Genomic DNA, 72089 nt, shown 5'->3' with positions numbered 1-72089 from the left:
GAAATCTCCCCAGAAAGTTGTGTGGTACTTACCGATCACTCCCTGTCTCCAGCAGTATTTCATAGATCCCAAGGAAGCAAAGCTCATGCGCTGGCAGCAGAGAGGAAGAAGCCTGACGATACAGATGATCCTAAGATGAGACACGTCAAGGATGGAAGCCAATGGAGAGTGTTCAATGGTGAATATCGGTATTTCGAATGTGATGCAAGGAACATCGTGCTTGGCGTGTGTACCGATGGCATGAATCCATTTGGCAACCAGAACACTAACCATAGCACATGGCCCGTGTTTGTATGGATGTACAACCTCCCCCTAGTTGTGCATGAAGTCGAAGTACATACACATGAGCATGCTGATTCAAGGACCGAAACAACCGAGAAATAATATTAATCTATATCTGGGGCTACTTCAAGAGGAGTTAGACACGTTATGGAAAACACCGGCCAAGACATGGGACGCCAGCAAAGGCGAGTATTTCAATATGAGAGCCGCGCTGATCACGACGGTGCACGACTATCACAGTTACGGATATGAAGCAGACCAGGTGTGCCATGGATATTGCGGATGCACATGGTGCATGGATGATACGACGTCTCAGCAGCTAACGTCAAGGAAAGATGGCGGGTCTGGGAAAATCGTGTACATGGGGCATCGAAGATGGCTCGAGAAGGACGACCATGGAGAAAGCGTGGAGATCTATTCAATGGTGAGGCTGAGCATCTAGGACCTCCACGTAAGCAGAGTGGCGCCGAAATCGATGAGCTATTGAAAAACTGGGAACGGTGCCCCGCGTCGGGAAAGACGATGAAAAAGGCGCCGGAGCCGCTGCTGAAGGTATGGAAGACGAGGTCAGTTTTCTGGGACTTGGAGTACTGTCACAAACTCGACACACCTCATTGCCTTGATCAAATGCATATCTATAAGAATGTCCTTGAGAGCTTGCTTGCGACACTGATGAACATGCCGGATAAGACCAAGGATGGGCCGAAGGCAAGAAAAGACTTGCAAGATTTGAAAATCAGGGAAGATCTACACATGCCACCCCGTAAAAAATCAGAGGAGACAGAGGCGCGGGAGAAGAAGGGAAAAAAATAAAGGAAGAGGATTATTGCCCCCCTTCTTGCTTCACCTTAAGTCCAGCTGAGATCGATGAATTCTTCAAGTGCCTTACCGGAGTCAAAGTTAGTTCTGCTTACTGTGGCAAGATAAGCAGATATCTAGACACGAAGAAGAAAAGGTTTACCGGGAGGAAGTCCCATGACTGTCATGTGAGGATGACGCAGATACTACCTGTTGCCCTTAGAGGGATAATGGACAAGCATGTTCGTGACACGCTTATTGGTCTCTGCAACTTTTTCGATGTCATCTCTCAAAAGTCGATCAGTGTGAAGCAGCTCCGAAGGCTATAGGAAGAGATCGTTGTGATACTGTATTTTTTGTGAGTTGTGTATCCACTCCAATAATACTATTGTCAGGTATCTTTAGGGCCTTTTCTACACGCGGAGGAAGAGGGCGCTAGTTTTGAAGAAAATAAAAACAGGTTTACTCCACCCCTTTTTACTTTTCAAAAAAGATTAACTAATCTAAAGAAAAACAAAAAAGGTTTGAGATGTACTTCCCGCCCGCGTTCTTTGACGTCATGGTGCATCTCTGTGTCCATATTGTGGATGACATAATAGACCTGGGGTCGTCATTCCCGCACAACATGATGCCGTTTGAGAGGATGAATGTGATCATCAAAGAATTCGTTCGTAACATGTCCCGTCCGGATGGAAGCATCGTCCAGGGCTATCTGACACAAGAGTGCATCTCTTTCTGTGAGAATTTTCTATATGGTGCAGACCAGCCGTCTGGTGTTGGTTTGCCCGTTAACAAGCACGATGGGAGGCTTGAAGGAGAAGGTCACTCCAACGGTCGGAACTGCACGTGGCATACTCATATCGACGCAACAATTTTGACAGAGCAAACTTGGTAGTGCTACAATACCTAGACCAGGTAGATCCTTTCATGGCACTGAACAAAGAAACTATCGCAAAGAAGTATCATGACCGGGGGTATGCAGGACGGACGCCGAAGTTACTAGCGAGCACAACTCCACTTCCCTGCATTAGTTCAAAGAGCGTATTATTGCTAATCCTCCGGAAGAGGGCTCTAAGGACGGATTGCTCATATATGCCTTAGCACATGGCCCCTAGCCCAACCTCATCACCTATCAGGCATACGATATCAACGGATACACATTCTACACGGAGGCCAAAGATATGGACAGTGATGATCACAACTCAGGGGTGATGATGGAATGCATGACCGACAGCGACAACGATGCAACTGAGAGATTTTATGAAAGGGTCGAGGAGATCTGGGAGCTTGACTACTCTAGACTGCACAACGTGACGATGTTCCGTGTCCGATGGGATAAGAATGTCGAAAGAGAAAACCGGTATTTCACTACCATGACTATACCCGACGCCAAGAGCGCTACCGTGAACGCTCTCGCAAAAAACGAGCCATGGGTACACACTAAGCATGTGACACAATGCTTCTTCATAATCGACCCATGTAATCCCAGCCGTGTTGTCGTGAGGAGAGGCAAAAGGAACATTATTCGAATGGATGGAGTCGCCGAGGAAGACTACGACCAGTACGGCAACCCAATGAGGGAAGATGCCGATGACGATGAAGTATACGTCAAAATAAGAATCAATACTACATTACCTAAGAAACACTACTAGGGAAAACCTTATACACATAATCTTAGCAGCAGCGCGGTACAAAAAGAGGCGCTACTGCTAACTTTCAATAGCGCGGGCTCGAAACAAGCGCTACTGCTACTCAGTTAGCAGCAGCGCGGCCTAGCGGAACTGCGCTGCTACTAAAAGCGACCGACAGTACCCACCAACCTAGGTTTAGCAGCAGCGTGCTTCTACGACCCGCGTTACTACTAAAGTAATAGAGTAGCACACTTTTTTTCTTGTCGCTACTGCTAGTTTAGAAACTGGCCACATGGCGGGCCCCGCTTAGCAGTAGCACGTGCGCAGGAAGCGCGTTGCTGCTATGTTCTTAGCAGTAGCGTGCTTTACCACCCGCGCTACTGCTAAGACGCAGCATAATACCACCTTTTCCCTCCCCCCTCCCCCTTCCCCATCTCCTCTCTTCCTCACTTTCCCCTACCTCCCACCTCCTCTCCCCCTCACTTTGCTTCTTCCTCAATACTTCTCCCCCCATTACTCTCCCTCTTCTACCTACCTTTCTCTCTCTTTATTACTCCTAGCTAACTACACCACCTCCATTAATGCATCTCCTTTCATTGGTGCGCGTCGGTCCTAAACAAACGGTTTTTACGCCTTTCCGCGATGACATTTGGAACCGTCGCCAAGTGAGTGTGGGCGATAGGGGGGTCCTTCCCACACGACCTAGAAATCGATGGGGATAGGGAGCCTTGATGCATACAATTGTCCCGAATATCCCAAATGCTTCATCCTTGCTACTCGTTTGTGCTCGCATTGCCATCGCTGTCGGAGTTTTGTGGTTCTGCCTAAAACCAGGCAGATTCTAGGCACGGGAGCTTTCCAGGTAGATTCCAGGCACGGGAGATTTACGATGCCTGGCACATCACAAACAGTTCATGATTAGAAACTGTGTACGATAGGTAGACAATCACACACATTTAGTTTCCCGCACTGTATGTGATAGTGTCTGACATCACACGCGCTTTGCGAACGGCAACTGTGTGCATGCTTACACACATTTCCTCTCTGTGAACCGTCTCGGATTATGGTGTATATCGCAAACGTTTGTGTTTTACCAACCATGTGTGCCGTAATGACCTGCACAACGTAATTTTTCCCTAATTTAATTGCTGCTATTTAAATTTGTACCTAATTTAAACTTGAAAGCAGGCTATAGCTTTATTCATATCCATCAGGTTCAAACAACCAATGCAGTATTCGATTCACAGGTACATATGTTTAAGAATTATAGAAGCACCAAATAAAGAATGATGTACCAGGGTTCTATACTTGTACTATTACAGATGGTAAAGAAAGAGGTGACAGACATTCCAGTTGCTGAAAAAGGTGAAGTGGAATGGCCCTATTGTGCTCTCCTGGATGTAGAAGGCATGCATGACTCTAGTCCAACCCCTTGTGATGGCCGGCCGCCAATCATGTAGTTTGAGAGGTAATCTTGAGTAAACTGCTTCAAGATCCACTGCAAAAGAAAAAAGATTCAGATATTGTCATCTAACACAACTCATTACGGGCAGTAAAAAGAAGGCTATAGGGTTCTTACTTACCATCCTGCAGTTCACTGTTGTCTTGCATAAAGTGTAAACAAATAGTTCGATTGACATCTTTTGACCCATTTCAGTAACAATCTTTATCAGTTTCCTCACTTGATGCTGGTTCATGAATATCTCATTGCCCCATACGCAGAAAGGGTCGAAGTGTGGATCTTTGGCAATGATACATGTACCTAAAAGCACCAAGTTAATATTAGAAGCTAAACAACAATTGAAAAATGATGTAGTACAACACTCAATCCATCCCATTATATAAGATTTTATTACATGTATATCTAGACATCATCAGAACATAAAGGTAACACTCTTCCTTGTTGCTATGTAGCATGGGATTGCATATTTAGTCATTAAGTACAATGCATGTTGCTAAATAACAATTGAAAAACAAAAAGGCATGTTAACTGCAATATCCTTAACAGCAACCAAATATCGTAATTCATAGTGGTATTGTTGAAACTATTATTGATGAAATTGAACTGCATAGCAAATAGTTGCACATATAGAGCATCACATTGTGAAGAACTGAAATAAACAAGTCATAAGGACATCTCTAGGCGATCCTTAAAAAGTTAAAGGACTGAAACCCTTATGGATATATATATATATATATATATACTCCAGCAATTTTTGGCCTTTTCTAGTCGATCCCCTAAACTTATGGTTGTAAACTTCAATTTGATCAAGTTCAAAGCAGGTTCAACCGAAAGTAGCATGCATTCAAACATAAACATAGATAGTTTTGCATAACCGAACATAAAACATAAATTTAAAGTAAGCTAAACTACTTTCGGTCGAAGTAGAGGTCGAGCCAATCCTTCCTCGTCATGTACGGTGTGCCGCAAGCCGGGTCCGGGCCAGTACTGTCGTCGGGGTCGTTGGGGAAGGCAGTCCTCCACTCGTAGACGTCAATCTCCTCATCCTCGGGGCCCACCTCGACGCCCTTCGTGCCGCCGTCGCCGCCGCCTTCGACCTCGTCATCAGAGGAGAGCGCAATAACCTCGCCGCCCTCGGCGCCGCCGTCCTCGCCGCCTTCGACCTCGCCGTTGGAGGAGAGCACGATAACCTCACCACCCTCCACGCCGACAAAGATCGCCCGCTCCGCCTCCACGAGCTCCGGGTGCTGTCGGTGGAGCTCTTGCATGTAGGATTCCTCGGCGGCCTCGGCCTCGAGGCGCTCCCATGCCTCGTGGTCCTCCCGCGCCATAGCCGAGCTCACCACCCCTGGCTCCAGCGGAACGAGGTGGAACGGACGTGTGCCGAAGGAGAAATTGAGCCTAGCCGCCGCGTCGTGGTATACTCCATATGGCCGCGAGCTCGGCCATGTGGAAGCTACCGGGCCACCAGCGGGTGTGGGTCTCTCGATCTGTAATCTCGGCGACCCACGTCCGCCACCGCCGTTGCCGGACCCCGAGGTAGGACTTCGTCGGCTACCGGGTCCGAGGGAGGATGAGGAAGTCCTCGAACCTGCGTAGGGGCACGGCGGCGGGCGGATCGGGGGACCGGCGACGGCGGATCGGCCCCGTGGAGGACGATGGGGACACCTCGGTGGCCACCTCACCAGCGTCGCGTGAAAAGGCCGCGATAAACCTCTTTTTGGCCATTGCCTCCTCGAGCTCCTCGGCACATGGACAGAGTTTGAGGATGGATGCGCCGACGATGGCGGCGACCTACGAATGGTTTCGAGGGTTGTGTGTGTCTATGTGAGCGGAGGTTTTGGGTGTGTGTGTGGAAGGACGGGGGAGCAAGGTTGTGTTTTAGGAAAGACTGCGGCAACTGAAAATTTGACTAGGCGGGAGTAACAAGGTGGGGCTACTGAAAATTTGGATCAAGGGTGAGCAGAAAATTTTGAGATTGCGAGGGATGCAGAGGCGGGAGTAAAATGCCGGGGCTACTGAAAATTTGAATCAAGGGACTGAAGCAGAGCGGGAGTAACAGACATCGCACACAGTCCGCACATACTAATCGTGTGCTATCAAACATTAAAACCTTCCAGGCGGTAGATATTTTCGAGATTGCGAGGGATGCAGAGGTGGGAGTTTTTGGGGAGTGAGCTAGTGTGCTTGACACACTAGCCGTGGACTGTAGCCGACGCACCTTCTCGCGTAAGCTATAGACGTACTATACACCGACGGTGCTCCAAGATATTTTGTACTACATTTCACATGGTTGGCGATAATAAACTGTGTGGGTTCTACTTGATTTGAATTACAAAATGGGGTCACAGCGACAATGGACGTTGTTTGAATTGCTAGACCTTTTATCCGCAGTGAACATGCAACTATATGTGTGTCGTAAAAGAATTGGAATTATTCAGGGTTCGTTTGGACATTTTCTACAATAAACTGGTTTTCTAGCCATTTCACGTGCACAATTCAAAATTAAACTACATGCACATGCTCCGGTGCATACAAATTGGTTGAAAAATCAAATCTATGTCCTTCAGTGCATGCTTAGGTCCCATTGAAGAAATGGGAATGAAATTTTCGGGGTTCGTTTGGCCTTTTTTATAGATTAACTGGGTTTTCTAGGCATTTTATGTGCATAATTCAAATTTGAACTACAAGCACAAGCTCCAATGCACCAAAGTTGGTTGAAAAATCACATGTGTGTCCTTGGGTGAATTTCTAGGTCCCATGCAAGAGATGGGAATGAATTTCAAACACCAGGGCACTGTTGATTGCCGGCAAAACATTGAGATACCTGGTTTTTAAATTCCAGTAAATCCAAAACTCGTCTGAAATTCATGAAACTTGGCATGCTATGATGGAGCGGCATCAACATGCCGTGGTGAAAATTTTGTCCCATTTGGGGCAGGTTTGGGTATAATCTTCTCAGAAACCAGAGCTTCTCAGAACAAGCATGATGGTTTCGATAGGGAACGTACCACCTTTGGGGACGGGACGAGATCCGTTGCCTCTTATTGCTTTCATAAAATTTATAGTGTCAACATAGAACAACAGGAGTGTTGTGTTTCATCTTGGAATTTTCAGGGTTCGTTTGGCCTTTTTATATATTAACTGGGTTTTGTAGGCATTTGATGTGCATAATTCAAATTTGAACTACAAGCACATGCTCCAATGCACTAAAGTTGGTTGAAAAATCACATGTGTGTCCTTGGGTGAATTTCTAGCTCCCATGCAAGAGATTGGAATGAAATTCAAACACCAGGGCACTGTTGATTGCCGGCAAAACATTGAGATGCCTGGTTTTTGAATTCTAGTAAATCCAAAACTCGTCTGAAATTCATGAAATTTGGCATGCTATCATGGAGCAGCATCAACATGCCGTAGTAAAAAATTTGTCCCATTTGGGGTAGGTTCGGGTATATGCTTCTCACAAACCAGAGCTTCTCACAACAAGCATGATGGTTTCCGTAGGGAACGTCCCACCTTTGGGGACGAAACGATATCCATTGCCTCTTATTGCTTTCAAATTTTTTCTCATGTCAACATAGAACAACATGAGTGTTGTGTCAATTTTTGGGATTTTTCGGGGTTCGTTTGGACATTTTTATGCATTAACTGAGTTTTCAATTCATTTATGTGCATAATCAAATTTGAACTACATGCACATGCTCCAGTGCATATAAATTGGTTGAAAAATCAAATATGTGTCCTTGGGTGCATGCTTAGGTCCCATGCGAGAAATGGAAATGAATTTCAAACACCAGGGCACCATTGATTGCCGGCAAAACATTGAGATGCCTGGTTTTTAAATTCTAGTAAATCCAAAACTCGTCTGAAATTCATGAAACTTGGCATGCTATCATGGAGCGGCATAAACATGCCATGGTGAAACTTTTGTCCCATTTGGGATAGGTTTGGGTGTATGCTTCTCACAAACCAGAGCTTCTCACAACAAGCATGATGGTTTCGATAGGGAACGTCCCACCTTTGGGGACGAAATGATATCCATTGCCTCTTATTGCTTTCAAATTTTTTTCTCGTGTCAACATAGAACAACAGGAGTGTTGTGTCAATTTTTGGGATTTTTCGGGGTTCGTTTGGACATTTTTATGCATTAACTGAGTTTTCAATGCATTTATGTGCATAATTCAAATTTGAACTACATGCACATGCTCCAGTGCATATAAATTGGTTGAAAAATCAAATATGTGTCCTTGGGCGCGTGCTTAGGTCCCATGCAAGAAATGGGAATGAATTTCAAACACCAGGGCACCGTTGATTGCCGGCAAAACATTGAGATGCCTGGTTTTTAAATTCTAGTAAATCCAAAACTCGTCTGAAATTCATGAAACTTGGCATGCTATCATGGAGCGACATAAACATGCCATGGTGAAAATTTTGTCCCATTTTGGACAGGTTTGGGGTATATGCTTCTCACAAACCATAGCTTCTCACAAACCAGAGCTTCTCACAACAAGCATGATGGTTTCGATAGGGAACGTCCCACCTTTGGGGACGAAACGATATCCATTGCCTCTTATTGCTTTCAAATTTTTTCTCGTGTCAACATAGAACAACAGGAGTGTTGTGTTAATTTTTGGGATTTTTTGGGGTTCGTTTGGACATTTTTATGCATTAACTGAGTTTTCAATGCATTTATGTGCATAATTCAAATTTGAACTACATGCACATGCTCCAGTGCATATAAATTGGTTGAAAAATCAAATATGTGCCTTGGGTGCATGCTTAGGTCCCATGCAAGAAATGGGAATGAATTTCAAACACCAGGGCACCGTTGATTGCCGGCAAAACATTGAGATGCCTGGTTTTTAAATTCTAGTAATTCCAAAACTTGTCTAAAATTCATGAAACTTGGCATGCTATCATGGAGCGGCATAAACATGCTGTGGTAAAAAATGTCCCATTTGGGACAGGCTTGGGTATATGCTTCTCACAAACCAGAGCTTCTCACAACAAGCCTGATGGTTTCGGTAAGGAACATATGTCCGATCTTTGAGGACGAAACGACATCCATTGCCTCTTATTGCTTTCAAAATATTTCTTGTGTCAACATAGAACAACAAGAGTGTTGTGTCAATTTTTGGGATTTTTCGGGGTTCGTTTGGACATTTTTATTCATTAACTGAGTTTTTTAGGCATTTTATGTGCATAATTCAAAATTGAACTACATGCACATGCTCCAATGCACCAAAGTTGGTTGAAAAATCACATGTGTGTCCTAGGGTGAATTTCTAGGTCCCATGCAAGAGATTGGAATGAAATTCAAACACCAGGGCACTCTTTATTGCTGGCAAAACATTGAGATGCCTGGTTTTTAATTTCTAGAAATCAAAAACTCGTCTGAAATTCATGAAACTTGGCATGCTATCATGGAATGGCACCCGACATGCTGTGGCATTTTTCGTGTCCATTTTGAGAGAAGGCGCACTCGAATAATGACAGCCAACAAAGGCATTTTGAAAAAATAGCTGCCACTTTAATATCTCAAATGTTTGTAGAATTCAAACCGTGTGCGTTCTTTTAACCATTCACGTGACGCCACATGTATTGGTTTTAATGGCTGTAGGAGGTGTCATGTGGACAGCTGCTTGACCTTGACTGAACGGGAGGCGTGCGAGCGCAGTCTGGTGTGCAGGCTGACCGAGAGGCGTGCAAGCTGTCATACAATGCGCAGGCTCACTGGGAAGCGTGCAAGCTGTACGCTGCGTAGGCTCACTGGGAAGTGAGCCTTTGACTTCCATGGCCACCCGCCTTCCTCTCCATGAATGGCGCCCGAGCCGCTGTTTAATACGGGCGGCCTTACTGTTCGTCTCCCATTCCCCTCCCACCCGCAGCCGCAGACCTCCACCAACGCCATGCCGCAGAACGATCATATGCCACTAGTCTTCAAGTTTGGTGAAGTCGACTCCGAGCCGGAGGAGATAGAAAATAAGGAGGAATGGGGCCGCATGGACATGGCCCAGAACGAGCTGGCCGCGGCGGTTGCTGCCCCGCTCCCGTCCCCACTCCCATCCCCGCGCCCGCGCCAGCGACCATCCCCATAGCATTGACGGGCTGGTCGCCGAGCACTATCGCAGAGCTGGAAGCCGCGGGCGTCAGGGAGGTCTCCACAGACTTGCGCGAGCTCGTGTACATGCCAGCGCCAGCGCCCGTGCGCGCCCCTCCACCCACCGTGGCGCCGGCCCCCGTGCGTTTGGCTGCACCCGCTGCGCCCTTGCCCGTGCGCGCGCCCCCTCGGCGACATGGGATGTTGCCGTCGACCGCTACCTCTGAGGGGCGCCAGTTGCCGTCCTCCCGCGCCCAGCCCGTCGATTGCGCGATGACATGATGTTTGATTTACAAGTGAAGCACATTTTGTGCTGCCTTGAAGACTTCAACAACGGCGTCCCAGAGGACGACAACGACACCGACGGCGCGGCACGCCGCCTCCGCCGCCGCCGGAAATAGTTTTTTTGGGGTTTAATATTGTATCTTGAATTCTCGATCATATGAATATAAATTCGCAGCGTGACTGAATGAAAGATATGCTTTGAACGAACTTGCGTTTTTCTCTCTTAATGTACAGACTTATCAAACGATTTTCTTTTGAAAAAAGTCAATGGTTTTTAAATATAAAACACTAATCGCAAACGTTTTAGTTAGAACACCCGGATGCAAACAGACAGCTTCCCCAGGAAGCCAAGGGAAAATGTGCCGAACAGGATTTCTGCATCCCTTCAATGCAAACGGTTCTTTTGCATGACCCGTGTGCAAACACATACAAACAATTGGGTAAGATTTGCATATCTATCATTTTGGGTATGTTGCCATTTGTCAAACTGGAAAGATTGACATTTGTTTATCTAGGAACATTGCCATTTGTCAACCTTGTAACACTGCGATTTGTCAAAATATGCAGCTAAAAATCACTAGCACTATCTAATTGTTGCAACTAAAATCAGTAGCACTGTTCATATGGACACCACTAGCAGGCGTGAGTTGATGGACGCATATGCAAATGTACCATTGATTACATACAACAAGTGATCAGCCCACAACGACAATGAGCATACACGTTGGATTATAGATCATTTCCAACAAAACATTCTAGTAAAGTTTTTCTCACACAACAAATAACAAAGTGATGAAATAAACTTCAGCTCAACCACTCGTCGGCGTTGGAAACGCTTGCTTTGAACCAGAAGTGATTCTCTGGGAAGGGCCAGCTACTGTCAATCTCGAGACCAACGCATGACTGATCATCCAGGCTGAAGCGGCCTATGTCAGGACCCATATTGGGACGGTAGGGAAGCATAGCAGTGTCTGAGGTATATATACAGTTGCTTCTCATAAATGGTAGTACGTTGTGTCAACAACAGCTGGATCGCCTTCCACCATCATTGGATAGTTTTGTCCAAGGAAGAGCGAGTTTCCTCCAAGACTTTCAATACTGAACCAGGGAGAAGGTGTTGGCGCTAGTACACTAGTATCCATCCCGAATACCCTGCACGGATGTTGGAATAGGTCCGGAGAGTGCGACCATGCGAGACAACACCTGCTTCCTTAGTAACATCAGCAGTGCCCTGTATACAGACAAGGAGAAGAGGTGATCCATCGGAATAAGTTGCCAGGCGCCACTGAGTATATGGGTCCAGCTCGTCCTCATGGTCATGATCATCAGCATCGTCATCTCCCCCTTGGTTAAAAAAATTTAAAATTATAGGTGGTGGAATGTTCACAGGACCTTGGAAACACAAGAAGGTTAATTAATTAGTAAAGGGAAACTAGCTAACCCACATGCATGTGGATGAAACAATTATAATTACGGTGGAAGACAAACGTACCGAAAGCATGATGATTCCATGCAAAAACAGTGCCACGAGTGGTGGCAGCAAACACAAGACCCTCGTATTGAATTGCATCACAGTACTCATCCGTGTACAGAAATTGATTTTTGAGCAATATACATTGAGGCGTGGAAGTAAGGAAGGCAACGAGCTTGTCGAAGATAGCAATAACTTCATAGTTCGAGTAATCCCAATAGCGGCTGGGAACTCGACAAATTGCTATCTTCCGTAGACGATAGTCACCATGATCGTATTTGAACTCACGTAGAATACCGGTGTACTCAACCTCTGGGCAGTCGTTTGAGATTTTTGGAAGTGGTACCCGGTGACGAGTGTACACATTCACAAGTTCCCACTCGCAGTTGTACCCAATGTAAACAACCCAATCTCCATTTGCGCCTGCCCAAGCCTTGCCCTCAAGCGATGGCATCTTAACATCATACGTATCATTATCAAGCGTCATCAACTTGCACAAGGCGAGGCTTCCCTCGTCCCCGCGCCAGTCAGCAGGGTCACAACGAAGAAGATAGGGGAGATCAAACCGCTCCTGGACCCTTGGGTTCCTTGTAATGATGTTATTAGTTGAGTCGAGAATGGTCTTGAACGAACCTGCCAAGCTAGCCGAGGTGATGACATCGCACCGATCAATGAGTTCCTCCACCGCGTCATCATTCAGATCGGGGCAAGAATAACGGGGTCGTTTCCGGCCTGTTCCCTCATGGAGAAGATGATCGAACAATGGTAGAAGGAAGGGTGAAGGCGAATGGAGGAGGGAGGAAGAGCGTGCGACAGTAGTTCCAAATCGATAGGGAAAGGCGAAGAGGCGGTGGACGGTTGCCACGGTACATGAAGAGGCGCCTGAGGAGCGAACGGTTGCCACAGAGGTCACACACTGACAACAAGGGCCAATTGAACCGCATGCGTATATCGCACACACCTTGATCTGGTTGACCTTTTCTTTTGTGTTGCCTAATCACAAATAGTTCATCCGAGTGAACCGTATGCTGTATATCACACACACCTTTCATCTGGCTGACCGTTTCTTTTGTGTTGCCTAATCACAAACAGTTCATCCGAGTGAACCGTATGCTGCGTATCGCACACGCCTTTGCTTGTTTTTATTCGAGGCTATATTTTACTCGAGGCTATATTTTTATTCGTCACATGATATGTGTTTTGCTTGGAGCGTCTTGTATGATATGTGTCTTTGCTTGTTTTATTTTGTGTTTTAAGTCATATATCCTTGCTGGACACACGTATTCGAGAGAGCCAAAATTATATCATGACATGTTAGAATTGCTCTCTTTGAATCACTTAAATCTTTTATGAGCTAGGACTTGCTCTAGTACTTCACTTATATCTTTTTGAGCACGGTGTGCTTTGTTATTTTTGAAAAAGTGCTCTCTTGCTTCACTTAGATCTGTTTGAGAATTAGTAAAATTTTGAATAAATTCTCTCTTGCTTCACTTAAATTATTTTGAGAGAAAGAAATTTTGTTATGCTCATGATCTTCACTTATACTTGTTTGAGCTTATGAAAAGCAACATATGAAAATTAGTGCCAAAGTGATAGATATCCAAGAAGGATAAAGTAAAAGAAAATGTCATGAAGATCATTGGACAAAATAAACTTGATTCTTAGTAATAGTTTTGAGATATGATGATGTGATATGTGATTTATGTTGATGAGTAATTGTGCTCTAGTAAGAATATTGGTGTTAAGGTTTGTGATTCCATATGCATGCACGAAAGTCAATAATCATGCAATGAAAATTATTTCCTACTTGTGCAATATTCGGTGTTAATTATGCTTAATGCTTGCTTATGAGATTATTCGTTTCTTGGTTGGTCGCTTCTCAATCTTTTTGCTAGCCTTCATTCTGCACCAAGTATGACCTCTACTTGTGCATCCAAAATCCTTTAAACCAGTTTTGCCACATGAGTCCACAATATCTACCTATTTGCGGTATTCTTTTGCCGTTCTAAGTAAATTTGCATGTGCCATCTCTAATTTTCAAAATAGACTTCTCTTTTGTGTGTTTGTTTTGCTCGCGGAACGGTAACGGGTGGCTAATATTTTCCATGCTGGATGTGTTATTCTCAAGATGAGTGTTTATTCACTTGTCATTGCACGAGAGTAAGGCAAAGGTTTTAGGGATGCCCAGTCCCGAAATGCAAAAAAAAATATTTACTTTATGTTGTAAAATAATAAATTCCTTGGAAAGTGTTGGTATGGAGGGCACCCGTGGATACGGTTAGCCATGGAAAGTGAAAGAAATGGTGGAAAAAGGAATAAACTTTATTTTCCGTTTGGGAACCGCCTATGACATATCTAGCATGGAAAGTGTTCGGAACTCTAAGTCGTTTTCGTTGGTGGGATAGATACACCTCCAAAATGTTTTTATCTCTAATTTTTCGCTTTGAGCTCTGGCACCTCTACAAATCCCTACTTCCCTCTGCGAAGGGCCTTTCTTTTACTTTATGCAATTTTTATTTTTGAATTTGAGTCTCCATCATCTCTTAAAAAAGCACCAACTAGGAGGCAATATGATCATGCTCAAGTATTGGGTGTAGTTAATATTCGAGTGTGTTTCATGAATGGATCAATGTTTGAGCATGATGGGCTAGGGATAACTTGTTTTAGCATTGATATTTTGAAAGGCGTGGTTGCTTGTTGATATGGTCGAGTATTTAAATTATTATGTCAAAACTAGACTATTGCTTTGAATCCCATAAAAGTCCAAATGTCCATGCTATAAAGAAAAGAATATGATATGACTTGATGAACAACACTCCACATCAAAATTTTTGTTTTTATCACTTACCTACTCGAGGACGAGTAGGAGTTAAGCTTGGGGATGCTGATACGTCTCCAACGTATCTATGATTTTATTGTTCCATGCTATTCTATTATCAATCTTGGATGTTTTATAATCATTTAATAGTTATTTTATATCAATTTTTGGTACTAACCTATCGACATAGCGCCAAGTGCCAGTTGCTGTTTTTTTCCATGTTTTTTACATCGCAGGAAATCAATATCAAACGAAGTCCAAATGCCACGAAACTCCACGATGATTTTTATGGGCCAGAAGGAAGGAAATGGGCCCTGGTTGCACCTGGGGGGTGCCCCGAGGGGGGCACAACCCACCAGGGCGCGCCAGGAGGCCCAGGCGCGCCCTGGTGGGTTGTGCCCACCTCGGGTGCCCCTCGGACCGCCTCTTTCCTCTATAAATACCCAAATATTCCAGAAACCATAGGGGAGTCGACGAAATATTCATCCACCCGCCGCAGAGTCCAGAACCACCAGATCCAATCTAGACACCATCTCGGATGGGGTTCACCACCTCCATTGGTGCCTCTCCGATGATGCGTGAGTAGTCCTTTGTAGACCTTCGGGTCCGTAGTTAGTAGCTAGATGGATTTCTCTCTCTCTCTCTCTCGCTGATTCTCAATACAATGGTATCTTGGAGATCCATATGATGTAACTTTTTTGCGATGTGTTTGTTGGGATCTGTTGAACTTTGAGTTTATGACCAGTCATATCTTTTATATCCATGAAAGTTATTTGAGTTTATTTGATCTCTTATATGCATGATCTCTTATAGCCTCGTATTTCTTCTCCGATATTTGGGTTTTGTTTGGCCAACTTGATCTATTTATCTTGCAATGGGAGGAGGTGCCGGTAGTGGGTTCGATCTTACAGTGCTTGATCCCAGTGATAGAAGGGGAACCGACACATATGTATCGTTGCCACTAAGGATAAAAAGACGAGATCTATATCTACCGCCATATAGATAAACGGATCTTGTCTACATCATGTCATCATTCTTATTGTATTACTTTGTTTTCCATGAACTTAATACACTAGATGCATGCTGGATAGCGGTCGATGTGTGGAGTAATAGTAGTAGATGCAGGCAGGAGTCGGTCTACTAATCTTGGGCGTGATGCCTATGTAATGATCATTGCCTGGATATCGTCATAATTATTTGAAGTTCTATCAATTGACCAACAATAATTTGTTTACCCACCATTTGTTGTTTTTCTCGAGAGAAGCCACTAGTGAAACCTACGGCCCCTGGGTCTTCTTTCTCATATATTTGCCTTTGCGATCTATTTTTCCTTTGCATTTTTATTCAGATCTAGTAAACCCAAAAACACAAAAATATCTTGCTGCACTTTCTTTTATTTGTGATCTATTATTTCAACCCATTACAATTTTCTCCCGTCTCTGTGCCAATTTCTGGTGCCGTACCCGAAAGGGATTGACAACCCCTTTAAGATGTCGGGTTGCGAGTGGCTGTTATTTGTGTGTAGGGGCTGTTTACGTCTTGTTGCTTGGTTCTCCTACTGGTTCGATACCTTGGTTTCATTACTGAGGGAAATACCTACCGTTGCTGTGCTACATCATCCTCTCCTCTTGGGGGAAACACCGACGTAGTCTTGGCAAACATCATCAGCGGGGAAGAGGCCGGACATGGCGGCGGAGAAGGGGCCGGACATGGCGGAGGAGAAGGGGCCGGACATGGCGGCGGAGAGAATGTGGACTCCACGCTGCAGAGTTTGTCGGTATTAAGTTCCATCGTGCGGGACCCTCATGTTCAAGCACTGCTTCGCAAGGAGATGAGTACTGAGAGAGCTGCTTCTAAAGAGGAGGCTAAGCTGCAGCAACTCGTGGTAGACTCGAACACTCTATTGTATGATAGTTGCAATCCTGAGGTGACCCGCTTGAGTTTCACGCTCCAACTCCCGAAGACGAAGGCTGAAAACAAATGGACCGACACTAGCCTCAGTGAGCATCTCAAGTACCTAAAGGATGTTCTTCCCGCGGGGAATCTATGTCCTACTAGTGTGGATGAGGCCAAGAAGATCGTGTGCCCTCTTGATCTGCCACACGTTAGATACCATGCATGCATATTGCATAATTTATCGGAAGGAGCATGCGGAAAAAACAAGCTTTCCGGTGTGCAATGCTTCTTGATACAAGAAGGGCGGGAAGAAATGTCCCTAGAAAGTGGTATGGTACTTACCGATCACTCCCCGTCTCCAGCGGTATTTCATAGATCCCAAGGAAGCAAAGCTCATGCGCTGGCACGCGGAGAGGAAGAAGCCCGACGATGGAGATGATCCGAAGCTGAGACACGTCAAGGGTGGAAGCCAGTTGAGAGCGTTGAACGGCTTCTATCGGCATTTCGAATGTGATGCAAGGAACATCGTGCTCAGCACGCGTATCGATGGCATGAATCCGTTTGGCAACCAGAATACCAACCATATCACATGGCCCGTGTTTGTATGGATGTACAACCTCCCCCTGGTAGTGCATGAAGTCGAAGTACATTCACATGAGCATGATGATTCAAGGGCCGAAACAACCAGGAAATAATATTAATCTGTATCTGGGGTTGCTTCAAGAGGAGTTAGACACGTTATGGAAGACACCGACCAAGACATGGGATGCCAACAAAGGCGAGTATTTCTACATGAGAGCCGCGCTGATCACGACGGTGCATGACTATCTCGGTTACGGATATGTCGCAGGCCAGGTGTGCCATGGATATTGCGGATGCACGCGGTGCATGGATGATACGACGTCTCAGCATCTAACGTCAAGGAAAGATGTCGGGTTTGGGAAAATCGTATACATGGGGCATCAAAGATGGCTCGATCCAGACAACCCGTGGAGAAACCGTGGAGATCTATTCAATGGTCATGCTGAGCATCGAGGACCTCCATGTAAGCGGAGCGGCGCCAAAATCGATGAGCTGTTGAAAAACTGGGAACAGTGCCCCCCGCCGGGAAAGACGATGAAAAAGGCGCCGGAGCCGCTGCTGAAGGTATGGAAGACGAGGTCTGTGTTCTGGGACTTGGAGTACTGGCACAAACTCGACACACCTCATTGCCTTGATCAAATGCATATCTGTAAGAATGTCCTTGAGAGCTTGCTCGCGACACTGATGAACATGTCGAATAAGACCAAGGATGGGCCGAAGGCAAGAAAAGACTTGCAAGATTTGAATATCAGGGAAGATCTGCACATGCCGCCCCGTAAAAAGTCAGACAAGACAGAGATGGAGACAGAGGCACGGGAGAAGAAGGGCAAGAAAGTAAAGGGAGAGGATTATTGCCCCCCTTCTTGCTTCACCTTAAGTCAGGCTGAGATCGATCAATTCTTTAAGTGCCTTACCGGAGTCAAAGTTAGTTCTGTTTACTGTGGCAGGATAATCAGATATCTAGACACGGACAAGAAAAGGTTCAACGGGATGAAGTCCCATGACTGTCATGTGATGATGATGCAGATACTACCTGTTGCCCTTAGAGGGATAATGGACAAGCACGTCTGTGACACGCTTATTGGTCTCTGCAACTTTTTCGACGTCATCTCTCGAAAGTCGACCAGTGTGAAGCAGCTCCGAAGGCTACAGGAAGAGATTGTTGTGATACTGAATGAGCTTGAGATGTACTTCCCGCCCGCATTCTTTGACGTCATGGTGCATCTGTGTGTCCATATTGTGGACGACATAATAGACCTGGGGACGTCATTCCTGCACAACATGATGCCGTTTGAGAGGATGAATGGGATCATCAAAGGATTCATTCGTAACATGTCCTGTCCGGATGGAAGCATCATCCAGGGCTATCTGACACAAGAGTGCATCTCTTTCTGCGAGAATTTTCTATATGGCGTAGACCAGCCGCTTGGTGTTGGTCTTGGTTTGCGCATTAAGAAGCACGATGGGAGGCTTGAAGGAGAAGGTCACTCCAACAGCCGCAAGGAACTGCACGTGGCATACTCAGATCGATGCAACGACTTTGACAGAGCAAACTTGGTAGTGCTACAACACCTAGACGAGGTAGATCCTTTCGTGGCACTGCAAAAAGAAATTATCGCAAAGAAGTATAGTGACTGGGGGGTATGCAGGACGGACGCCGAAGTTACTAGAGAGCACAACTCCACTTTCCTGCACTGGTTCAAAGAGCATATTATTGCTAATCCCCCGGAGGAGGGCTCTAAGGACGGATTGCTCATATACGCCTTAGCACATGGCCCCTCGCCCAACCTCGTCACCTATCAAGCATACGATATCAACGGATACACGTTCTACACGGAGGCCAAAGATATGGACAGTGATGATCAGAACTCACGGGTGATGATGGAATTCATGACCGACAGCGACAATGGTGCAACTGAGAGATTTTATGGAAGGGTCGAGGAGATCTGGGAGCTTGACTACTCTGGACTGCACAACACGACGATGTTCTGTGTCAGATGGGCTAAGAATGTCGAAAGAGAAAACCGGTATTTCACTACCATGACTACACCCGACGCCAAGAGCGCTACCGTGAACCCTATCGCAAAAAAAAGAGCCATGGGTACACGCTAAGCATGTGACACAATGCTTCTTCATAACTAACCCGCGCAATCCTAGCCGTGTTGTCGCGAGGAAAGGCAAAAGGAACATCATTGGAATGGATGGAGTCGCCAACGAGGAAGACTATGACCTGTACGGCAACCCAATGAGGGAAGATGATGATGACGATGAAGTATACGTTAAAAGAAGAATCAATACTACATTACCTAAGAAAAATCATACTCCATGGAAAAGGAAAAGTCACAATGAGGGGCTCAATTATTCTTCAACGAACAAGAAGGAAAGAAGCTCACTCAAAAACGAAAACGTCAACGCTGAGGAACCGTATGTTATCAGTCAAATGATGTAATATATATGTTCTTATTTTGTATACACACTTAGCCATTATGCATGGGTGCAATGATGTAATATATATGTTCCTATTTTGTATACATACTTAACCGTCAAATGATGCAATATATATCGCCTTCCCTTCGTTCACTGCTCTCGAAAAAAAAGAAAAGAAAAGTGAGAGAAAATAAAGGAAAAGAAAATAGAAGAAAACAAACAGGAAAACTGTTATAGGTACTAGTTATAGCAGTAGCGCTTTTCTGAAAAAGAGCTACAGCTAGTCAAGGTAGCAGTAGCGATTTCCTTATAAAACCACTATAGCTACTTGTAATAGCAGTAGCGGTGTCTGCGTAAAACCGCTATAGCTAACTTAGCTATAGCGTGTTTGGTTTAAATGCGCTACTGCTATGTCCACTTAACCCCCGCAAATCCTTCTCTCTCTGCTTCATCCCGCCTCTTTTCCCCCCAAATCCCCACTCTTTCTTCCCCCGTCGCGCCGCCGGAGCCCTGCCCTCGCCCCCGACCCCAGCGCTCGCCCCAGGCCCCGGCCCCGACCCCGGCTCCGGCCCTAGCGCTCGACCCCAACTCCGACCCCGGTCCCGACCCCGACCCCTCCCAACCTCGGTCGTTGTCGGGCCTGCACCCTCTGTAAGCCCCCACCGCTCCTCCTCTCTCTGCTAGCTAGGGTTCTTTGGTTAATTTACTTAGGTTTTAGTTAGGGCAGTAGGTTAATTATGTTACCTATTTAGTTATGAATTTAGCTAGGTTTTTTAGTTTAAGTAATTGTTGCTATTTAAATTTTATAGTGCTAGTTAGTTAATTAGAATTTAAAAAACAGAATTAGTTTAAGCAATTGTCCAAATCAACATCCCTTGTTAAAGCAAATTTAGGTAGGCTGAATTTTACTTTCAAATATTGTTACGAGTTCTTGCATTTTTCTTAGTTCTATATTTTTCTTCCTTTTATATGCAAATTTGAAGTGGATATGTGATATGTGGACATGTGATGTTTTGGACATGTCATATTTGGAATTTGGACATGTCATTTGGACATGTGATGTTTTGGACATGTCATATCTGGAAAATGATGATTATGTGGAGGTTAATGATCTGAGTGGCCTATGTTCAGCCACAATGTTGATTCATTTCCGTTCTCGTGAATTTCAGGCGCTCGATATGTCCATTTTTTAGCAAAGGTCATGCCGAAATTTTCCGTGAATTTTGGCACGACTTGTGCTAGATAGTAGGCATATCAAGTGCCGGGAGTTGCTGGGAAACGACATTCCGGCAAACATAGATCTTTTTTATGTCATTTCTCATTTTTTCATAGTTTTAGAATTAAACGAGGATAATTAATCATAGGAAACATGTCGAACAACGAAGAAACCGGGCCTTCTGACCAAGATGCAGACAAGATGGATTGTGAGGGTGAACAAGAGTACCTAGACTTTTTGCCTGCTAAGCAATGTCAAGGTTTGCAGGTCGGCCTCGATGATGGTATTGATGATGACATCGACAAGGACGGCACCGACACCAATGGCGGCACCGAGACCGGCGGGGAAGATACCGGCCAGGAAGGTACCGGCGCCGATGCCGCTACCGAAAAGAAGAAGCAGAGGATACGAAAACCTAACAAACTAGGCATTGGATGACTGGTGATCACAAAGATGACACCTGGCAAGTTTGAGCCATTAGAGCCGGAAGAACCTCGCAAGTGCTATGGGAACCAAGTAGGATGCATCCTACAGGAATGCGCGAGCATCAACGATGATGACTTAAGGAGTAAAGAACATTTGAGGCAGTTGCTCCTGACGAAGTTTCACAAGAGATTGAAGTTCCCCGACCGGGATGATAACACAGAACAACCGTGGGATAATCCGAAGATGAAAAAGATTAACAATCACGTCATGGGCATGTTCAACAATGATTTGGCCTCCTGGAAAGGGAGGGTGAAATGAGGTATTGGGGCTGAGGAACCCCTGTCCAAGATTTTGGAGGAAAATCTGACACTTACGAAAGAGGAGTTCGAAAAGTTCAAGGACACTTGCGCTACCGAGGCAGCCAAGGCTAAGGCTGCGAAATTCAAGAGCCTTCAGCAAAGGAACATGGGGAAGCATCGCCTCGGAAGCCGTGGCTACCTTGGCAAAAGGCCCATATGGGATAAGGAGGATGTGGAACATGAAGTCGCGGGGTCTCCCAGACCCCTTCGCGAAGTTCACCAACCCCTTGGAGCGTGACTTCATCAGGGCCCGCTACAAGTGGGACACGGAAAAGAAGGTTTTTTACACGGACCAGATCATGAGGAAATTGATAAGAATACTTGTAATTATTCTTTTACCACCTTACATTTAGCTCCTGATCAAGTCGACTACACATTCGTAAATGATTCACGTTCCTTCTACAGGAGAAGCAACACCAGCTTGCAGCCGAAAGCCCTACTTCTCCGATGAGGCCCAAGTGGGACACCCCTCTCAACCGGGCCTATAACGAACTTAAGGGACTCCCTTTGGGCCAGCGGCCACAATATGGTCGTGTGCACGGCGTCGGAGACGGCGCCATGTGGAAGGTGTTTTACAACGAGGGCCCGGAGGCCAAGAAGCAGAAAAAGAAGTTTAGTCAAGCGTACATCGACGAGAAGGTGAAGCTTGCGTTCGAGAAAAAAAGCTGGGGACGCGAAAAAACAGTCGAGGAGAAAAATGAGTTGCTACAGCAGGAAGTCAATGCAGCTGTAATTGCCTACAGAAATGATTTCGCTACTAACTTGGTCCCAGCTATCATCAACTGGACGAAGGAAAATCCATACAAGACGTTACATGATTTTTCGTTGCCCGGTTTCGTCGCGAGCAACTCCGTGAACAACAACACCACCACACCATCACTTGCTCATGCAACCGGGCCTCCTCTCACACTCGCACCCACTCATAGCAGCCCATCCTCAGTCTCTGGCGTGGTAGGTGGGCCTTCGTCTTTGGCTGAGCTTGACGCCCTCATGGTAATTGCATGTCGCACGAACATATATATCTTGAATATTCCATTTCCGTTGCCTTTCGGATGTTTTACGCCGCAGACATGTGTTTGCAGGCCGACGAAACCCCTTGCACCATACTCTACTTGATCAAAGGCCAGAAGGTGAACGTGGGAAAGGGGGTGATAACGAAGCCCTTGGATCTCACGTTCCACAACCAGCCGATGCCCACTAGGTACTTCAGGGTTACCTTGTCGAGTGTGACATCATGGCACGAGGATTTGCCTCCTCCATTACACCTAGTGGGAGAGGACGACGAGACCCCCCCGCGGATTGGAAGATGAAAGGCTTGGGTGCTGCTATGGCCGAAGAATCTTCTTCGTCTGGAGCCGGCCGAGAGCACACCAATAACCACACATCAGCAAGCATGTATGGAGACCACCACCCCGCTTACGCAATTACCAGCTCCTATAGTGCCGGGGGAGAGTGGTGGACGACATGATGAAGAGGGTGCAATAGTACTAGCTGATGTAATCGGTCCCGTAGAACAGAGAATGGATGATGAGACGGAGGAGACGGAGGACCCAATGGGTTTCCTCAATACAAACGCGTATGAGGGTGACTTAGATATGATGAGTCAACCATATGACGAGTCGGGCTATCAGCATGGTAATGAGGATATGGATGATCTGCCCGGGCAGGAAGGTCGTAGCAGGGATTGGAAGAAGTCTCTCTTCATGAAATCCTCATAGGACACGCCTAAAGATGCCGCCTCAACACAGGCTCAACTAGCCAGGGGTCGTACAATGCTTAGCCCGGCAACACTGGAGCAGGGGTTAAGGAGGGGTCTGGAAGCTGTGCCCAAGATAAAGGAGAGGAAGAGACGGGGAAGATAGCTGCCTCCAAACAAGCCAGAGCACATAGCAGCCAGATGGTGGATTCTGAAGAGCGTGTACCCGTGAAAGGTGTGGCCATGTTCCATCTCACAGGCGAGCCGATGCTACCGCCGAAACCGCTGGAGGCACTATCAGGGGATCTCAGGAGACTGCACGACCATGTGCTGTCGACTGAGAAAAGCCTACTAGCCTCGAAGGATCCAGGATATCCGACATACGCGGCTCGTGTGCCTGAGGGGAAGTGCTACGTCGACACGGCCCGCGGAGGTGTTCTTCCCGCGGTTTGACCATATCTTTGAGATGTTTCTGACAAGTCGGCTCAATTTTGCAATCGTCCGCCTTTTTGCGCTACATATGTGCTCCGTCAGGAAGAGAGATGAAGTCTCGCAAATCTGTGTGGCGGATCCGTACTAGATGCACGAGTCTTTCTTGAGTCTCGGCGACTTTGAGCGTGAAATTGCTAGGGAGTACCCTCAAAACTTCATGGTATAGAATAAGGACCAGGAAATTGTCCTCCTGCCTTATCATCCAAAGTAAGTCAGTTCCGGACAACCCTTTCGTACATTTCAATCATTCCTTCTCGCTCATATGGAGAATAATTTGAGGTGTCTTTTCCCCGTAGCACCGGGCGCGCCGTCCTTATCGTTCCTTACCCGCGAGTCTCCCACACCATGTATTTAGACCCTACCAGAGACTATGAGAAGAAGGACTACACCCACATAATGAATATTCTAGATGATGCTCTCCAAGGCTTCAACATTAGGGGTGGCCAACTGCAGATCAGGAAACAAAGGAACAAGAAGTTGGTTTCTCGCATAAAATTAACTTCTGCTGCATCCATGTCCCAAAACCAAGGAAGAAAGATGGGTTCTACCTCCTCCATCTCATGATTGAGTTCAACGCGGATCACCAAAAGCTTCGTATGACAACCAGAAACAATGATCATATCCGCAAGTGGGTAGAATCTCATGGAGAAGTGGATTATAAACTTAGAGATGACTTTATTCCCATCCAAATGGACATTGCGACGATCATCATGAAAGAAGTCGTCGATGAGAAGGGGATGTTCCACCACGACCCTATATCGCGAGCTGACATCCGAACTCGCATAGGCATGGAACGTCATGACCTCATGCCGTTCAAGAAGGTAGGGTCCATCCTTGATGATATGGAAGGATGGAACTTCTAGTGATTTACGATGCCGATGATGATATATGTCGGTTGAACTTGTATACTTTCTGTAGCGATTAAACTTTGTGATGTCCACGGTCCCTGCCGAACTGGCGTAATGCTACTTTGCTAGTTTGGGTATGATGACATGCGTACCTCTAGTTAGTTAGTTTGCGTACTATATGTTGCATCTAGTTGCTAACCCTTTCTTTTTCGTGTTGCTCTAGTATATTTTGTTGCATATGATCATACATTCTCTTGATGAAGATGCATCTCTAATAGGTACCTAGATTCTTGATGGCGAAGGAGTGCTATGTCGTGTACGAAGGGAAGGTTCCGAGAGTGTACGACAAGTGGTATGAGTGTCAGGCGCAAGTGGAGGGGGTCTCGGGTGCCAGCCATAAAGGCTTCAAAAGCAGACAAGAAGCACAAGCTAGTTACTTGAGGTTCACGCTAGCGCGAGAGAGGCCTCATAACTGCCGCCTCATGTACTGCATATCACTCATAGTGATAGCACTTCTCGCGTATATCATTGTTTAGATGGATGACGTTGTAGTTGCAAGTTTTCGAGACTTGCATGTATCGCTATTTTCGAAATGATGACGAGAGACCACTTTGTGTTGGATGATGATTATGATGAGACTATTTGTATGTATATGCTATCATTACATTTGTGGTCTAGCAGCCATTTGTAGGTGTATGACGATGACATTTGTCTGTGCTAAAGATTCTTGTATAAAGCCTGCTCAAATACAAAACAAATATGCAGAAAAAAACAAAAACTAATAAAATTAGCAGTAGCGAGTGGAGAAAAGTTAGCAGCAGCGTGCCACTAGGAGTAGCGCGGCCTAATAAAGTGCGTTAGAGCTATTAGCAGTAGTGCGCTTTCATAATGCTCGCTGCTGCTACACTTGTATAGCAGTAGCGCGGGCAGACACGCGCTGCCGCTACAGGTTAGGTGTAGCGCCGTATCAGTAGCGCGGGACCCCGCTCTACTGTTATACCTAAAACCCGCGCTGCTGCTAGGCTTTTCCCTAGTAGTGAAAAATCGTACTCCATGGAAAAGGAAAAGTCACAATGAGGCGCTCAATTATTCTTCAACGAACAAGAAGGGAAAGAATCTCACTCAAAAATGAAAACGTCGATGCTGAGGAACCGTTATCAGTCAAATGATGTAATATATATGTTCCCATTTTGTGTAAACACTCAACCATTATGCATTGGACAAATGATGTAATATATATGTTCCTATTTTGTATACATACTTAATCGTCAAATGATGCAATATATATCGCCTTAGTTATATACATTGTATCACCTTCCCTTCGTTCCTACTCTCGGAAAGAAGGAAAAGAAAAGAAAAAGAAGAAAAGAAAATAGAAGAAACAAAACAGGAAAACTGCTATAGGTACTGGTTATAGTAGTAGCGCTTTCCTAAAAAAGAGCTATAGCTAGTGAACATAGCAGTAGCACCCTTTGGGAAAAAGCGCTATAGCTACCGGTGATAGCATTAGTGCTGCTTGTCTAAACGCGCTATAGCTAACTTAGCTATAGCGTGTTCTGAGGAAACACGCTACTGCTATGTTCACTTAACACCCCCCGGCGGGCTTCCTGCCTCTGCTTCTTCCCCAAATCCACACACTCTCTTCTTTCCCTCGTCGCCACCGGAGCCCTACCCTCACCGCACCCCTGCCTCAAGCGCTGGAGCCCTGCCCTCGACCTCGACCTTGCCGTAGTCCTGCCCTCACCTCGACCCCAGCCCCGGCACACACCTCGCCCTCGACCTCGACCTCGCCCTCACCCCCGGCCCGGCCTCCCTCCTCTGCTTCGTCCCCTCCTCGCCCATGCACCCTCTGTCGTAAGCCACCCACAGCTCCTCCTCTCTCTGCTAATTTAGCTAGGGTTCTTCAGTTAATTTAGTTAGGTTTTAGTTTGGATAGTAGGTTAATTAGGTTAGGTGTTTTAGGTGTAGTTAAAAGAAAAAACAGAATTGATTATATAGGTTTCTTGCATTTTTTGGTTTAAGAAATTGTTGCTATTTAAATTTGGCTATATTTATGAACCTAGGTGCAACCCTAGTTAGTATGAACCTTAGTGCTAGTTAGTTAATTAGAAAACCTAGGACAGATTATTTGAAGCAACCGCTGCTATTCAAATTTTTTAGTTTAAGCAATTGTTGCAATTAAAAAAACCAGAATTAGTATGAACCCTAGTTAAAGAAATTTTTTAGTTTGAAATTTAGGTAGGCTGAATTTAGTTTCAAATATTGTGAAGAAAAATGACTTGTGCTATTTGGACATGTGATATTTGGAATTTTTTTAGTTTCAAATTTAGGTAGGCTGAATTTTTTTAGTTGCAAATCACTCTTTCTTCCTTTTATATGCAATTTTCAAGTGGACATGTGATATGTGGACATGTGATTTGGGCATGTCATATTTGGATCATTTGGACATGTCATATTTGGACATGTGATGTTTTGGACATGTGATGTTTTGGACATGTCATATTTGGAAAATGATGATTACGTGCAGGGTAAATGATCCGAGTGGCCTATGTTTCGCCGAATGTTGATTCATTTTCATTCCGGTGAATTTTAGGCGCTCGATATGTCCACTTTTTAGCAAAGGTCATGCCGAAATTTTCCATCAATTTTGGCATGACTTGTGCTAGAAAGTAGGCATATCGAGTGCCGGGATTTGCTGGGACGGCATTCCGGCAAACATATATCTTTTTATGATCTTTTTATGTTATTTCTCTTTTTTTTACAGTTTTAGAATTAAAAGAGGAGACTTAATCATAGGAAACATGTCAAATAACAAAGAAACCGGGCCATCTGACCAAGATGCAGACGAGATGGATTATGAGGGTGAACAACAGTACCTCGATTTTTTGTCTGCTAAGCAGAGTCAAGGTTTGCAGGTCGGCCTCGATGATGGTATTGACACCGACATCGACACCGACGGCGCCGGCACCGATGGCGGCGTCGAGATCGGCGAGGAAGGTACCGGCGGGGAAGGTACCGGCACCGATGTCGCTACCAAAAAGAAGAAGCAGAGGATACGAAAACCTAACAAACTCAACATCGGACAACCGGTGATCACAAAGATGGCCCCTGGCAAGTTTGAGCCATTAGAGCTGGAAGAACCTTGCAAGTGCTATGGGAACCAAGTAGGATGCATCCTACGGGAATGCGCAAGCATCAACGACGATGACTTAAGGAGTAAAGAACATTTGAGGCAGTTGCTCCTGACGAAGTTGCACAAGAGATTCAAGTTCCCCGGCCGGGATGATAGCATAGAACAACCGTGGGATGATCCGAAGATGAAAAAGATTAACAATCACGCCATGGGCATGTTCAGCAATGATTTGGCCTCCTAGAAAGGGAGGGTGAAACGAGGTATTGGGGCTGAGGAACCCCTGTCCAAGATTCTGGAGGAAAATCTGACACTTACGAAAGAGCAGTTCGAAAAGTTCAAGGACACTTGCGCTACCGAGGCAGCCAAGGCTAAGGCTGCGAAATTCAAGAGCCTTCAGCAAAGGAACATGGGGAAGCATCGCCTCGGAAGCCGTGGCTACCTTGGCAAAAGGCCCATATGGGATAAGGAGGATGCGGAACATGAAGTCGCGGGGTCTCCCAGACCCCTTCGCGAAGTTCACCAACCCCTTGGAGCGTGACTTCATCAGGGCCCGCTACAAGTGGGACACGGAAAAGAAGGTTTTTTACACGGACCATATCACGAGGAAATTGATAAGAATACTTGTAATTATTCTTTTACCACCTTACATTTAGCTCCTGATCAAGTCGACTACACATTCGTCAATGATTCACGTTCCTTCTGCAGGAGAAGCAACACCAGCTTGCAGCCGAAAGCCCTACTTCGCTGATGAGGCCCAAGTGGGACACCCCTCTCAACCGGGCCTTGAACGAACTTAAGGGACTCCCTTTGGGCTAGCGGCCGCAATATGGATGCGTGCACATTGCTGGAGACGGTGCCACGTGGAAGGTGTTTTACAACAAGGGCCCCGAGGCCAAGAAGCAGAAAAAGAAGTTTAGTCAGGCGGACATCGACGAGAAGGTGAAGCTTGCGTTCGAGAAAAAAGCATTTGAGGACGCGAAAAAAGCAGCCGAGGAGAAAAATGAGTTGCTACAGCAGGCAGTCGATGCAGCTGTAAATGCCTGTAGAAATTATTTTGCTACTAACTTGATCCCGGCTATCATCAACTGGACGAAGGAAAATCCAGACAGGACGGTACATGATTTCCCCATGCCCAGTTTCGTCGGAAGCAACTCCGTGAACAACACCACCACACCATCACCTGCTCACGCAACCGGGCCTGCTCCCGCACCCGCACCCACACCCGCACCCGCTCATAGCAGCCCGTCCTCAGTCTATGGCGCGCTAGGCGGGCCTTCATCTTTGGCTGAGCTCGACGCCCTCACGGTAATTACATGTCGCACCAACATATATCTAGAATATTCCATTTTCGTTGCTTTTCAGATGTTTTACGCCGCAGACATGTGTTTGCAGGCCGACGAAACCCCGTGGACCATACTCTACTTGATCAAAGGCCAGAAGGTGGACGTGGGAAAGGGGGTGACGAAGCCCTTGAACTCATGTTCCACGGCCAGCCGATGCTCCGTGGGCATTTCAAGGTTACCTTGTCGAGTGTGAAATCATGGCACGAGGATTTGCCTCCTCCAATACGGCTAGGGGGAGAGGACGACGAGACTCCACTGCGGATTGGAAGCTACAAGGGTTGGGTGCTGCTATGGCCGAAGAATCTTCTTCTTCTAGAGCTGGCCGAGAGCACACCAATAACCACACATCAACAAGCACGTATGGAGACCACCACCCCGCCAATGCAATTACCAGCGCCTGTAGTGCCGGGTGAGAGTGGCAGACGACATGACGAAGGGGGTCCAATAGTGGCTGACGTAATCACCCCCGTAGAACAAAGAATGGATGATGAGATGGAGGAGGACCCAATGAGTTTCCTCAATACAGGCGCCTGTGACGGTGACTTATATATGATAAGTCAGCCATATGACGACTCGGGCTATTAGCATGCTTTTGAGGATATGGATGATCTGCCCGAGCAGGAACGTGCTAGCAGGGATTGCAAGAAGTCTCTCTTCATGAAATCCTCACAGGACATGCCTGAAGATGCCTCCTCAACACAGGCTCAACTAGCCGGGGGTCGTACAGTTCTTAGCCCGACAACATTGGACAGGGGTTAAGGAAGGGTCTGGAAGGTTAGCCCAAGAAAAAGGAGAGGAAGAGACCTGGGAAGATAGGCTCAGTTGCCTACAAACAAGCCAGAGCATATAGCAGCAAGACGGTGGATTTTGAAGAGCGTGTACCCGTCAATGGTGCGGCCATGTTCCATGTCACGGGTGAGCCGATGCTACCACCGAAACTGCTGCAGGCACTATCAGGGGATCTCAGGAGACTGCACGACCATGTGCTGTCGACTGAGAAAATCCTACTAGCCTTGAAGGATCCAGGATAGCCGACATACGTGGCTCGTGTGCCTGAGGGGAAGTGCTACATCGATACATGACCCGTAGAGGTGTTCTTCCTGCGGTTTGACCATATCTTCGAGATGTTTTTGACAAGGCGGCTCGATTTTACAATCGTCCTCCTTTTTGCGCTTCATATATATGAGGTCCGTCATGAAGAGAGAAGAAGTCTCGCAAATCTGTGTGGCAGGTCCATACTACATGCACGAGTCCTTCTTGAGTCTCGGCGACTTTGAGCATGAAACTGCTAGGGAGTACCTCCAAAGCTTCATGGTATAGAATAAGGACCAGGAAATTCTCCTCCTACTTTATCATCCAAAGTAAGTCAGTGCTGGACAACCCTTTCATACATTTCAATCATTCCTTCTCGCTCATATGGAGAATAATTTGAGGTGTTTTTCCCCGCAGCAACGGGTGCGCAATCCTTATCGTTCTTTACCCGCGAGTCTCCCACACTGTATTTCGACCCTACCAGAAACTACGAGAAGAAGGACTACACCCACATAATGAATATTTTAGATGATGCTCTCCAAGGCTTCCGCTTGAGGGGTGGCCTCCTGCAGATCAGGAAACAAAGGAACAAGAAGACGGGTTTCTCGCATAAACCTAACTTCCGCCGCATCCATGTCCCAAAACCAAGCAAGAACGATGGATTCTACCTCCTCCATCTCATGATTGAGTTCAGAATGGATCACCAAAAGCTTCGCATGACAAGCAGCAACGATGATCTTATCCGCAAGTGGGTAGAATCTCATGGAGAAGCGGATTATAAACTTAGAGATGACTTCTTTCGCATCCAGAGGGACAATGCGACGATCATCATGAAAGAAGTCATCGATGAGAAGGGGATGTTCCACCACAACCCTATATCGTGAGCTGACGTCCGAACTCGGATAGGCATGCAACGTCATGACCTCACGTCGTTCAAGAAGCTAGGGTCCATCCTTGATGATATGGAAGGATGGAAATTCTAGTGATTTACGATGCCGATGATGATGATATTTGTCGGTTGAACTTGTATAGTTTTTGTAGCAATGAAACTTTGTGATGTCAACGGTCCCTGCCAAACTTGCATAACACTACTTTGTTAGTTTGGGTACGATGACCTGCGTACCTCTAGTTAATTAGTTTGCGTACTATATGTTGCATCTAGTTGCTAACCCTTTCTTTTTCGTGTTGCTCAAGTATATTTTGTTGCATATGATTGTACATTCTCTTGATGAAGATGCATCTCTAACAGGTACCTAGATTCTTGGTGGCAAAGAAGCAGTGCTATGTCATGTCCAAAGGGAAGGTTTTGGGAGTGTACGATGAGTGGCCGAGTGTCAGGCGCAAGTGGATGGGGTGTCGGGCGCCAGCCATAAAAGCTTCAAAAGCAGACAAGAAGCAGAAGCTAGTTACTTGAGGTTCACGCTAGCGCGAGAGAGGACTCATAACTGCCACCTCATGTATTGCATAGTTCCGCTCTCACTCATAGTGATAGCTCTTCTAGTGTATATCACTGTTTAGATGGATGACAATTTAGTTGCAAGTATTCGAGACTTGTATCGCTATTTTTGAGATGATGACAAGAGACCACTTTGTGTTGGATGATGATTATGATTATGACATGTTTGATGAGACTATTTGTATGTATATGCTATTACATTTGTATGTATATGATATGCTATAGATTATTGTATAAAGCCCTAAACAAAATTCAGCAGCACAAAATAAGGAGCATTTTTTTTTCCAGAAACTAATAACAGTAGCAGGGCTATGGCTTTAGCAGCAGCGAGGTCTTAGTAGTAGCTCTGTTTGTTCAAGGACGCTACAGCTATTAGCAGCAGCGCGTGCTCGAGACCAACGCTGCAACTATCCCTAGATAGCAGTAGCGCGATCAAACCGCTCTACTGATAAGCGTTAGCTGTAGCACCGTATCAGTAGCGCGGCCACCCGCGCTACTGCTAATCACTTAACCCGCGCTACTGCTAGGCTTTTCCCTAGTAGTGTAGACGTCCTCTACTTTGTTGTTGCAAGTTTTACGTGGCTACTACGGGCTTCTAGCAAGAACCGTCCTTAACTACGCATAAAACCACAACAGTGTTTCGTCAAGTTTGCTGTTTTAACCTTCTTCAAGGACCGGCCATAGTCAAATTCGATTCAACTAAAGTAGGAGAAACAGACACCCGCCAGCCACCTTATGCAAAACTAGTTACATGTCTGTCGGTGGAACTGGTCTCATGTGCGTGGACATGTAAGGTTGGTCCGGGCCGCTTCATCCCACAATACCGCCGAATCAAAATAAGACGTTGGTGGTAAGCAGTATGACAATCACCGCCAACAACTCTTTGTGTTCTACTCGTGCATATCATCTATGCATAGAGCTGGCTCATGATGCCACTGTTCGGAATCGTTGCATGGAAAACAAAAAAAATTCTATGCACACGCAATGATATATCCATGGAGATGCATAACAACGAGCGGGAGAGTGTGTCTACATACCCTCGTAGATCGTAAGCGGAAGCGTTTCTCAACGCGGTTGATGTAGTCGGACTTCTTCGTGCTTCAACCAATCAAGTACCGAACGCACGACACCTCCGTCTTCTGCACATGTTCATCTTGGTGACGTCCCTCGCCTTCTTAATCCAGCAATACGTCGAGGTAGTAGATGAGTTTCATCAGCACGACGGCGTGGTGATGGTGATGGTGAAGTGATCCTCGCAGGGCTTCGCCTAAGCACTACGAAAATATGTCCGGGGCTGTAAACGGTGGAGGGGGGCACTTCACACGGCTAAACAATTGTTTGGTGTGTGCTAGGCACCCCCCATATATATATGTGTGTGTGTGTGTGTGTGGGAGGGGGAGGGGAGAGGCCAGGAGGCGCCCCAAGTAGGACCGAATCCTACTTGGTCTCCTCCCTGATGAGGACATCAATACCATTGTTACATCCATAGCCCCTACCGCTACATATACTGGACCAATTACTAGAGCTCGCTCACGCCAATTAAATTATTAGGTACTTTCGTTTCTTGGTAATGATTATAATGTTCATGAGAATATGATGCTGCCTAAATTGGATACATTTGTTTTGATTACAAATGGAGGGCCTGGCATGGATAAGAGGGATGAACACTGGAGCAAGACCAAGCATGGAGATGATGGCATGCGCAAGGGGAATAAGAACGGAGTTACAAGTGATGATTTCAGGACTTTGAAGCCACCATAATGAGTGCATGAAGCCTTGGACGAAATATACAAGATGCCACTTCATAAATTTCATCCAGAGGCTATCATAGGTGTTGCGTCACCTTATTATTGGGCCAGGCCCATGTAATTTCGAAATACTTGAGTATAGGATGTCTTTAGAGTCCGCATGTGTGGCGAAACAATAGATAGGGTTGGTAGAGAATTGCCCCCTCTTCCTCCATATAGCTCTTGGGGAACCGTTTAGACTTTGGGTTTTGTTTAGATTAAAAGTTCGCCATAGCTGCAACTTCGCGTACTTCTTTGTGTTCAACGACCAGACCAAGACATCACAGAACCCCACCTTCATTAATAAAGCTTTCCTCTTATATTCGCAATATCCAGATTGCAATTTCAGTTTCTTGCTTGTTCTTCGTTTGCTTGCAGGAAATAGACCTTTGTGGTCAGGTTGATCGTGCTCTGGCATGGTCAATAACCTCTCGGAGTTGGTTTAGCGATTGCTAAGGCGTGACGTCCTCGCACATTCGTAGTCGGATCGTCAAAGTCTACTCCACCAAAAACGATAGCCACCATCTCATCGAAAGACGGGACACCTTTGCCTCTATCAAGTGGTATCAGATTTCCAGGTTGCTCGGTGAGATCTTACAGTTTTTCGTAGTTTAGATCGAGTCTGTTCTTCATACCTATAGTCCACGAAAAAGCCAAAAAAAATTAGGGTTAGTTCATCATATCCGAAGCAATCTGAGCCTTCGCATAATCTTTTTAGGGTTTCACTTTGTTGAATTTGCGGTTGCATCGTCGTGTCTAGTTGCTGGTCTTAGCATCTAGTCCTTTAGAGTATCGACTTCTGTCACAATTTGTCACGCCGCCGCACCATCTTCACCACCGCTGCCATATCCTACCACCGCTGCCATATACCACCACCATTGCCATATACCACCACCACTTCCATATCCTACCACCGTTGCCATATACCACCAGCGCTGCCATATACCACCACCGCTGCCATATCCTATACTATACCACCATATATCCACCACCAATCCAAGTTCTTTTCATATTAGGTTTGTGTTCGAGACCCATCTATTTTCCAATTTGTGTTTCCTTGCTTGAGTAGGTTTTGAAGGAAAAAAGGAGTCTGGAGACCCCAGGCAGTGTTTAGGCTAAAATTTCAGCGATCGAAAATATTTTTTCCTCTACTGTTTTTAGGTCCCAGGGAGCGTTTTGAGACACTCGCCATCATAGTGATTTTTTGTCGCACTTTTTTGTCGTCGCTGCCCTGATTTCTGAAAAAAATAGTAAAATATAATTTCGTGCCTATCCTGTTATTTTGACTTGGAAAGAGTTTTGAGACACTCGCCATTATCGTGATTTTTCACAAAAAAAGAGGAGCGAAAAAAAGAGCGAAAGAAAATCCAGAGTGGGCTTTTCCCTTGTTTCTGTCTCGCGCCGTGATTTTGTTAGTGTTCTAGGCTTGCGTCTCTAGTACGGTCTAGCCTAGGACCAACACAGTAGCGTCGTTGAGCGTTTGTTCAACTTTGCATCTCTGAATTGATTATTGTTGACATTTTTTGCTACCATATTATAAGCCTTCCCAGCTCCACATACATCTACGTCGTGCGTTTGACTCTCCCTGGTAATCGCTCTATCCAGGCTTTGAGAGTTTTGACTACAACGGTTGCCGATCACCACCTGCTGCTTGGTAAGAACTGGTAAGAATTTGAGATTTTCTTATGGATTTGTGACTTTCCACAAGACCACCGCCACTTCCTAGCAGTCTATAGGATCTTATTCTTGTGTTTTTCTCTTGCTGCTAACCATGTCAGGATCACAAACGGTTGAGCTGGACTGGGAGAACATGACGAACAAGGAGCTCCATGATAAATTACAGGAAATGTTGGGTCAACAAGTGGAAGACGTGATGGCCAGTTTTGGCAAGGCATTAGCAAGGATTGATGACATTGAGAAGACAATTGACACCAAGTTTGATGCCAAGTTCGCTGAAGTGCTTGCGCATCTACCTCCATCTCCTGCCTCTTCTACACCATTGCAACAACAACAACCACCTCCACATCGCGAAACCGCTCTCCGCCGAGCGAGCCGTGTTCCTCTTGAGCCTAGCCAAGCTTCTGGTGCCGCTGCTACTGTTGTTGATGCTTCTGTGGCTCTTGCTGCTGCTACTGCTGCAGAGGAGGATGATTACGTGGGTGATTATGAGGATGGGGTTGATCAAAATCAGAACTACGTGCAACCACCACCACCAGGTTGTCCACATGCATATACTCGCAACGGTAGGGCTACACAACCACCTCAGGTACGAGAGCCTGACCATCTCCCTAAACTCAAACTAAATATTCCACCATTTGAGGGTAGATATGTTCCTGATATATATCTTACTTGGGAGTTAAAAACTGAACAACATTTTACAGTATCACAAGGAGAGACGTGTTGCTGCTGCTCTTTGTGCATTCACTAGTTTTGCTTGTGAGTGGTGGTCTGAACATTGTAGATTATATCCTAATAATATTCCAACTACTTGGGCTGCTTTGAAAGCTGCTATGCGTACTCGTTGGGTTCCACCATATTATCGACGTGAGTTACTACAAAAATTGCAGCGTTTAAGACAAGGAAAAAATTGGTAGAAGAATATTATTAGGAATTACAAACTGGCATGATTAGATGTGGTATTGTTGAGGATAATGAAGCTATACCTGCACGTTTTATGGGTGGATTAAATAGAGATATTCAGACCATTCTAGAGTATAAGGAGTATAATAATATCACTAGTTTATTCCATCTTGCTTGTAAAGCTGAACATGAAGTGCAGGATCGACAAGCATTGGCGCGAACAAACTTTTCTGCAGGTCGACCTTCATCATGGACACCGAGTGCATCCTCTACTTCCACACATTCAGCTGCACCGGCACCTCCATCAGCTGCCACCTCCAGCCATGATACAAGAAAGCAGGCACAACCACCACTATCTGCCAAGAGCACACCTGCCGGGCCTGCACAGAGCTCTTCTTCTTCCATGGCATCAACAGGGCACACAAGTGATATTACTTTTCATTGTTGTAAGGGAAGAGGTCATTATGCGAGAGAATGCAAATCTCAGCGTGTGATGATTGCTACTGAGGATGGTGGGTATGAGTCCGCTAGTGACTACGATGAGGAGACTTTGGCCCTTATTACACCTGAAGAACACGGTGGAGATGATTCTGAACATGAGACACAATACATGGCTCCTGAAGATGCTGACAGGTATGAATGTTTAGTTGCTCAATGTGTTTTGAGTGTGTAGGTCACACAAGTTGAGCAAAACAAGATGCATAATTTGTTCCATACAAAGGGGGTTGTGAAGGAACGTTCTGTTCGCGTCATCATAGATGGAGGGAGCTGCAACAACTTGGATAGAATGGAGATGGTGGAGAAACTATCTCTCACCACAAGACCACATCCACATCCTTACTATATCCAATGGTTCAATAACAGCGCCAAGGTTAAGGTAACACGTACTGTTCGTGTGCATTTTAGTATCTCTACATATCCTGATTATGTTAATTGTGATGTGGTACCCATGCAAGCATGTTCCTTATTACTTGGTAGACCATGGCAATTTGATAAAAAATCTGTACACCATGGTAGAAACAATCAGTATACTCTTGTTCATACGGATAAACATATTACTTTGCTTCCCATGTCTCCTGATTCCATTTTGAAAGATGATATTAATAGAGCTAATAAAGCAAAACAGGAGAAAAATAAGAGTGAAAATCAGATTGTGGCAAAAGAATTTGAGCTACAAATGAGGCCTAATAATAAATCATCTAGTGTTGCTTCTGAAATTGAATTGAAAAGTGCATGTTTACTTGCCACCAAATCTGATATTGATGAGCTAGATTTTAGCAAATATATTTGCTATGCTTTTGTATGCAAAGAGGCATTATTTTCATTCGAGGACGTGCCTTCCTCTTTGCCTCTTGCTGTTACTAACATTTTGCAGGAGTTCACTGACGTCTTTCCACAAGACGTGCCACCGGGATTACCACCTATTCGAGGGATTGATGTAGCTACCCGACCTCAGTCGGTCAAGCCTCTGTGTATCTGTGCCATCCCTGGATCAGTATGCTGGAACACACAGTACATCAATGTATATATCAAAGTGCAATCACATGTATAAATAATGTAAAACTGATATATACCTCATAAGTCTCAGCGGAAACAAACAATTGGGTGTGGAGTCCCATCAACGCCATCGGCAAGTTGAGTGTAGACCGCAACCCTGTATCGTAACTCTTACTCGTCGAAGAAATCCTGCAACATGACATGTTGCAACCGTGTAGGTCAGTACATTGAATCTACTGGCAAGATCACTGTAAGAAAAACAGATGATAAAACTATACTACATGCAATATGGCTTTGTGGCTCTGTGTCTGAGTTTTTGCGTAAAAGCTGGTTTTATTTTTGCTACATCAAACGAAATAACCGGAGTCTGTACTACGGAGTTACCTATCATGACATGGTTCCGCCCACCGATGTCTCATAGCCCAAATCATCATAAGCTGCCCACAATTAAGTTATCAGTCTGGTGTTGAGAGTTTCGAGATATATCCAAGTCCAGAGGCTCAAATTTTCCGTAACCGAGGACATGGCTAATCGATTAGGTTTTAACTCTGCAGAGTGTTGTGCACTTTACCCGCAAGATTCAATCCCTCTTTTTTTATGTTCTCACACTTCAGGGTGTTTGAGAACAAGATGACCGAAACATGGTCTTCCGAAGAGTTCCTATGACCACCGTCCGGTGCTCATCCAATCCTACCGTAGTTCTACATCTGCTAGCACTGTCCCAGCCAGAGTCACCACTAAGGTCAACAAAGACAGAGCCCATAGTGACTTGCGGTTGCATAGGTAAGCTTCTGGGCATTAAGTATTCTTCTGTCTCTTTAAGTCTAGGTGAAGCTTTCCGCAAGATGTCATGGCGCTTCTCCATGCATCCCGGCCATCCACTGGTTGTTCCAGGGTGCCCATCAAATCCGTCCTTCACCTAGTAGTGTGTATTGAATTCTTGTCTCGAGTCTCGAAAATCTTGAGGTCTTGAAGTCCTGAAGATGCAGTCCTTGCCGATGCCATCATGAAGTTGTCGCCATTGACGTAGGGGGTCCTTCATACTCACACCACTCCCGAGCACTCATACCAACCCCGTCTACTATAGCATAGCATTTAAACTACATAATGTCCCGGGCTTGATAACAGGGAGATGGGTTCCTACCTCATGCATTCTACTCAACTAAGAAGTCAATAACACTACTGGAGGGATCATGAATGGTGACACTAAATGCAATAAAAACATGGTCAAAGTGAACTTGCCTGGTATGTTGATGAAGATAATAATGCTCTCGGAAACTTTGATAAACTATTCGTCACTCCGAGAAAATCTATATAGTCAAACATTGAATTCACATAAGCAACAATTCTAGCAATCAATTCTATCAATAAAAATAACAATCAAAAATCAATAAAGAAAACAATAATGTTCAAAGAAAAACAAATGAAACCCAAAGGAGAACTTCAAAAGAAAACTTCAAGGAAAACTAGTGAATACCAACTCACACAACATTAAATTACTCTAATAACTTTTCTATAGCAAAGAAACTATAATTCTAAGGAAACAACAGAAAATAATTTACTAAAGCATTTGCTAGAAAGAAGAATTAGTATGAAAGCTATTATAACTATCTAGTTAACACCAGAGCAACTATAACAACTAGCAAAGAACTAAGACAATGGCAAACAATACTAAAAATAATTATGAAAACTAATTTACTCCTAAATAACATAATCAATAACTACATAACTTGAAGTGGCAAAAGAATTACTTTTAAAACTAATAAAACTATTTTTATCAACTATCATTCTGAACTAAACAAGCAAATACAAAAGCAGTAAATAAACACTAACAAATAACTACAAAAAATTATCTACTGTAGCCTAATAGAAACATATAACAACATGTAAAATGTTACAAAACAATTAACTAAAAGTAATTAAAAACACTAATTATATGACTAAAACAACTACATAAGCAAAACAATACTGTTTTTGCAATAAACCTAATTTAAAATAAACTAAAAATAAATCACTATAAGCTACTGGATAGACAAAACATTAACAAAACAGTAGCAAAAGAATCAATAAAAAATCCATTATAGAATTCAAACTAGAGCCAAAACCGTGTTTGAAGCATATTTGAAATAATTCACATTTAAACTATTAAATTTTGAAATCCAATTGCACTAACAGAAACTTCAAGAAATTTTGATCTAATGCAAAAAGAATCACTCAATTTGTATCTAAAACATAAAAGATATTAACAATCTAAAACAAAAGCTATTTCTATAAATAAAACAAAAACATAAAAGAAAAGAAACAAAACGGGTGCTAGCTACCTGGCCTACTGCTATTGGGCCAGGGATGGGCGATCTGGAACTAAACTGCGCTCGGGCAATACTTAAAAAAACCGTGCATGCACGTTTAATAAAAAGAAACCGGCGAGACGGTTCGATCTAAACTGATAATAAACCGAACTATAAACAAACCAAAGTATTCAATAGATCTAATCTAGAGCGTTGAAATAAGATCGAACGAAGGTGGGGAATTGGCCGGCTTATAGTGGGGTGGTCGCCGGCGGCGCGGCTCGGACGCCGTCGACGGTGGCGCTCTGGTCATCGGCGGGGTCGGCGAAGGAGACCAGGGGATGCAACGGTCGGAGGTGGTTCCAACGATAGTCGCCTGTGCGCTCGGGGACGACGGAGAGGGGCGGCGGTGAGCTCGGGGCGGCGAGGGCGTACGGTGGTCGTCGGCTGGCGGCGCTGTAGTGGGTTTAGGGCTCGGGTGAGGGCACGGGAGGTGCGGACGAGCGAGGGGGTTACGGTGGTGATCTCAAGTTGTGGCTAGGTGGTCGGGGTGGTGAGGTAGGGCAACAATGGTGCGGCAGCGGCACTCGGCTCCGGCGAGAAATCGGGGAGGCAACGAAGGTTCTTGGTGCGGGGAAAGGAGGGGAACAGGTCTAGGGGGAGAGTATATATAGGGGGAGGGGTGCTTGGAGGATGGGGCGAATCGGGGGAGAGGATCCCGTGATCTCCGGGATACGGCGGCGGCGGCGTTTCTCTGCATGGCTTGCGGAGGAGGAAGGAGGGGAGCGGGCGACCGGGCGGTAGCGGCCTCGGGCGCGAGGGGTTGTCTTGGGCCGCAAGGCCAGATGGGCGGGAGGGATGAGGGGAGAGAGAGGGGCAGGTGAGCTGCTGGGCCTCTGTCCTTTTTCTAATAAAAAGATTTTATTTTTATTTTGAAGGTAGCAAAGAAGATTAAATGCAAGGAACAAAGTAAAATATAAATATAATATATAAATATTATATATCAAATGTTCAAAAAAACATTTCCTACAACATGAACTATTTTTCAAGTTCAAATAAAATACTTAAGAAATCCAAATAATGCAAACAGTGCTACTTTTCAATAAAACCCAATAAAAATCATTTTAAAATACCAAAATGATTCCAAATTTATTTTTCTCCTTTTTCTTTTATAGGGAATCATTTTACCCTAATTTACGTCTACTTTATTTTTGCAGAAAAATAATTTGAATAAAAACCAAATAACGCCAAATTGAAAATGGGTTTCAAAATACCTTCAAAGGAATTTTCAATTTGGTTCTTTTAAACTTCCAACTCATATTTCATATAATTTCAAGAGGTCATTTTATCTTCTCTCATGAAAATCATTGAGTTGCATAAAGTTTCCGAATTTGAAATAATTCCAAATGGACTTCAAATCTTCTCAAAAACCATTTTGATTTCAAATGGAAGAAGTCATGTCATCTTCACTCTAGGGTTTCGTGTTGAAACTAATTTGAATTCATTGAGATAAAATGCAAGGATGAAAGTTTGGGGAAGTCTTTCATTCCCTCTCATCCAACTTTCAAAAAGTTTCAAATTTCACACAGTCAATCACACAACAATCAACAACCAATCATAATTATTTATTTAATATAACATTCCAAAATTTAGATTTTTGGGATGTTACAATTGAGCATCAGATTGACTTAATTCCCGGTGCATCACTACCCAACCGTGCACCATACCGTACCAATCCAGAGGAGACGAGAGAGATTATGCGTCATGTCAAGGTGCTACTCGACAAAGCTTATATACGCGAATCCCTTAGTCCTTGTGCTGTTCCTATTATTGTAGTGCTGAAAAAGGATGGTACAACGCGTATGTGTGTTGATTGTAGAGGCATTAATAATATTAGTATTCGTTATCGTCATGCTATTCTTAGGCTAGATGATATGCTTGATGAATTGAGTGGCTCTACAATATTCTCCAAAGTTGATTTGCGTTTTGGATACCATCAAATTCGTATGAAATTGGGAGATGAATGGAAAACATCATTTAAAACTAAGTTTGGTTTATATGAGTGGTTAGTCATGCCTTCTGGGTTAACTAATGCACCTAGTACTTTCATGAGATTAATGAACAAAGCTTTACGTGCTTTCATTGGACGATCTGTGGTAGTCTATTTTGATGATATACTGATTTATAGCAAATCTTTGGAAGAACATTTGGATCATTACGTGCTATTTTTATTGCTCTGTTGATGCACGTTTATTTGGTAACCTTGGGAAGTGCACCTTTTGCACCGACCAAGTATCTTTTCTTGGCTATGTTGTTACTCCACAGGGATAAAGCCAAGATTGAAGATATTGAGAGTTGGCCTCACCCCAAAACGGTCACACAAGTGAGGAGTTTTCTTGGACTCACTGGTTTCTATAGGCGTTTCTTGCGAGATTTCAGCAGCATTGCTGCACCTCTCAACGAGCTTACAAAGATGGATGTGCCTTTTGTTTGGGGTACCGCACAGGAAGAAGCCTTCACGGTGTTGAAAGATAATTTGACACATGCTCCTTTACTCCAACTTCCTGATTTTAATAAGACTTTTGAGCTTGAATGTGATGCTAGTGGAATTGGATTAGGAGGTGTGTTATTACAAGATGGCAAACCTGTTGCATATTTTTCTGAAAAATTGAGTGGGCCTAGTCTGAATTATTCTTCTTATGATAAAGAATTATATGCTCTTGTTCGGACTTTAGAGACACTGCAATATTATTTAAGGCCCAAAGAATTTGTTTTACATTCTGATCATGAATCTTTGAAACATATTAAAAGTCAAGCTAAACTGAATCGTAGACATGCTAATTGGGTTGAATTCATTAAAACTTTCCCTTGTGTCATTAAACACAGGAAGGGTAAAGAAAATGTTATTACTGATGCATTGTCTTGTCGCTATACTATGCTTTCGCAACTTGACTTCAAAATATTTAGTTTGGACACCATCAAAGATCAATATGTGCATGATGCTGATTTTAAAGATGTAATGCAGAATTGTAAAGAAGGAAGAACATGCAACAAGTTCGTTGTTAATGATGGATTTGTGTTCCGTGCTAACAAGCTATGCATTCCAGCTAGCTCCGTTTGTCTTTTGTTGTTGTAGGAGGTGCATGGAGGAGGATTAATGAGACACTTTGGCGTGAAGAAGACGGAGGACGTACTTGCTACACATTTCTTTTGGCCAAAGATGAGACGGGATGTTGAGCGTTTTGTTGCTCGCTGCACTACATGTCAAAAAGCTAAGTCATGACTCAATCCTCATGGTTTATATATGCCTTTGCCTGTACCTAGTGTTCCTTGGGAGGATATATCTATGGACTTTGTTTTTGGTTTACCTCAAACAAAGAAGGGGAGGGATAGCATATTTGTTGTCGTGGATAGATTCTAAAAAATGGCACACTTTATACCATGTCATAAAAGCGATGATGTTGTTACTGTTGCTGATTTGTTCTTTCATGAAATTATTCACTTGCATGGTGTGCCAAATACTATTGTTTCAAATCGTGATACTAAATTTCTTAGCCACTTTTGGAGATGTTTATGGGCTAAGCTGGGTACTAAACTGCTTTTTTGTACTACTTGTCACCCCCAAACTGATGGTCAAACTGAAGTAGTCAATAGAACATTGTCTACTATGCTTAGGGCTGTTTTGAAGAATAATAAGAAAATGTGGGAAGAATGCTTGCCTCATATTGAATTTTTTTATAATCGTTCGTTGCATTCTACTACTAAGATGTGCCCTTTTGAAATTGTGTATGGTTTCCTACCTCGTGCACCTATTGATTTGTTGCCTCTTCCATCTTTGGAGAAGGTTAATTTTGATGCTAAACAACATGCTGAATTGATCTTAAAAATGCATGAGTTAACTAAGGAAAACATTGAGCGTATGAATGCTAAATATAAACTTGCTAGAGATAAGGGTAGAAAACATGTTGTGTTTACACCTGGAGATCTTGTTTGGTTACATTTGCGTAAGGATAGATTTCCTGATTTGCACAAATCAAAGCTAATGCCACGTGCTGATGGTACTTTTAAGGTGTTAGATAAAATAAATGATAATGCATATAAACTTGAACTGCCTGCAGATTTTCGGGTTAGTCCCACTTTTAACATTGCAGATTTGAAGCCTTATTTGGGTGAGGAAGATGAGCTTCCGTCGAGGATGACTTCATTTCAAGAAGGGGAGGATGATGAGGACATCAATACCATTGTTACACCCACAGCCCCTACTGCTACATATACTGGATCAATTACTAGAGCTCGCGCACGCCAATTAAATTATCAGGTACTTTCGTTTCTTGGTAATGATTCTAATGTTCATGCGAATATGATGCTGCCTAAATTGGATACATTTGTTTTGCTTACAAATGAAGGGCCTGGCATGGATAAGAGGGATGAACACTGGAGCAAGACCATGCATGGAGATGAAGGCATGCGCAAGGGGAACAAGAACAGAGTTACACGTGACGATTTCAGGACTTTGAAGCCACCATAATGAGTGCATGAAGCCTTGGACGAAATATACAAGATGTCACTTCATAAAGGTCGTACAGAGGCTATTATAGGTGCTGCGTCACTGTATTATTGGGCCAGGCTCATGTAATTTCGAAATACTTGAGTATAGGCTGTTTTTAGAGTCCGTATGTGTGGGGAAACAAGAGATAGAGTTGGTTTCGGACCCCTCCTCCAAGGGTGACGAAATTCCCCCCCTCTTCCTCCATATATACAGCTCTTAGGGCACCGTTTATACTTTCGGTTTTGTTTAGATTAAAAGTTCGCCATAGCTACAACTTCACGTACTTCGTTTGTGTTCAACGACCAGACCAAGACGTCACATAACCCCACCTTCACTGATAAAGCTTTCCTCTTATATTCGCAGTGTCCAGATTGCAATTTTAGTTTCTTGCTTGTTCTTTGTTTGCTTGCAGGAAATAGACCTTCGTGGTCAGGTTGATCGTGCTCCGGTGTGGTCAATAACCTATCGGAGTTGGTTTAGCGATTGCTAACGCGCGACGTCCTCGCACGTTCGTAGTCGGATCGTCAAAGTCTACTCCACCAAAAACGATAGCCACCATCTCATCGAAAGACGGGACACCTTTGCCTCTATCACTCCCAAGCCGGGCGCTCCCCCTGCCATATATATTGGAGGGGGAAGGAAAGAGGGGGAAGAGGGAATCCTATTCCCTTTCTTTCCTTACCTCCTTCCCCTTTACTTCTCCACCTTGGCCGGCCCATATGGGGGGCGCACCAGCCCCTTGTGGCTGGTGCGTATCCCCTCCTGGCCCATAAGGCCCATATCTTTTGCCAGGGGTGCCCGGAACCCCTTCCGGTGATCCGATATGTACCTGGTACCCTCCGGAACACTTCCTGTGTCCGAATACTATTGTTCTATATATCAATCTTTACCTCTCGACCATTCTGAGACTCCTCCTCATGTCCGTGATCTTATCCGTGACTCCAAACAACATTCGGTCAACAAATCATGTAACTCATATAATACTATATTGTCGACGAACGTTAACCATGCGGACCCTATGGGTTCGAGAACTATGTAGACATGACCGAGACACCTCTCTGGTGAATAACCAATAGCGGAACCTGGATGCCCATATTGGCTCCTACATATTCTATGAAGATCTTTATCGGTCGAACCATTATGACAACATACGTAATTCCCTTTGTCCATCGGTATGTTACTTGCCCGAGATTCGATCGTCGATATCTTCATACCTAGTTCAATCTTGTTACCGGTAAGTCTCTTTACTCGTTCCGTAATACATCAGCTCGTGGCTAACTCCTTAGACATTTGCTTGCAAGCTTATGATGTGTATTACTGAGAGGGCCCAGAGCTACCTCTCCGATACTCGGAGTGACAAATCCTAATCTCGATCTATGCCAAATCAACAAACACCTTCGGAGATACATGTAGAGCATCTTTATAATCAACCGGTTACGTTGTGACGTTTGATAGCACACAAGGCATTCCTCCGGTATCCGGGAGTTGCATAATCCCATAGTCGAAGGAATATGTATTTGACATGAAGAAAGCAATAGCAATAAACTGAACGATCATAATGCTAAGCTAACGGATGGGTCTTGTCCATCACTTCATTCTCCTAATGATGTGATCCCATTATCAAATGACAACACATGTCCATGGTTAGGAAACCTTAACCATCTTTGATCAACAAGCTAGTCTAGTAGAGGCTTACTAGGGACACGGTATTTGTTTATGTATTCACACATGTATTTAGGTTTCCGATCAATACAATTCTAGCATGAATAATAAACCTTTATCATGAATAAGGAAATATAAAATAACAACTTTATTATTGCCTCAAGGGCATATTTCCTTCACTTTATCAATGGTCGATTTAACTATTTGACAAAACATGTTGCAATCCTCAAAATTATGCTTGGACGAATCATGCAACTTACAATACATTCATCCCTGGATAGATGGCTCAACATGGTGATCAAGAATTCTAATATAATTATTTCTCAACAACAAATCAAAGATTTGATGAGTCATGTTTGAATTGAAGGTAATTTTTTTATTTTCTAGCTGATCTTGCTGTGAGAACAGCTTTGGAGTTAAGCAAATGAATGGTTCGGATTTTGTATCACCCAATTCGGCTATGAATTTTTATTTTGCATTCTTTTACCGACGTCATTGGATAAGATATTATACTAGCATCGGTTTTATGAAAAGAATCCAACCTTAGCTTTAAGTTTCTGAAACAAAAATAGTTAGAACATGCATGCCTCAATTGAGACCAAGAGTAAGCCAAGTATGAAACAAGCAAAGCTACCCATGTATATATGAACTTTAAATAAAGCAATGAGGAAAGCCTTGGTTGCAACAATAAGTCAGTATCGGTCTTTATAAATGGCGCAGTGGGCTGACCGATATGTTCTATAACAATTTTATTGCTAACAAGTAAATTACCCTTCTCCATTGGTCTTTCAAAATTATTTATGAGAGTTTTTCTAATAGATGCATCAACAATAAAGTTTTGACAAAATCTGAAAATAGGTAAATTACTTGCTAGGCATACCTCTTCAAATATGTTGGGAGAGCATCATGGTAGTGTGACTTGAATAATATCTTGCTCCGTCTTTGGATGGCTCCCGAACGCCTTGTCATCATCATTTTCTTTATTCCACGCATCATTACTTTGAAGATCCTTGTCTTTGTTCGGCTGCTTGCCCTTGTCCTTGAGGCTTGTCAATTTCTACGGCACGGAACTCATAGGGTAGGAAGTAGGTTCCATTAACTTCAGAAAATCAAGCACTGCTGTTTTCCTATGCTTGCCATGCCCTTTCTCAGTGATGCTTGCCTCTTTGGATTTGATGGATTCAAAATATATACTACTTGATTCGCCTTTTTCAATCGAAGCACTTTTAGTTTTTGAATCATCATTCTTTTCATCTATTATATCAATTGGCAAGACTTCTTTTCTTTGAGCCAATTCCCTATCAATTCTCTCTTGGAAAAGTACTTGCACCCTATCGCGCAAAGCTTTAACTCCCCTCTCAGTTTCAGCCCGGTCTAGATTAGTTTGCCCCCCCAATGCTTTTAGGATCTTTTGGCAATGAACTATTAGTGTTGCCGAAATTTTGCAACTGTGTAGGCGGTGTATAATATGCTGCGATACTAGGTGGAGGTGTATGCACTGCTGTATAACTATATGCTCTGTTGACAATTCTATCAATTGATGAAGTTTCATCTTCTTGTAAAACTCCAGCCTTTATTGCAACATAATCAGGAAACAACCCCTTTTCATATTTTTCAAGGCAAAGAGCACTAATCCTCTTGTTTTGAGCCAAGCTCTTTTTTAATGCAGCCACAACCGCTTCTGGAAGGGATTGCTCTGCAATAGTTTCAGATTCTTTCGACAATGATTCATGAGTGTTGCCGAAATTCTCTAGTTGCATAGAGCATGTATTATATGCCACATTATTAGATGAAAACACATGTGTTCCTGCAAAATTTTCACTTATTCGGCTATGACCATGAAAGTGCGGGGCCGAATTATGAACATCTACGGTTGTGTACGGTGCTAAAAAATTACTAACAAGAAGTGTAGCATATGATGGTCGAGAGTAATTGGCCGAATAGCTAGTAGAAGCATGGCCAATTCTCCCATCCATCGGCATGGTTGAACTAGTATATTGCAAATTAGTTGCCGATGAACAAAAAGGTGAAACACTTCGGCGCATGCTATTGGAAGTTCCTATAAGAGGTGTTTCAACTTGATCGACCAAACTCATCATGTCATTCATCGGCATAACGATTTGTGGGGTTGCCGACACATGAGAGTTGGAGTACATATGGTACATGTTAGTAGTATCATAAGAAGTCGAAGCATGGAAATTACTTTGAATTGGCCTTTGCAGGTAATTAGATGCATGACTGAAAAAACTAGGGCTGGCCAATAGACTATACTCATTGAACGACCTAGTAACACCATATGAATTATTTGCATCTACGGCAGGGAATTGGGTATTCATATTACCTTGTAGATTGCAAACCCTAGATGACGATCACTTCATAGCGAGAACGGGCTAGAGACCGTTCAAAGCTTCGTCCCCAACGAGTCGCCAAAAAGTGTGTTCGCACACGAACAAGTCACCGTGTACCCTCGATGCCGGGGGTGATGCACCGCAACTCACGTCGAAGGAGACCCGGCCGGAAGCGCACAATGCGACCAATCCGGCTGGCGCTTTTGTAGACCCGAAACCCCACATGCACGAGAGGGACCCCGTCAGGGCGCGCGGTGGCTTTGGGCTGCCCTAGGTCGACCTGATTGCCCCCAGGGCCTCGAGGTTCGCCGCCCTGCAACAAGAAGAACGAGCGAAAACGAGGAAGAAGAAGAACAAGGGAGAGAGATAAAGGTAAAGGTAAAAAGTGATATATTGAATTGATAGATTGTGTGTTGTTCAATCGACCATCGCCCCTTAGGTATATAAGAGACAAATGGACTTTCCGTACAAGAAAAGGACTCCAAATCACGTCCAAATCTTTCCAAAATTAATCGAACTCGGATTTAGGTAAGTCTGGAATATCAGTTCGGTTTTTAGATCCCACAGGTAACAAACGACCTCGGAAGAAGATGAGCCCAAAATCAAACATGCAACCGCCCCCTCCGTTTCATCTGTCTGAATATACCAAACTACAGGAAAACTTTCCCGGATGTTATCCCCCTTCACCGATATTGTGTAACACCGCGTTAGAACACCCCTAGCACTGTGTATTGCCATGTCATGCTTTGTGTTACATTTGATTGCTCTGTTAGTTATTGTGTTCCCCCTCCATTACTTCTATTCCGGTAGACCCCGAGACCGCTGTTGATGCCCTGGTGATCGACTACGTCACCATGACTCTTCTTCCATTTTTAGCAGAGCTTCCAGGCAAGCAAACCCCCCTTGATCACTACGATATCGCCCATTCCATTCTCTCTCATGCTTGCATTAGATTTTGCTACTGTAATTGATTGCTCCTATTCTGATGCATAGCCTGCTTTTGTAACCTGCTCATTGTACCTTACCTGCTTATCCTAAACTGCTTACTATAGGTTGGTTAGTGATTCAACAGTGACCCATCTCCTTGTCCCAGTTGCCCCGGCTTGATGACCCATGACTCGATCAACGTGATCGACGACCAGAGCCCGACACATCACATCACCCCCTTAGTTGGTCGGCTCTGCAGAGCTACTACCGAGTGCCGAGGGTGATACCTCATAATGCACTCCTGATGATGACTCTGTAGTGTGATAATCCCCAAGTGCAAGGAATCATCATAGCAATTTCCAAAGGTGGAAGTGATAAGTATGGAGTGTCGAACCCACAAGGAGCTAAAGGTAAGATCAATATTCTCACAAGTCCTATCTGCCACTGATACGACTCTACGTACACTGAACGTTTGCTTCCATCTAGAAACGAGAAATAAAACTATGTTGTGGGTATAAAGAGAATAGCATTGCATGACATCAGAGAACTAAAATATAAAAATAGGTGCTGTTATCATAAAGTTAGAAGTATTACTATATATTATAAATAGCGAGTGTGGAATAATGATGGATCGGTGTGCGGAATTATCCTAGGCAATTTTTAACAAGATCGGTAGTCATTATTGCAATTTTATATGAGGGAGAGGCATAAGCTAACATACTTTCACTACTTGGATCATATGCACTTATGATTGGAACTCTAGCAAGCATCCGCAACTACTAAAGATTATTAAGGTAAAACCCAACCATAGCATTAAAGTATCAAGTCCCCTTTATCCCATACGCAACAAACCCCTTACTCGGGTTTAAGCTTATGTCACTCTAGCAACCCACTACAAGAGAATCATGAACATATTGCAACACCTTACAGCAGGAATCCTTCACGTGTGTGCGGCACGGAAGGCACCATAGCACAGCATCAAAATAAAACATACAACTCAAACCAATCTAGATCATCAATCAACCCAAAAGACAAAAGAAACTACTCAAAACATCATAGGATGGCAACAGATCGTTGGATCATAATATGTGGCATAAAGCACCATGTTTAAATAGGGGATTATAGCGGGGTGCGGGAGAGTGGGCCGCTTAAAATAGATGAGGCAGGTAATGAAGATGGTGATGTTGATGAAGACGATCACCGCGGCGATGGTTCCCCCGGCGGCACTCCGGCGCCACCGAGAGAGGGGGAGAGAGTCTCCCCCTTGTGCTTCCTCCTCCATGGCCCCCCTAGATGGGGAGAGGTTCTCCCTCTAGTCCTTGGCCTCCATGGTGATGATGGCCCCCTCCGGCTTCCTCCTCCATGGCCTCCGGTGATGACGGCCCCCTCTGGCAGGGTGCCGGAGAGGGCCTAGATTGATTTTTCATGGCTACACAGGATTGCGGTGGCGGAACTTCCGATCTAGGGTCCTTTTCGGGGGTTTTGCATTTATAAGAATTTCTAGTGTCGGTCTCACGTCAAGGGGGTGCTCGAGGGGCCCACAAGCCACAGGGGCACGCCCTACCCCCACGGTGCACCCTGATGGATTGTGGCCACCTCGTCCACTTCCTGGCTTAGCTCTTGTGCTTAGGGGGTTTCTTTTGGTCCATAAAATATCACCGCAAATTTTCAGCCCATTCCGAGAACTTTTATTTCTGCACAAAAAACGACACCACGATAGTTCTGTTGAAAACAGCGTCAGTCCGGGTTAGTTCTAATCAAATCATAGCAAAACCATATAAAATTGTTGTAAACATGGCATGAATACTTCATAAATTATAAATACGATGGAGACGTATCAGCATCCCCAAGCTTAATTCCTGCTCGTCCTTGAGTAGAAGTGTGAATGCTAGCATAGTGCATAAGTTTGTCAATGATAATTTCAATCACTTTTTCTAGCATCATTCTATATCATAAACAGTAGCTCATCTCATAAAACTTCTCATGATCAAGTAACAAGCTATTCACATGTTAAAGCATAGAACATAAAGTTTCTTGAGAACTAACAAACTATGTTTTCAGTCACCAAACAATTGCAATTCATCATATTTTCAGGAAGGGTCTATGTAAGAGCTTTGATTTAGCAAATTCCACATAATCAACTTTCATATAGTCTTCCATAATTGCTAACACCCAAAGCATATTTTTAGAACAAATAGCATCCTTCGAACACAGAGAAAGATAGGGGCTTAATGTTTCGCCACCCAACTTATTTATCTTATGGATTTGGAGATGTTCATGCACTCTTAAACTCAAAGTCTTTGGCTGGCTTCTTCTGATGGACCGCTTGAACACCAGAGACATGATGCAATGAATCTGGACCATCAATGATGATTATTGTGTGCTTTGGAATCTTCTGATTCATGAGGATAGAGTGCATCTTTTCTTCACCTACAACTTCAGTCAGAGAGTCTGGAATTATCTTGGAATTCATTGGTCTGGCCAACCCTATCAGACTACTTACCAGCTGGCTTTGGCAGCCAGGAAGGACTTCAACAAACCTTTCTTCACAGAAGTGGTGTTTGTGGCTGCTTGGAACATTTGGATTTTGAGGAATGGGAAGGTCTTCAGGAATGAAACTCCTTCTTTCAGAGCTTGGAGGAGAAACATTGTGCATGATATTTCTCTGCTCTCTCATAGGACTAAAAGTAATTATAGGGATCTTCTGCTGACTTGGGTTAACTCACTTCCATAGGTTAGTTTAGTTCTTTTCTATGTACATATTTCCCTCCTTCTAATTGAGACTTCTTTTGTACTCTTTGTATTTTATAATAAAGGGCTGTGAGGCTTTTGCCTTGCAGTATATAATTCAAAAAAAACTTATTTATCTTATAGATAATTGTCAACAATAATAATTCATTATCAAATATATTTGAATGTCCATATATGCTTGGATCTTTCCCCACCACATGATGCTTGCCAACTAAAGAATAATTGAGGTTGAACTAAGAAATGCTATTAACTCTTGCATAAAAGTAAATACATAAAGTAAAAGATAGGCCCTGCGTAGAGGAAAGCAGAGGTTGTCATGCACATTTTAATTTTGGACGTGCAAACCCTTAATGCAAAGGAACGTCATGTTGTATTGACCTTTGTGATAACAACCTTTATTATGTAGTCCATCGCTTTTATTTCTTTACCATCACCAGTTCATACAACGCTTACTTTCCCTTACAATAAAAGATCATACATATTTAGGAGCAATTTTTATTGCTTTTTGCACCGATGACAACTTACTTGAAGGATCTTATTCAATCCATAGGTAGATATGGTGGACACTCATGGCAAGAAATGCTGTTTAATGGTTTTTGGATGCACAAGTAGTATCTCTACTTAGTACAAAATTTTGGCTAGCAAAAGATCCTAAGCAAGCTCCACATGTTGGAGGATCCATAACAATATAACTTCTATACAAATATACCCAAACATAACTCATTACGTTGTCTTCCTTGTCCAACTTCAACTAAGTTACTCAAGTTTGAAAATAATTAATGGGGTTTAGAAGATGTCCAAGATAGTATATTTATATGTGAAATCTCTCTTCCTTCAATATTCTTTCATGAATTGTTCAAGCGACCAATGTTATGTTTGCTAACTTTCAATAAATTTTACCACCTATACTTCTTATATGTGAAGTCATTACTCCCCATGCGATAAGCATATGAAACATATATAATTTCAGATTTATGATATTCAATTCATTCAACCATTTACTCATAGGATATAAGTAAAGCACGAGAGTAAATGACAAACTACTCCAAAAAGATATAAGTGAAGATCAATGAGTAGTCAAGTAGTTAAATAGACATGTGAGGACTCTCTCTCATTCAAGATTTCAGATTCAATGATTTTATTCAAATAGCTAGTAAAATGAAAATACGCTCCAACCAAAACACATATCATGTGACGAACAAAAATATAGCCCCGAGTAAGGTATACCGGTAGTTTTGAAGACGAAAGAGGGGCTGCCTTCCGGGGCATCCCCAAGCTTAGGAGCTTGAGTCTTCCTTGAATATTACCTTGGGGTGCCTTGGGCATCCCCAAGCTTAGGGTTTTTTCACTCCTTATTCTCCTCATATCGACATCTCACTCAAAACTTGAAAACTTCATCACACAAAACTTAACGAAACTTCGTGAGATGGGTTAGCATGATAAAGACAAATCATTCACTTTAGTATTGTCAAGATAAGATTCATAATTGTTCCCACACAATTCCTACTGTACCATATCATTTATACAATTTATATTGAGCAATATAAGCCATAGAAACTAGAAAACAAGCAAACTATGCATTGAAAACAGAATTTGTGAAAAATTGAACAGTCTGTAATGATCTGAACAACAACCATACTTCTGTTACTCCATAAATTCTGAAAAATTAGTACAACCTAGGCAATTTTTATATAAATCTTGTGTAAAAAATTCAGAACAAAATCACACTTCGATGATTTTATGAAATTCTGGCAACGAGTGCAAATTTTTCTGTTTTTCAGCAAGATCAAATCAACTATCACCATAGATCATCCCACAGGTCTTACTTGGCAATTTATTGAAATAAAAACTATAAAAAATGATTAATACAGTATAATAATCATGGGAACACACAAAAATAGTAGGGGCAAATATTTGGTTGTCTCCCAACAAGCGTGTTTCTTTAATGCCTTTTTAGCTAGGCATGATATTTTAATGATACTCTTCCAAGTCCAATTCCGATGATAATTTTATTCATACTCTAAAAGATATAAGTGAAGTTAGCATTCTACAATTAATATTGATTGAACAATAACCAAGCTCAAATATATAAGTGAAGCACACAAAGCATTCTATAAATCCATACTCAAAAGATTTAAGTAAAGCACAAAGAGCATTCTATAAAGCCATACGCAAAAGATTTCAGTGAAGTGCATGAAGCATTCTATAAATCAATGAAGGACTATCTCATACTAGCATTGTGAAAGAAAAGAAAAATAAACACAAAAGACACATATCATGTGAACAAAACAAAAATCGGGGTCTACCGATAATTGTTGAAGAAGGAAGATGGGATGCCAACCGGGGCATCCCAAGCTTAGATGCTTGAGTATCCTTGAAATATTTACTGTGCCTTGGGCATCCCCAAGCTTGAACTCTTGCCTCTCCTTATTCTTCTTATATTGATAACTCCTCGACCTTCGAACACTTCATCCACACAAAACTTAACAAAACCCTCGTGAGATCCGTTAGTATAATAAAGCAAATCACTACCTTTAGGTACTGTTGTAAACTCATTCCAATTTCATATTAGCATTATATCTACTGTATTCCAACTTCACCATGGTTCATACCCCCCGATACAACCCATGGATTCATCACAATAAGAGAAAAACACATAGAAAACATAATCTGTCAAAAACAGGACAGTCTATAGCAATCTGGAAACTTTGTATACTTTTGTAACTCCAAAAATTATTAAAACTTTGGACAAACTAAACAATTTGCATAGCAGTACTGTGTAAATTTTTTAGAAGCTTTTGATGTTACAGTAAAAAATGTAAATTCACGCACTACAGCCAAAGTTTCTGTTTTTGCACTGCACATAGCAAACAAGCAATCTAATCATCCTAAAACCAAATCTTGGCACATTATTTTTATAATACAATGGATATATACAGGGGGTAATTATTTGTGAGAAACTTCCATGAAAAATTCTACATTGTTTCCATGAGCATGCTCCAGTGCATATAAATTGGTTGAAAAATCAAATCTGTGTCCTTGGGTGCATGCTTAGGTCCCATGCAAGAAATGGGAATGTCCAAAACTCGTCTCAAATTCATGAAACTTGGCATGCTATCATGGAATGTCACTCGACATGTTGTGGTATTTTTCGTGTCCATTTTTAGAGAAGGCGCACTCGAATAACAACCAACAAAGGCATTTTGAAAAAATAGCTGCCACTTTGATATCTCAAACGTTTGTATAATTCAAACCATGTGTGTTCTATGAACCATTCACGTGACGCCACGTCTCTTGGTTTTAATGGCTATAGGAGGTGCCGGGCGGATAGCTGTTTGACCTTGACTGAACGGGAGGCGTGTGAGTGCAGTCCGGTGTGCAGGCTGACCGAGAGGCGTGTAAGCTGTCCTCCAATGCGCAGGCTCACCGAGATGCGTGTGATCTATACGTTGTGTAGGCTCACCGGGAAGCGAGCCCTTTGACTTCCATGGCCACCCGCCTTCCTTTGCATTAATGGTGCCCGAGGCGCTGCTTAATACGGGCGGCCTTACTGTTTGCCTCCCATTCCCCTCCCTCCCGCAGACCTCGACCAACGCCATGGCGCAGAAGGATCATCTGCCACTAGTCTTCAAGTTTGGTGAAGTCGACTCCGAGCCGGACGAGATAGAAAATAAGGAGGAATGGGGCCTCATGGATATGGCCGAGAAGAAGCTGGCCACGGCGGTTGCTGCCCCCGCTCTCGTCCCAGCTCCCATCCCCGCACCCATGCCAGCGACCATCCCCGTAGCATTGACAGGCTGGTCATTGAGCACTATTGCAGAGCTGGAAGCCGTGGGCACCAGCGTGGTCTCCGCAGACCCGCACGAGCTCGTGTACATGCCAGTGCCAGCACCCGTGCCCGGCTGTGCCCATGTGCGCCCCTCCACCCATCGCGGAGCCAGTCCCCGTGCGTTTGGTTGCACCCGCCGAGCCCGTGCCCGTGCGCGTGCCCCCCTCAGTGGCATGGGACACCGCCATCACCCGCTACCTCTCTTCGCCGCCAACTGCTGTCCTCCCGCGCCCCGCCCGTCGATCGCGCGATGACATGATGTTTGATTTACAAGTGAAGAACATTCTATGCTGCATTGAAGACTTCAACAACGGCATCCCGAAGGACGACAACGACAACGACGGCGCGGCATGCCACCTCCGCCGCCGCTGGAAATAGTTTTTTTCTTGGGTTTAATACTGTATCTCGATCATGTGAATATAAATTCGAAGTATGACTAAATGAAAGATATGGTTTGGGAGAACTTGTGTTTTTCTCTCTTAATGTACAGACTTATCAAACGATTTTATTTTGAAAAAACCGTCAATGGTATTTAAATATAAAACACTCAACGCAAATGTTTTAGTTAGAACACCTGTATGCAAACCGACAGCTTTCCCAGGAAGCCAAGGGAAAATGTGCTGAGCAGGATTTGTGCAACACTTGATCGCAAATGTTTTAGATAGAACTCCCGTATGGAAAGTGAGAGCAGGATTTGTGCATCTCTTCAACGCAAATGGTTCTTTTGGATAACCCATGCGCAACCACTTACAAACAATTTGGTAAGATTTGCATCTGTCATATTGGGTATGTTGCCATTTGTCAAACTGGAAAGATTGACATTTGTTGATCTAGTAACATTGCCATTTGTCAACCTCTTAACACTGCGATTTGTCAAAATATGAAGCTAAAAATCACTAGTAGTATCTAATTTTTGCACAAAAAATTCAGTAATTAAGCATATATTTCATTCATAGATTAAGCAGTCGTTCATAATTTATACAAACAGTTCAACTAGACAGCTAAACCGACCAAACTTTTCCCGAATTGTTGCCAACCACGTACTGAAATAGCTAGTTCAACTATATATACTAGCTAATTTTAAGTACGTTGTACAGTTCCACCACATCTATAGTCAGATGAACTGAACCAAATAGCCCCTAAATACTACTACTACGGAGGGGCTTTGTACTACTTCCGGCTGCCTCCCCTCTGTCGAGCGCGCTCAGTAAGAGGCAGAGGAGGAGGAGCCTACCGACGAGCTGGGCAACAGCAATACGGTGCCTGCCGCTGCTGCAGCTTCAGCGACGCTCACCTCGAACGCCCTCTGCCGCACCAGAGGACCCTCTTGAAGCGATGGTTCTCCTCGTAGATCTCCTGATTCCTCGCCTCTGAGGCTGCGTGTGCCACGGCCACAACGGTGGTAAGGCTCTTTGCATGCTCGACGAGGCGCTCCTGGTCCTCCCGCAGGAACTAGGTGTAGTGCGCAAGGTCACTGACGCACGTGCGGGCATCCACCTCCACCTCCCGCCTTTGGGCGGCGGTGGCGAAGCGGGTGATGACCCCGGCGGTCGACGGTGGGCTGGCGGCCACGACAGCCGACGATGGGGTGGCGGCCACGACCACCACCTCCGGCCTTCGGGCCGGGGTGGCGGAGCGGGTGATGGCCAGGTGGACGGTGGTGTGGCGGCAACAGCGGCCGGCAACAGCTGCCGACAGGCAGCGGCAGCGGAGCGTGTGGTGGGTGTTCCGCGCACACCCAACAGGGACGCCATGCGCACTACATTACATATTCATGTAATACTAACATGCATATTCTCATATTCATGAAATCATCAACAGGGACGTCGAACGCGCAATATGCATGTACTACTCGTATATCCACACAGATCCATTTCACAAAAATTACATTAACCCTTCTCAAAATATGGTGCACATGTGATGTTTGTTGTACTGCTGCTGCCAGCCTTTCTCCGACACGTCCCAACATATTATGCTACTTGAGATTCTATTTTTCTCCTCAGACCATGTGAAACCATGAAATGGTCACCCCCGCCCCCACTGGTACTTTAGCTCGAAGCTCCCATACGTACACAATACCCACTGGAGCATGCAGTCGTTTCCGAAGGGGACGGCGTCATGGCTTGAGAAGAGGATGGAGTCTCCGACATCGCCGAGGTGGAGCACGCCCTCGACGACTGCGAGTAGCGCGCGATGACTGGCCACATGGAGGACAGTGTTATCTAGCGGCTCACCCTCATCGGCCACGAGGGGTAGCTGTGCTCCAGTAGCACGTCCTGGTCGGTCACGAGGTGGTGCATCGCATCCTCACCGCTCACAATGTGGACGAGCACGTTCTCCAACAGTGTAACACCCCGCATGTAACTTGCCATATTTGTAACTCCGACTCTTGCCATTTTCGGCTATGTGTTATGATATTCCCTCCGTGGTCGGGTTTTGTCTTTCGTTTTGTATTTTGTCATGTCATGCATTTTCATATCATGTCATCATGTGCTTTGCATTTGCATACGTGTTCGTCTCATGCATCCGAGCATTTTCCCCGTTGTCCGTTTTCCAATCCGGCGCTCCTATCTCCTCCGGTGCACCCCTTTTGTTTTCTTTTGTGTGCGGGTGTCAAACTTTTTCGAAATGGACCGAGGCTTGTCAAGTGGCCTTATTATACCACCCGGAGATCACCGGTCAAGTTTCGTTCCATTTGGAGGTCGTTTGGTACTCCAAGGTTAACCGGGCATCCGCAAAGTCCATTTGTGTGTACAGCAAAACCCCCCCTCAAAACCAGCCCAAAACCCACCAAACTCTCTTCCATGCTCTAGGTCGTTCGATCACGATCGTGTGGGCGAAAACCGCACCTCATTTGGAGCCTCCTAGCTCCCTCTAGCTATAAAAGAGCATCCCCTCCCGTATACATTCGCAGACGAACCCTAGCTATTTCCCTCGCGCCGCACCGGACGTGTCCGTACGCCGGCCGGACAAAATCGCCACCGCGCCCGCAGCCAATCCGGGGCCGACACGTGTCCCGCCGCCGCTCCAGCGCCGCCGACCCGCGCGGCCTGCGCCTGGCCCGCGGGGCCCGGCCGCCCGCCGCCCTCGCCCCGCCGCCCGCTCCGGTGTGCGCTGCCGCCTGCGCCGCCTCGCCGGCCGCCGCCGCCCGGCGCCTCCCGCGGGTCGCCGCCGGCGCGTCCCGGCCCCGCCCTCCGGTCTCCCTCGCCGTCTCCTTCCTCCTCTTCCCCCGTGCCTCGCCGTCTCCTTCTTCTCTTCCACCGCCGGCGACGAGCACGAGCTCCTCGAGCGATCCAGATCCGATCGGGCTACTGTACAGTTGACTTTCTCGCCCCCCTAATTTTCTCTAAGTCATGATATTCCTACAGCACATGCTCTTGTTCCTCTTTGCATAACTCCTCGCATGTAGCTCCAATTCGCGCGTGTAATAGGTCAAATTGTTTGTCTCGTGATGCTCTACATTTTGTTCAATTGCACTATATTCATTAGAGGTCATCTTGATGCCCAAATCTCTGTTGCAAGAGGGCTAGTTGCTGTTATCTTCTGGTTCTTAGCAGAACTTGGAGATTTGTCATTTTTGTATCTTTAAATCTGTGCATCTTATGGGCATGCTCTACATGTGTTTTATTGTATGCCATGCCATCTTTCCAGTGGTGTATGCCATGCAAACTAGGCTCCGTAATGTTTCTGATTTCAGGGACTTGGTGATTTCCAAGTCTTTGTCTGCTGTTATTTTGTTGCCATGTAAACTTGATGCTACAGAGAGATCCATGCATATTTTGGAGATGTTCATTAAGGATGTTTTGTAGCTATAGTTGTAATTGATCCATTCCTGCCATGTTTTGCAATTATGGAGTGCCATAGCATGACTCAATCTTGCTCTACTTTTGCTATAAAATATTTCTGGCAGATTCTCAACATGATATGCAATTTTGCCAAGCTTATTGTAGTTGATACATACATGCTATGCAATTGTTCTTGCGATGGATAGCTTCATAAACATGACATCTTGCTGTAGGTATGCTAGTTTTCTCATTCATTGCTCTGTAGCGAGCGCATCAAGCTCACCAACATGCCTACATATTATTGTTTTCTGCCATGCTCTGTTTTCTGCTAAGTCTGAAACCTGATAACGAAACTTGCTATGTTTACATGCTTACCATCATATCTTCTGGTCCTTTTTGTCTTAGGGTCACTAAGGGACTTTTGTCATATGCATTTAGTAGAATACTGCCATGCCTTGTTTTGCTATGTTAATTTCCTGTAGCATGTTGATTTCGTGCTCTGAACATTGCTACCTGATGCTGTTTTCTGCCATGTCCAGTTTTTCACCAAGTCTGTGATCCTGTTATCTTTTGCACTTTTGCCATGCTTGTTTGAGCTTGATATGTTGTGAACTAGCCATAGCTCAGTGTTCATCTTTTGTCAAGCATCTCCTGTACATTACTGCCATGTTGTTTTTTGCTATGTTGGAGTGCTGAAGCATTGTTGTTTGTTGCATTTTAAGTGCTATCATGCTGTTAATCGCAGATTCGTGTCATTCTTGTTTTGCTTGCCATTTGCAAACCGTGCTTCCGTTTCCGGTGATCTTTATATCGATTTCGACCGAAATCATCTCATCTTTACAGTGGCATGCTTGGTTTGCCAAGGTACTGCCTTGTTCATCATTTTCCTTCCGGAGCACGCATATGCATCGCATGTCATATCTCGCATATCATACATGTTTTGCATCATGTTGCTTGTGCATTTCTCGTGGTTGATTGTGGTTCCGTTTGTTTTGTGTTCTTGTCTTGGGTAGAGCCGGGAGAAGAGTTCGTGAACGAGGAACCTGTTGAGTACGCTTACGAGGATCAAGCTTTCGACAACTCTGAGGACCTTGCAGGCAAGATGACCACCCCTCGAAATCATTTCTATCTTTGCTTTGCTAGTTGTTCGCTCTATTGCCATGCTACGCTACCTATCACTTGCTATATCATGTCTCCCATTTTGCCATGTCAGCCTCTAACCATCCTTTCCTAGCAAACTGTTGTTTGGCTAAGTTACCGCTTTTGCTCAGCCCCTCTTATAGCGTTGCTAGTTGCAGGTGAAGTTGAAGTTTGTTCCATGTTGGAACATGGATATGTTGGGATATCACAATATCTCTTATTTAATTAATGCATCTATATATTTTTGGTAAAGGGTGGAAGGCTCGGCCTTATGCCTGGTGTTTTGTTCCACTCTTGCCGCCCTAGTTTCTGATATACCGGGATTATGTTCCTTGAGTTTGCGTTCCTTACGCAGTCGGGTGATTTATGGGACCCCCTTTACAGTTCGCCTTGAATAAAACTCCTCCAGCAAGGCCCAACCTTGGTTTTACCATTTGCCACCTAAGCCTTTTTCCCCCGGGTTTTCTAGAGCCCGAGGGTCATCTTTATTTTAAACCCCCGGGCCAGTGTTCCTCTGAGTGCTGGTCCAAACTAGAGCCCTTTGCAGCGGCACCTTGGGGAAACTCGAGGATTGGTTTTAGTTGTATGGACTGCTCATCCGGTGTGCCCTGAGAACGAGATATGTGCAGCTCCTATCGGGATTTGTCGGCACATTTGGGCGGCTTTGCTGGTCTTGTTTTACCATTGTCGAAATGTCTTGTAAACCGGGATTCCGAGACTGATCGGGTCTTTCCGGGAGAAGGTTTATCCTTCGTTGACCGTGAGAGCTTATGATGGGCTAAGTTGGGACACCCCTGCAGGGTATTATCTTTCGAAAGTCGTGCCCGCGGTTATGAGGCAGATGGGAATTTGTTAATGTCCGGTTGTAGAGAACTTGTCACTTGACCCAATTAAAATACATCAACTGCGTGTGTAGCCGTGACGGTCTCTTCTCGGTGGAGTCCGGGAAGTGAACACGGTCTGTGTTATGTATGACGTAAGTAGGAGTTCAGGATCACTTCTTGGTCATTGCTAGATGACGTCCGTTCCGTTGCTTCTCTTCTCGCTCTCTCTTGCGTATGTTAGCCACCATATATGCTTATTGCTGATGCAGCTCCACCTCATTACACCATCCTTTCCTATAAGCTTAAATAGTCTTGATCTCACGGGTGTGAGATTGCTGAGTCCTCGTGACTCACAGATTCTACCAAAACAGTTGCAGGTGCCGACGATGCCAGTGCAGATGATGGGATCGATCTCAAGTGGGAGTTCGATGAGGAACGTGGTCGCTACTATGTGTCTTTTCCTGATGATCAGTAGTGGAGCCCAGTTGGGACGATCGGGGATCTAGCATTTGGGGTTGTCTTATTTTCTTTTGGATCTTGACCATAGTCGGTCTATATGTTTGTATTTTGGATGATGTATGATTTATATTCATGTATTGTGTGAAGTGGCGATTGTAAGCCAACTCTTTATCCCATTCTTGTTCATTACATGGGATTGTGTGAAGATGACCCTTCTTGCGACAAAACCACTATGCGGTTATGCCTCTAAGTCGTGCCTCGACACGCGGGAGATATAGCCGCATGGTGGGCGTTACAAGCAGCATGCCCATGAGGATCGCATCATCGCTGCTCTCAACATGGACGAGAGCACGTCCGCGAACATCGCATCATCGCCGCTCTTGACGTGGACGAGCGTGTGCTCCGGCAGCACCCTGTGAACATCGTATCCTCGCATCTCACAATGTGGACGAGCGGGTTCTCCGGCAGCATGCCCGCGAGCATCACATCATCGCCGCTCTCGATGTGGACGAGAGCATGTCCGCGAACATTGCATTGTCGCCGCTCTCGACCTGGACGAGCGCGTGCTCCGGCAGCACGCCCGCGAACATCGCATCCTCGCCGCTCAGGCGCATGAGCATGTGCTCCAACAGCACGGCCGCGAGCATGGCATCCTCGCGGCTCATGACATGGTTGAGCGCGTGCTCTAGACAGTACCCCAGGAATCGGGACGCGAGCACTGCGCCCCTGGCTGCGAGGAGTACTGCCTGGTGCCCATCATGGTTTAGGAAAATCCCGTGACTCCGCTGCTCCCTGGAGGAGCGCGAGCTCCAATGGGTGCTCGAGGAGTCCTGCGCCGATATACAGGTGGCGGCGGACGTGCAAGATGATCCTTCAAGCTCTCTTCTTCTTATGAAGACACCTCCACCGCCCCCGTCGTACGTCCTCTGCCTTGGCTCCGGTGGACATTTGGAGTTTAGTTTTATGGAACATTAATATTTGGATTAATCATACCTCTACCAAACTGTGAAGGATCAAGACGAATGCAAAAGACAACCTATGCCTATTAGGCATAAATAGATGATGTGGCGGCATTGCATGCTGGAGAGTAACGCAAGTATGTTACAATTTATGGATTGCATGCATGACTAGCTTATGTGGCATGGTTGCATGGCTAGGAAAGGCTAGAGAAAAAATAAATAGATAATGTGTTTAGACTGCACTCCACTAAAATGGGAGCATGTAAATATCTGTAGAGCGCACTCAACTTTTTTCCAGACTATTAGGTGCACCGGATGCCGTGAAACCAGCCACACCCACCCCTCACCTCATCAAAACAGCCCGAGGAATATGTCTTGAGTGAAGCATAATTTAATTTTACTGATATATGTATATCAAAACTAGAGTGTTTATATTTCGAGTCTGTGAACAAGTATTATTCTACTACTTTGGATACATTGTAACACACGGTCTGGCACATTGGTAGTATTAACAAACAAATTTTGAGTTTGGCACGAGTTCGTACGGTGGGAGCACCACAAGGCCTGGCGCAGGAGTTACATTTCCCTCTCAGGGCCCACGGGACCGAGCTTCAGCGGCTAACTGCACCTCCCTTTGATACAATGACATGTGGACCCTACAATTTGTTGGAAATATGCCCTATAGGAAATAATAAAGTGGTTATTATTATATTTCTTGTTCATGATAATCATTTATTATCCATGCTACAATTGTATTGATTGGAAACTCAAATACATGTGTGGGTACATGGACAACATGTCCCTAGTGAGCCTCTACCGGACTAGCTCATTAATCAAAGATGGCTATGGTTTCCTAGTCATAGACATGAGTTGTCATTTGATAACGGGATCACATCATTAGGAGAATGATGTGATGGACAAGACCCAAACTACGAACGTAGCATATGATCGTGTCAAGTTTATTGCTATCGTTTTCTGCATGTCAAGTATATGTTCCTATGACCATGAGATCATGCAACTCACTGACACCGAAGGAGTACCTTGTGTGTACCGAACATCCCAACATAACTGGGTGACTATAAAGGTGCTCTACAGGTATCTTCGAGGGTGTCTGTTGAGTTGGCATAGATCAAGACTGGGATTAGTCACTCCATATGATGGAGAGGTATCTCAGAGCCCACTCGGTAATACAATGTCACAATGAGCTTGCAAGCAATTTGAATAATGAGTTAGGCACGGGATCTTGTATTACACAACGAGTAAAGAGACTTGTTGGTAACGAGATTGAACTAGGTATCGAGATACCGACGATCGAATCTCGGGCAAGTAACATACCGATAGACAAAGGGAACTACATGCGGGATTAGTTGAATCCTTGACATCGAGGTTCGACCAATAAGATCTTCGTAGAATATGTAGGTACCAATATGGCCATCCAGGTCACGCTATTGGTTATTGACCATAGATGTGTCTCAGTCATGTCTGCATAGTTCTCGAACCTGCAGGATCTACACACTTAACGGTTGGTGACGATATAATTATAGTTGAGTCATTGTGGTGGTTACCGGAGGTTGTTCGGAGTCCTGGATGAGATCCCGAACGCGATGAGGAACTCCGGAATGGTCGAGAGGTGAACATCGATATATTGGACGAAGGGTATTGGAGTCCACAATTGTTCCGGGGGTACTGGGTGATGACCAGCATAACCGAAAGGGTTAAGGGGGGGGGCAAGTGTTGGGGGCCTCATGGGCCAAGGAGAGGGAGCAAACCAGACAACTAAGGGGCTATGCGCCCCCTCACCCTTTCCCACGTAACCAGAAGGGGTGGGGGTGCCCCCTAGGGCAGCCATCCCCTTTGCCTTGGGGGCCAAGGCTCCCGGGGGTGGGAGGCACCCAAAACCCATGTAGGGTTTCCCCCTGTGGCCGCCGCCACCCTAGATGGGATCTAGGGTGCCCCCTCCTCCTCCCTTCCCCCTATATATAGAGAGTTAGAGAGAGGGTAGCCGCATCCTGGAGATCCCACGCCACGGTCCTGCCCTTCCTCTCCCTCGTAGCCCTCTTCCTCTCCGTAGTGCGTAGCGAAGCTCTGCTGAAATTCCACCACCACCACCGCCACCACGCCGTCGTATTGCTGGAGGACTCAAGCTACTACTTCACCACCGCTCGCTGGATCAAGGAGGTGAAGGCGTCATCAAGCCATACGTGTGTTGAACGCGGAGGTGCCGCCCGTTCGGCACTTGGAGCGGAGTTCGCAGGACGGATCATGATTGGATCGCGAAGACATTCGATTACATCAACCATGTTTCTTAATGGTTCTGCTTAGTGATCTACAAGGGTATGTAGATGAAATATATCCTCTCTTAGATGTTCATCTCCTATATTGGTCTTGGTGAGCATAGGAAATTTTTTGTTTCCCATGCAACGTTCCCCAACAGTGAACACAAAGGAGTTTGTGGGAGTTGATATTTAGATTGCTTCCTTCCTTGGTCTTTTCTTGATTTAGAGGTATTGTGGGATGAAGCGGCCCGGACCAACTTTACATGTCCACGTACATGAGACCGACTCCATCGACGGACATGCAACTTATTGCATAAAGTTGTCGTTTCTTAAGGTTTGGGGTTGCGATGCTTATGTCAAAAGGCTTCAGCCAGAAAAGCTCAAACCCAGAGTGGACAAATGCGTCTTCATAGGATACCCAAAAGAGACTGTTGGGTATACCTTTCTTGAGAAAGAGTTTCTCTCAAAAGAATTGAGTGGGATAAAGATAGAACTTGATTAGGTTGTTGAACCTCTACTTCAACCTGAGAGTAGAGCAACACAGAAAGATGTTTCTGTGGCACCTACATATGTTGAAGAAGAAGCTAATGATGATGATCATGAAGCTTTGAATCAAGTTACTATCAAACCTCTTAGGTCGAAAAGGGTACGTAAAGCTCCTGAATGGTACGGTAACCCTGTCTTAGAGGTCATGTTGTTGGACAACGGTGAACCTACGAGCTATGGAGAAGCGATGGTGGCCCCGGATTCCGACAAATGGTTAGAGGCCATGAAATCTGAGATGGGACTCATGTATGAAATCAAAGTATGAACTTTGGGAGTATTACCTAAAGGGCAAACGGCCATTCAGAATAAATGGATCTTCAACAAGAAGATGGACGCGGACGGTAATGTCACCGTCTATAAAGCCCGACTTGTGGCAAAGGGGTTTTCGCAAGTTCAAGGAGTTGACTACGATGGGACTTCCTCACCTGTAGTGATGCTTAAGTCCGTCAGAATCATGTTTGCAATAACTGCATTTTTCCATTATGAAATCTGGCAGATGGATGTCAAAAGAGCGTTCCTTAACGGTTTCCTTAAGGAAGAGTTGTATATGATGCAACCGGAAGGTTTTGTTGATCTAGAGAATGCTGACAAAGTGTGCAAACTCCAATGATCCATTTATGGAATGGTGCAAGCATCTCGGAGATGGAATCTTCGCTTTGATGAGGTGATCAAGGCGTTTGGGTTTATACATGTTTTTGGAGAATCTTGTATTTACAAGAAAGTGAGTGGGAGCCCTATAGCGTTTCTAATATTATATGTGGGTGACATATTGCTGATTGGAAACAATATGAAACTTTTGGAAAACGTGAAGGAATATTTGAACAAGAGTTTTTCAATGAAGGACCTAGGAGAAGCTGCTTTCATATTAGGCATCAAAATCTATAGACATAGATCGAGACACTTAATAGGACTTTCACAAAGCACATACGATGATAAGATTTTGAAGAAGTTCAAAATGGGTCAGTCCAAGAAGGGGTTCTTGCCTGTTTTGCAAGGTGTGAAGTTGAGTCAGACTCAATGCCCAACGACTACAAAGGATAGAGAAAAGATGAGTGATATCCCCTATGCTTCTACCATAGGCTCTATCACGTATGTGATGTTGTGCACAAGATCGGATGTCAGCCTCGCCATAAGTATGGCCGGAAGGTTTCAAAGTTATCCAGGAATGGATCACTGGACAGCGGTGAAGAATTTCCTTAAGTACCTGAAAAGGACTAAGGAAATGTTTCTCATTTATGGAGATGATCAAGAGCTCGTCGTAAAGGGTTACATCGATGCAAGCTTTGACACTGATCCGGATGACTCTAAGTCTCATACCAGATACGTATATGTTTCGAATGGTGGAGCGGTACGCTGGTGCAGTTACAAGCAGGGCGTGGTAGATAATATTGCATTCTTAAGAAGTTGGTCCCAATTCTCTCAACATGCAAAGTGTCCACCTCAATGTCCCACTAAGTAATGCATTTAAGTCTTCTCTCCCACTAAGCCATGCAAAATCTGCCACATAAGCGACTCATGCATTTAACTTATAAATTACAATTATTTTCGCATTAGTCGATACTTGTAACAATGCCACGTCATATATTCATGTTAGTCATCCTTCATATTTTTGTTCAAAATGATATTTTTTTTATTGTAATTCAAAAATAATCATTCTATTTTGGACACTCTTTTAATTGATTTATACTCTTACACTTTTTTCATGAGATATAGTTATTTTTGTCAACTACTTATGCATTTTTAACAAAGTTACCATATCAACGCGCGGGAAGAGAGTCGGTCTCACTACTCTATTACAAAGTTACATATTAAATCCAAGCCATCTTCTACAGCAAAAAATTCTTATTTTTATTTTCTTACTCTTTTTCTCCTTACCGTGTGCCGCTCTCTTTCAAAAAATCCTGCTGCAATGCGCGGGGTATTGTCTAGTTCTACAAGTGAAGCGGAGTACATAGCTGCTTCGGAGGCAGCGAAGGAAGGTGTCTGGATGAAGCAGTTCATGACAGGTCTGGGAGTTGTGCCCGGTGCACTGGACCCAATCACTCTGTTCTGTGACAACACTGGTGCCATTGCTCTAGCCAAGGAACCAAGGTTTCACAAGAGCACTGGACACATAAAGTGACGCTTCAATTCCATCTATGGTTACTTCAAGGAGGAAGACATAAAAATTTGCAAGATACATACGGATCTGAATGTTGCAGATCCATTGACTAAACCTCTTCCACGGCCCAAGCATGATCAACACCAGAACTCTATGGGTGTTAGATTCATTACCATGTAATGCTAGATTATTGACTCTAGTGCAAGTGGGAGACTATTAGAAATATGCCCTAGAGGCAATAATAAAGTGGTTATTTTTATATTTCCTTGTTCATGATAATTGTTCGTTATCCATGCTATAATTGTATTGATTGGAAACTCAAATACATGTGTGGGTACATGGACAACAACATGTCCATAGTGAGCCTCTACCGGACTAGCTCATTGATCAAAGATGGCTATGGTTTCCTAGTCATAGACATGAGTTGTCATTTGATAACGGGATCACTTCACTAGGAGAATGATGTGCTGGACAAGACCCAAACTATGAACGTAGCATATGATCGTGTCAAGTTTATTGCTATCGTTTTCTGCATGTCAAGTATATGTTCCTATGACCATGAGATCGTGCAACTCACTGACACCGAAGGATTACCTTGTGTGTACCAAACGCGACAACGTAACTGGGTGACTATAAAGGTGCTCTACAGGTATCTCCGTGGGGGTTTGTTGAGTTGGCATGGATCAAGACTGGGATTTGTCACTCCGTATGACGGAGAGGTATCTGAGGGCCCACCTGGTAATACAGTATCACAATGAGGTGCAAGCAATGTGACTAATGAGTTAGCCACGAGATTTTCTATTACAGAACGAGTAAAGAGACTTGTTAGTAACGAGATTGAACTAGGTATGGAGATACCGATTATGAAATCTCAGGCAAGTAACATACCGATAGACAAAGGGAACTACATACGGGATTAGCTGAATCCTTGACATCGAGGTTCGACCGATAAGATCTTCGTAGAATATGTGGGAACCAATATGGGCATCTAGGTCCCGCTATTGGTTATTGACCGTAGAGGTGTCTCGGTCATGTCTGCATAGTTCTCGAACCCGCAGGGTCTACACACTTAACATTTGGTGATGATATAAGTATAGTTGAGTCATTATGGTGGTTACCAGAGGTTGTTCGGAGTCCCGGATGAGATCGTGTATGTGACAAGGAACTCCGGAATGGTCTGGAGGTGAAGATCGATATATTGGACGAAGGGTATTGGAGTACGGAATTGTTCCAGGGGTACCGGGTGATGACTAGCATCAGCGAAAGGGGTTTCGGGGGCCCCGGCAAGTGTTGGGGGCCCTCATGGGCCAAGTGGAGGGGGGAAAACCAGCCTACTAAGGGGTTGTGCGCCACCCTCACCCTTTCCCACGTAACCAGAAGGGGTGGGGGCATCCCCCTAGGTCAGCCATCCACTTTGCCTTGGGGGCCAAGGCTCCCGGAGGTGGGAGGTGCCCAAAACCCATATAGGGATCTCCCATGTGACCGCCGCCCCCCTAGATGGGATCTAGGGTGCCCCCTCCTCCTCCCTTCCCCTATATATAGAGAGGTAGAGAGAGGGTAGTTGCATCCTTAAGTACATATCCACGCCGCAGAGCTGCCCTTCCTCTCCCTTCTAGCCCTCTTCCTCTCTGTAGTGCTTGGCGAAGCTCTGCTGAGATTCCACCACCACCACACGTTGTGTTGCCGGAGGATTCGAGCTACTACATCACCACCGCTTGGTGGATCGAGGAGGTGAAGGCTTCATCAAGCCGTACGTGTGTTGAACGCGGAGGTGCCGTCCGTTCGGTACTTGGATCGGAGTTCGCGCGACGGATCGTGATTGGATCGCGAAGACGTTCAACTACATCAATCGCGCTTCTTAACGCTTCCGCTTAGAGATCTACAAGGGTGTGTAGATGCAATCTCTCCTCTCATAGATGTTCATTTTTTAGATTGATCTTGGCGAGCGTAGGAAACTTTTTGTTTCCCATGCAACGTTCCCCTACACAAGTGGCAGGTCCACAAGTCATTCTCACAATGGCAGAGGGGCGGTGGGACAGAGAGGGGTGAGGCGCAGGTCGGGGGACGTGTGGTGTCATGGGTTCAAGCGGCGTCGTGGGAATCGCGTGTGGCAGTGGTAGTGCCGGTGCAATATCTGCCTACCTTATGTTTTGGAGATTGTTGACAGAAATAGGTATGGACTAATTTGTTTGCTAGGGCACACAGAGAGAAAAGTACATACACAACCAAAGAGAATGCTGTCTCCGGTGCTGAGTTCGAGGAACTTCACGGAAGCATATCTCCACTGTAGAGAACAAGGAGCTATATATGTTGAAGTGATAGAGTCGAGAATATTAATGTGAAGAAATTGACCCCTCGAAAGTTTTCTGTTATAGCGAAGCTTTTGCTTCAAAAACTGTCGTCCGAAGTAATTGACTGCAGCGGTTGAAGTCGAAGACAAAATAAAGACGTAGTATCCATTTAGTTTTTCTTCTTTCAGTCTTTTGAGTCATATGACCGTCATACTATCGAGGGGTATAGGTTCTCATTGCTTAGATCAGCTATGATGCTTAGCTACAACCTACGAAAGATGCGAGAGAAATCTCTTTATGCTCCAAGTAAATACTTGCTTGCAAGAGACTGTGATCTTCTTCGCTGCGAGAGATCTGCCTCGGACTGAGGAGTTAGCATTTCTTGGTCCACAATAAATGTTACCATTGTGCTCAATCCAACCGTTGGAATTGTGCAGTTCGGCCATTGGCTGAGGCTGATGTACAATTTGGTCATTTCCCATCTGGGAAGGCTGCGGCAATAAATAGCCACCTCTCTCCAACATTATCCGTCAGCTGCTCCGTTTGATATTTCTAAGAGACTGATTAGAGCAGCCCCTTTCTAAGTGATTTGAGTTTAAGATCCACGAAGAGAAAACCAAGATCCCAAACTTAGACAGTGGTTTAGCATCACAGCAGTTCTGAGTGAGAGTTCGTGTACCTGTTATTCTTGAGAGCTGAGCACTCTCTAGATGCATAGGTTTGGCTTCAAGTGTTGAAGAGTTGTTGTCTTCACCGAGCCTGACCTTTAGCAACCAAGAGTAATTGTGGTTCGCGAAGGTCGACCGAAGGTTTGGAGATCGCCGAATAGGATCTACCACGAGTGAAATCAACCTGAGTCTGATCATCTCTGTGTTGAAGAAGAATAGGGTGAAGAGAGTTTATCTTCCGTGTTAAGTAACAACCCCTCCAACTAGACCTAGCCCTTTGGCAGAAGGGTGATCTGGTCTACCAAATCTCTTGTCGCCATCGAGCACCACTAGTTATATCTACTCTACTGCATTTCATTCAGTAGTTCTCATTCGTGCTCTGTGCCATTAGATTCTTTGATCATTGTTTTGTTATGTGTCTCTCATCCCTGTGTTGTAATATCAAATCCTTTCATTTTCCTCGTTGCAATTCCTATGTTATTAGTCTGTATCATTGTTATCTTGTGTAACCCTCCAATTGCATTTCCTTCAGTTTCTGTTTTGTTGTGTTTCATTCTGCTACACCTGTTTGCTTGTTGCATAACTCTCATTGTAGTTAAACCCATTATCTATCAAGATCGCTCTGTTGTAAATGCTTTTCTCGATGAATATGCCTCTGACGAAGAAATCTAATTTAGTGCATTTCTCTCAATACTCTATTCTGCTGCAGTGTTTGGAATAAGTTTCAAATCTTTCGAAAGAAAATTTGAATCTCCCATTCACCCCCTCTGGTCGATATACTCTCGGTCCTAACAATTTGTATCAGAGCAGGTACTCCCTGTCTCTGTTTATTAAAGGTCTAACATCCTTGGAGTTTTGAGTATGTCGCTTTCAGGTAGATCCTCGCACTCTTAAAGATTTCCCATCTGTCAAGGAAATGACTATTTGTACGGGAAGTAACAAATGAGAATCAGAATTCAAGCCATCAACTATGAACTGTGGCAGATTGTGGAAGAAGGCTAGACCATTCAGCAACAAATCAATCTATCCACCGATGATAAGGAAAATCTGCAGTTGGATGCTCAAGCGA

The sequence above is a fragment of the Triticum aestivum genome, chromosome 5D, assembly GCF_018294505.1.
Source record: "Triticum aestivum cultivar Chinese Spring chromosome 5D, IWGSC CS RefSeq v2.1, whole genome shotgun sequence".
In the NCBI taxonomy this organism is placed as follows: Eukaryota; Viridiplantae; Streptophyta; class Magnoliopsida; order Poales; family Poaceae; genus Triticum; species Triticum aestivum.
The sequence above is the reverse complement of the archived record's forward strand: the minus strand, read 5'-3'. Positions refer to the sequence as shown.